The 72,089-nt window shown below is 42.3% G+C and overlaps 3 protein-coding genes across 3 annotated transcripts; 1 reads left to right on the top strand and 2 right to left on the bottom strand.

Moving 5' to 3' along the window:
* Nucleotides 1-34,199: 34,199 nt before the first annotated feature.
* On the top strand, nt 34,200-36,724 carry LOC133011580 (uncharacterized). Its single transcript, XM_061079338.1, has 2 exons — nt 34,200-35,288; nt 36,219-36,724. Exons 1-2 carry the CDS (start codon nt 34,330-34,332, stop codon nt 36,454-36,456), a joined length of 1,197 nt encoding a protein of 398 aa, XP_060935321.1. The 5' UTR covers nt 34,200-34,329; the 3' UTR covers nt 36,457-36,724.
* On the bottom strand, nt 36,618-51,947 carry mapk9 (mitogen-activated protein kinase 9). The gene is made up of 12 exons (XM_061079337.1): nt 51,722-51,947; nt 46,115-46,261; nt 44,871-45,000; nt 44,332-44,390; nt 43,954-44,092; nt 42,746-42,911; nt 41,104-41,175; nt 40,266-40,448; nt 39,787-39,911; nt 39,613-39,676; nt 38,854-38,925; nt 36,618-38,677 (listed from the first exon to the last, which is right to left on the bottom strand). The coding sequence occupies exons 2-12, from the start codon at nt 46,228-46,230 to the stop codon at nt 38,541-38,543; spliced, it is 1,263 nt and encodes a 420-aa protein (XP_060935320.1). The 5' UTR covers nt 46,231-46,261; nt 51,722-51,947; the 3' UTR covers nt 36,618-38,540.
* A 1,296-nt stretch (nt 51,948-53,243) lies between these two features.
* gfpt2 (glutamine-fructose-6-phosphate transaminase 2) lies at nt 53,244-68,476 on the bottom strand. Its single transcript, XM_061079651.1, has 19 exons — nt 68,392-68,476; nt 66,738-66,845; nt 65,769-65,876; nt 65,475-65,600; nt 65,072-65,130; nt 64,278-64,412; nt 62,829-62,890; nt 61,126-61,205; nt 58,152-58,269; nt 57,835-57,998; nt 57,337-57,432; nt 57,002-57,099; nt 56,771-56,891; nt 56,408-56,565; nt 56,047-56,161; nt 55,601-55,728; nt 55,324-55,491; nt 54,979-55,140; nt 53,244-54,275 (listed from the first exon to the last, which is right to left on the bottom strand). Exons 1-19 carry the CDS (start codon nt 68,396-68,398, stop codon nt 54,231-54,233), a joined length of 2,058 nt encoding a protein of 685 aa, XP_060935634.1. The 5' UTR covers nt 68,399-68,476; the 3' UTR covers nt 53,244-54,230.
* Between the last annotated feature and the right edge of the window lie 3,613 nt (nt 68,477-72,089).

Genomic DNA, 72,089 nt, shown 5'->3' with positions numbered 1-72,089 from the left:
AGAATGAGGTGACAAAAAAGAGTGCTCTTTTGGGGTGGTTGAAGAAGACGGGAGGAGGGCTGTCTGTCCCCCCCTCCCAGCAGGCAAATCTGGAAAGTATTTGAGACTGAGACCCGAGAGACCCACAACAAGAGTGAGACTACTGTGTTCAAAGTTGATGACCCAGGTGTACTATGAGCTGCTAGTGTTTACTGTTTGAACCAACTCCAAACAACTGGACCAGTCTTTTTAGATTCTTTGGCAAACAGATAATTCAGTATTCAGTGCACCATGAGCTGTTTCCTCACTGTTTGCTGTATCATACTGATATACAAGGGGAACTTCAGACAAGGAGAATAACCAAACACAAGATTCATACATCCTCATTTGGAAACTGGATTTTGAAATGAACTGAATGCTCAAGCAGAAATCTAAGAAGCAGGCACTGTGTCGATATGCAAATCAGATCAATCCGATTGATGTAAATATATAAAAAACCAGAGTGTAAGCAAAGAAAGTTTCAAACATGTAAAAACTTGACAAACTGTCACCCCCCCATCAAGTGGTATCTTCTAAACTGAGGTTATATTTGGTTTCTGGGTCATCACTTCTTCGTTTTTTTTGTGTGGGTCTTAGAACCCATCCCAAGGCAGGCTGACTCTGACTGTCAGTAAGGACTTCTGCGATAAAAGCTGCTGGTACCTTTATATGTGTGTGAGAGCTCAAAGAGAGCTGTCCCATGTTTGTTGTTCAAATAGAACATCATAAATCTGTCAAACTTAGTTCCTGGCCTTTAGGGAGAAACTCTGGTATTTTTAGCCTTACTCCTTCCTCCCATCAGCTTATGTAACAGGTTGATGGATTGATGGTAATTAAGCAGACATTGTATAAGTGATGCACAATAACACAGTCCAGTTAAAGTGACTAAAGATGTCTGTTGCTAGCACTGAGGAATGCATAGAAAGTGGAATCACAAAGAGGAGAGGGGAGAAAAGTGACTGCAGCTAGTTTTTGAAACGTCTGTGTTAGAGGAGCCTGGTGATTCAGTGTGGCGTCTGTAACCTTCAGCAGAATGTGTCTCTGAGGGGGCGAGTGAGAAAGCTCAGCATCTTGATGTTTCTCTCCTCACCTGCGCTCGCTGCCACCTGCCACTAACAACCAGAGGAAACTGCGTTGACAAGCGTCTATTCACAAACTCGTCCTCCCACACAGCACTTACCCCCCCGCTGTTACATCAAAGAGGAAGATGTAATCGCTGACGTTATTGTCATGTATAGTGTTCGCCCGAATGTCAATAGCACGCAGAGTTTTCAAGCAGAGATGAGAATCCTTCTTGTTGGCTCCCGCCGTGCAAGAGTCTGTCTACCTGCCCAGGACAGAGCTCCTCAAATCGGATTCAGGTCTTTGCTACTCGACCCGCGGTGCTGGGATCAGCAGGGTACAGAGGATTACATGGCCACATGTGCTCCACGACATTAGGTTTAAGATCCTGGTAATTTGTATGATTAAAAATGCAAAAAAAATTGCAGGCATTCTGTTATATTAAATGAATTCAAGTTAGGGTTGCAAAATTCCGGGAATATTCAAAGTTGGAAACTTTCCATGGGAATTAACGGGAATTAACGGGAAATGTTTTGGGTAATTTATACTAACTGTGTTTACCTTGTCATATACAGACATAAATATAAACAATTTGTTGTGTCATAGGCTGATTTGAGCCCTGAGGAAACTTTGGGCACCTGACTATATGCTTCTGTATCTTTATGTCATTCTTAACATAGGTCTTTGCACTGTATTTGCAAATGTACACAGCCTTTCCTTCTACATTGGATGGGGTGAAATGTCTCCACACATGAGAGAGTGCACGTGGCATTGTTCTGTAGAATAAGATGAGAAAAAAGTTTGTAAAAAACACTAATGCAATGCCAGAGATATAAATAGTTAGCCAAACAATTGGAATAGTCTGTAAAAATATTTTACAATTGATGGATAAATTAATTGAAATAAGCTTGCTAATATATTTTCCCGAGTAATATCATCGAAACTTACCTGACTAGTCCTGCACACTACAGCAGGCCTCAATAGCCCTGCTGTAGTGTGCAGGATGCTGGGAGTTATCTGTGCATGTGATGGAAGAAAGCACAGTGGAGGGTTGAAATTCAACGTGCAGTGTGTGCTGCATTCCATACATCTTTAAAATAGTGTTTTGAATGATGTTTTTATTGCTCAGCGTTTAATTTGCATAGTTTGTTTTTTTTTCAAAATTCCCCAAATTCCGACCCTTTGCAACCCTAATTCAAGTTGAGGAATCTTCTCAATATTCCTAGTCTTCAGACAAGTTTTATTTCAGTTGACATCTGCGCTTCTCATCAAAGACACTGACACGTAAACAGCACTGATCCAGATCCGTGTCAGCTGCAAGGTTTAGCAAGACTAAGGGGAGACAAATAGCTCCATGAATCTTTTCCATTGTTTGCTGGTGCATTCATTAAATCCAAGGCCTGAGTGTGTTTTATCTGAGCCGCCCTGACATGGCTGGGCCTGACAGTTTCTGACATGTGTCGTGTCTTATGTTGACACTGAGATGGAGAGAGAGGATATGGGACTGATTGGTTCACGCAAGGTCACCGGGAAGCTCCAGGAATTCATGTTGACAGCTTTAGTCCTGACATCATGTATCTCCCAAGGCTTCAGAGCACGCACTGTACAGGCTGCATGTCTCAATATCACCTTTACAGTTTGAACAGATCGAAGACACAGGAATATAAAGCGTGGTGGTGCTCTGACACCAAACATTTACTTTGCTGATTATTCCTAAAACAAATCAGGTTAAGAGTCTACAGCTAGTGGCTGTGTGAGGTTGTTCTTAAACATAGCAGTGATTTGAGCTAAATGCTACCGCTAGCATCGAAAAACATGCTCAGAAAGACAGCGCTTACATGGCAAGGTTGAGCGTGTAGCCTATAATGTGTATACCATGTTCAACATCTTCATTAAGTGTGAAGATGCAGGCTAAATTACCGATGCTAATCGGCTGAGGCTGATGGGGATGTCATTAGCCTTATGGTTATGTTGTCATGCACCATGGCAACAGTCATTAAACAAATTGAGAGTCTGACCCGATGATGGCACAAAAGGAGAAGTTAGTATCTAAAAATTGAACTTTCAGTTTGAGTCTGAATCCAATTATTTGGCTGTTCAACAGTTGTTCAGACTTTTGACTCAAAACCACAAATCCCTTCTCAGTGGCATGAAGAGGAAACATCGGGAGAGCGTCTCAGTCGATACGACTTATCCACCAGGGGTCAAGAGAAAAAGTCTGTCCCAAGTTCCATGGCAATCCATCCAATCGATGACATATTTCAGACTGAAAGACAAAATACCCCAAAGCAACACTGCAAGTTGTATTAGTGTCGGTGTATTAGTATGTTGTAAGTATTTATATTCAATGTATCACTGCAGGAAAAAGCAATTGAAAATAAAATCTATATATTGTACAAGTGGATTTTAGTGTATAGTGTAGTGTAGTGTTTTCATAGGTAATGAATAATGTTGTTGTTGATGAATCTCTAATAGATGCTGAGATCTTGTAGGTGTTTAATAAAAGTATTTAACACACAGACTAAAAGCCATCAGAGATTTCAACAGTACATCAACTAGGATTTCATTCTTTCTTCCATTTATCGTCAAGAACTCATTCTGCAAATAAATGTTTTGATGTTGAGGGCTTAAAGGAAGGCCCGAAGGCTACATGGTGCATTTCAAGTGCTTAACTCAGTATATTCATTTTAAATGGCTATAACTGATTGCCTCTGGCTCTCTTCTTATTTCTTGAGCACACTGAATTACCTCATAAAACGTCTTTGCTTGTTCACATCTATTCATCTTACTCTCTTTCATTTTCTGTTTCCCGGGTCTACTGCTTTGTAGCATTCAATTTTACTTATCCATTCTTTCTCAAAACCCAAGAAAAAATATAACTATCACTATCCAAGTGCTAAAAACAGGTCAACTGAATTAGATCTCACAGGCAGCAGAGAGTAATTCACCTTCATACGTCCTCATCAACAGTCCCAGTACATCACAATTTAATAAAGACAATAATTAACCCCATTGTTTTGTTTTTACTATTTTATCTTTCCTGTCCTCACATGTTATCTTTATATTCCTTCCTCCTTTCTGTCCTTATGTTCTTATTGATCCTCCATTCTTTCACAACTCGAGGCTCCAGGAGGCGGCGTGATTGACAGGCTTGCCTTCTCTCTCAGCTGGATGATACCCCCTCCCACATCTCCCGTTGCCAGGGTGACAGATGGGCTTTCTCTGCCGAAACACTCCGTCTCCATCTCCGTCACCTCAGATTGGTGAGTGAGCCGGGGAGAGGAGGGGTAAGTGAGACTCAGTCAATCCAACACATCCTCTGACAAATGACACCGCCACAGAGCTACAGTGTACAGTGAGTGTTGGTCTATGTTTCCAAGTTAACTGCGACATCATCTTGTTGTCGATCACACTCTGCTCAACACCAATCACACACACTATTCTCCGCTGGAGCTTTAGCTGACATAAAAAGCGTGTGAGGACCTGTCTGTAATTCACGATCATATTATCCCTCTGCTCTGTCGTAGACGAAGGTCAAGCACAGAGTTCTGGAAACCTGCTTCGGGAGACTCAAAACAATGGTACTCAGTAGAGTGCATCCCTCCACCAAAGCCCAACAGTCCCCTTTAATTCAGTCAAACTGATCTCTGAATTATTTCTTTATAAATTCCTGGTCCGCTCCCTGATCCAGATTCACACTTCATTTAACCTTGACCCATACCACATCCTTGAATCATGTTTTGTGATGAGTCATCCAGTAGTTTTTTTAGTAATCCTGCTAACAAAAAAAGCAACCAAAGAGACAAACAAACTCATTGCAGGTACTAAGTACATATCCTCAACATCAAACAGTAAACTTTTAAAAGAACATTAATTGACCATATATTCAGATTTTTATTTGGAGCTTTTATTTGGATATTTAAGATTTCTTAGAGAAATCAAGGAAAATGTGGAAAAACAATGTGTCAGCATTTTTAAAACGGTGAAAATAGAAATAGAAATTCTGATCCAGAGCTGCATCTAAACTTAATAGGTTCCTTCCCGACATATACCACATCCTTACACCGAGTTTTTTTGCTAATACGTAATAAACAAATAAACACAGATGAAAACATTGGCAGAGGTAAAAAGAAAAGGTTGAAAACAATGTGGAGGCACCAGCTCCTCCAGCTGAATCAACTCCCATTTGGTGTCTCTCTCCCTTCAGCTCTGCCGTCTCTTTGTCAACGGGGATCAGCTCCAGCAGTGTCGCTATTAGCAGCACTTAATCATTCATACAGGCAGTGCCCATGGCACAATTGGGCCAGTGCCAGATGAGATGGATGACATCATACTTTGTGGTTGTCGCCAATCCACTCAGGCTCCCAGACTCCGGTGTGGAGCCTTGGACATGATTAGCATCAAGCCCATGACATCATCCTACAGCCAGTTTCACTACGGAGGCAGTGACATCATCCAGCGTGAGTTACTTATTAGAATCTCTGGTGTTCAATAATCTGCTTTAGTGTCTTAAATAGCAATGATTACAGGTGCAGTCTGGGTATCAGACTGAACCAGCTGTGAAGAATGACTCATATTTAGACTCTGTCTGTGAGCAGCTCCAAAAAAAACAACAACCCTGATCCATTCAATCAGTCATACATGCACGTATGAACATGTGAAATTGGTTGCTGTCGTAAACTATTTGTGGCGTTTCCTCGGTTTGAGTAACAAGTTCACTATCTGACTCAGAATCATGTGAGTATATATCTTACACAGACATGACAAATAGTATCAGACATTGGTTTTAAAAAGTCAGATTTCTAGTTAATTGACCTGCAGAGTAGACAATGATCTCACTGTTGTTAGGTCTTGGTTTTAAGATCCAAACACAATAATTCACTGCACAGGGAAAGAAGACAGGGGAGCCTCTCTAATAAGATCATCGATCTCCCCCCAGCCACTGTTCCAGACACACGCGGGAGTCATTGAACCACCGTTTTAGAGCAAATCAAGCGACACCAGTTTAACATACACATAATTCACATAATGAATATGCTCTATCAAGGTTGCTGTTTACTATTATGCCACCCGTGTATTTATGTGTCTATCTTTTTCAGCCAAGATGATGTAAATACGAAAACACAGTTTCCTTCTCTTAGTTGGTCTCGAATTCTAAAACGGTGGCTTGCACGGCACGCAGAGATCTGAGACAGTGGGGGTCAGGGGCCGGGTCAGGGGCCGGGTCAGGGGCTCTCCAGCTCTGCAGGAGGATGTTTCTCAATATGACAGAGACCTTTAGAAAAAGACATGACCTCAACTTATACTTCCTCCCTGTCATCGCTCCTCCCTCTATTTCAGTCATCTAAACAACGCTGAGTCTCCCATGCTCTGTTAACACCGGCCTGCAGTCCATCCTGACAGTCTCTACACACACACATACACATGTACACACTCCTCTGAGATCCATCTGAGAATAATGACATTTAATTTCTCATTGGACTTTATCAAAAACAAAACACACACACACACAGACATAGCCACGACCAACTCATTGCTAAAACTTAAACAAACCACAATTCACATCTTACCTCTACCCATAAGGAGCTAAGAAACAAACACACAAACACATAAATACCTGTACTATTTGGTTTTGGGCAAATTTCAGTATTCATTAAATACACACATTAAGTCCCAGTGTATTCATTTATGTGTATATATGTGTGTGTACACCGTCTTCCCTGCTGAGTCTAACTAAGCAGAGGATTACTAATGTATCCTCCTTCTAAGCCTGGTCTTCTGTTAGATCTCTGCAGCAGCAGCAGTGGTGGAGCCCTATGACACGTATACTGTAGATTATTTTTCTCCCGGCCTTTGAAACAGACTCACAAAAAAATCGTAGGAAGGTTTCCCTACAGAACGAGGCAAGTCCCTACAGGCAGCTGAAAGACTAAGGATTATATTTTACAGATAAACATTCCTGGAACATATTTTCACAGAATGTACAGTCTATATTTTCTCTGTCGGTATTTTGAGGTGAGTTTATCACCCAGTTAAGAGTGAGACATGTGAGACGCTGAGCTGTGCAGTGATAATGAAGGAAGAACCAGGTGGACAGGTGTGACTGTTGTATTCGTCATGAGGGACTGGATACACGCACACAGACACACACATAGACACACACACGTATATGGTATGCACATGCACATACATTAATATGCATGCAAAGCTGCACCTTGTCAGATTCAACACCCGTTTTGTTCAGCAGGTTTGTGACATGTTTAATTAGGGCTGGAAAAATGAACCATCATATGCACAGACAGTGGGAATGATGTGTTACAGCAGGAGGAAGATGATTCACTGGTTATAGCTGTAGTCAGATGATCAATCAACATTTTGATGGAGCTGGAGCTGGACATGAATACACACACACGCTAACACACTATCGGGCCAGTTATTAATTGGAAATGGTTCTGAGACATGACAGGAATTTGTTCAAAGACATGCTTTTTGATTCAGAGTTTTGAATCTTAAAAAGCAACTTTTCTGTTTCAATTAGCTCAAGTGTCTATATTAATCGAAACACATGCACAAAAACACCAATGTAGACTTTATGAGTGTTGAATATGAATCATTAAATACACTGATTCATCCATCCACTATCTGTACGGCTCATCTGGTCCCTGGGGGAATTGGAGCCCGTCCCAGCTGGCATTGGGATGGAGTTTACCCCGGTCCGGTTGCCAGTCTGTCACAGAGCCAACATTATGAGTCTAACAACCATTCACTTTCACATTGACATCTACAGTCCATTTAGAGTCTCCAATTAACCAAACGTCAATATGAGTGTTTAAGGAACTGTGGGAAGAAGCTCGGGTAGCCGCAAAAAAAACATGCAAACAGGTGGAGAACATGCAAACAGATATAGCAAAGATAAAATGATACATGATATCATAATGTGACCCAGTTCTGTTGTTGTTTAAAACTAAAATATCTCACACTGAATTACCGAGAGTTAAAATGATTTGTGCAAATATATTACAGTTTGCTTTTGATCGTATGTGACAGTAAAAAAGAAGACAAGACAATATGAGATTAAATAAAAGGTACCAACACTCCAGGAACATCCAAGCAGCACACTCGGGAGTGTCGTCAGGTTTTAACCTCACAAGAATAAAACATGAAGTCAAAGATGAGGGATTGTGGGTAATGTTTTGATTATAGAATTTGACAAACTAAGCACATATCCTGGTGACTCTCATAGTAGCTGTTACTCAGCAGTATATTAAATTCTGACAGCACACTATCGGTAGGAGAAGAAAAATAAGAAAAACTGTGCGCTCTGCAGTGAAAGTACCTCAGTGTTAGTGTCACTTTAGAGAGACATTCATACTGATCCTTCCTGCACACAGACACAGACACAGACACACACACAGACACAGACACAGACACAGACACAGACACACACACACAGGAAAAGGGGAAAAGGCACGTGTACTGTCAGCAGAAATTCAAAAGCAGCTATAGACTCATGATATACAGGCAATGTGCATGTCCACACATGAAAGGAAAATTCCATTACAGCAATTACATCAGCGAAGTCTATAGAGGCTCACTTCTGTTGGATATAGTTTGTCATCCGTGGCATCTGTGTCTTTACATTTCCAGAGGATCCATGGTCCACAGTTTATGAAATAAAGCTGCCTTCTGGAGCATGAAGAGCACTGAAGCAGCGCTGCAAGTCATGAACTGCTGCAGAGAACTCTTCAGGGCCACTAATGTCCCTCTCCCTCCAACATGGAATGGGTTCGGTTCCAGCTGGCGCTCATAACTTTGGACCGTTTGGAGCATTTTGACCAAAAATACATTTTAGAAAGTTGGTTCCCAGCTGGAAACAAAAGATAGAAGGTTTTGTTTGACCTGAAGCGTAAACTGTGACACCATCAGGGGGCATGTCATATTCTACCGGCTGGAAAAAGAGGATGAAGAAAGCAATGGTTGAGTGTTCGGTGATGCTTGGTAACAATTTACTCATCCAATGAGTTTCAGGGAAAATTAGAAAGTAACACAAAAAAGCAGCTGAACTCAAGAAGTAAGCCACAGCTTACTTCACTCGAATGTAAGAACAAATAATTAACATAGGTTTAATGAGGCTACACTCATTAACACACCTGGAAACTTACATTATGTGACCATTCACGTCCACTGGGCATGTGCGACTGCAGGAAGCAGATTGTCTTTACATTTGGTTGCTTGGTTACAGCAAATAGTACGAACGAGAAACCACAAAGGTGAAAAGTAAGATGAGGGTTTTATTTTCTTGGACAAACAGTGAGGTGGAAACGTTGCTGAGGGTACATTTCTGGGGGGTAAATTTGTATTGCTACTTGATCTGTGACTGATCAGGACCAATCAGGATGTGAACGTAGCACAATTCTGTCCAAATGACAATTGAAGTCTACTACAGCGCAGCCGCGATTTCAAAATCAAACAGGGCAGTTGACAGGGCCTGGGACTCAAGTTAATTCTTGATTACACAGTGGAGAGCACAGTGGCTTTCTCGATGAGGCCACAGCTCCAGCTCTGTAGAAACGGGTTGCGCTACGAGAGCTATAAGAGTGCTGCGACAGTATGACTCATGGTGTCTGTCTGTCTAAGGATTATTTTGTGTATGTCTGTAGCGTGTGAGTGTGTCTGTGTGTGTGTGTCACCTTCATCGTGCCCCAACATGTGATGATAACCCTGTTATTGTTTTAGCCACTGTCAGGTGGCTAGTTATCCTCGATAAGGATTCTCTAAGAAACACTTTTTAACAAGACAACCTAACAACCCTTTAAAAAACGACCTCAGATTGTCATGTTGAGAGCTGTCGTTAGTGGATAAATCATACGCTGACAAAAACATCACTTTCCCTTTTCCCCCCAGGGGACCATTCCTTTCCCTTCTTCATCGTATTCTCTGTTCTGTCTCACCTCCCACTCTCTACAGCCCCTTTTCCGCTGGTCAGAAAAACCCACTGACACCCAGTAAAATCTGGCTTTTGTCTGCAATGGGTATGGATACAGATTGGATTTAATCCTGGATCAAATGACTCTGCAGCAGACAAGGGTTTAATCGGCTCTGGCACCTGAGTGAACATGCTAATTTGGCAAGACGGGGAAGACGGTGCGTTCTTGATAGAGAACATGAAGCGCTGGGAGAAAAAAAGCACAGAACGCCAAACTCTTCTCCTGGAAATGGGAAAGGACACAAGCGTTATTTATAGCAGGGTCACCCATGTTCGAAAAGCCCATGTACACTCACAAATTGTTCTGTATTGCGTAATCTTTCTCGTTCTTGCTCTGCACACAGCCTTTACCCAGATGCAGCTTGTTGCTGTCCAGGCCTGCAGGAATTTTCACTCCACATCCACGGAGGAATTCACAAAGAGCAATTAGGAAAGCAAAGGTCTAACAATTAGTGTAAGTCTGAGAGCGCGAGAGAGAGCGAGAGAGAGAGAGCGCGAGAGAGAGAGAGAGAGAGAGAGAGAGGGAGAGAGAGAGAGAGAGAGAGAGAGAGAGAGAGAGAGAGAGAGAGAGAGAGAGAGAGAGAGAGAGAGAGAGAGAGCAGATCAAGAGGGAGGCGAACCAAGGCAAGGACAAATAGAGAGAGAAAGGTACTGAGAGCATGTGCTTGTGAAAGGAGAGCGGGTGGGAGGGAGGGAGCACAGTGGAGATTTTGAAAAGATGTATGAGGGAGAAACAGCTCATCTAATTATGTGTGATAATTAACCCATGTCCTCTCCTTGTCTCCATAATAACTAACACACTGCTCCATCGTTACCGGGACAGAAACACACTGGGCACCGTATAGAACTCTCCTGTAGAGACACAAACAAAGCACGGCGTGCGTCAGAGCCTATTCATAGCAGACTCTGCTTCTGCTTCTCTGATTTTCCTCAAAAAAAACATATGTAAGATTCGTTTTTTGTCATGTTTTGGTCGACAGAACCTATTTGGTACCGGTGGGGGGGGAAAGCCAATCACGCTATCAGCCTTTCCATCACATTTTCAAGTCGCCGTGAGCCAGAGTCTCATTCAGCGACATCGTCCACGATGCAGGGAATCTATTCTCAGACACAAGGCTGGTTTGTTTTTGATGGTCCTTCCACTGGTCCTCTGTTGGGTTTCCTAGCAACAGGTCTGCGTGAGGGCGAGCATGAGGGGTGGGGATAGCTGTGTCCCCATCCTGATTACCCTCTAATTACGATAATGGATGCTGGGCTCTCTGGGTATTCACCTCCCACCAACTGGAAGTCTTTACCTGGACAGCTTTACATTGATTGGCAGCTGAGAAATCTCCCATTAGCCATATTCTATTTATCCACCTCTGACTCAAAGCTGCAGGAGCCACTTATGCTGCTTTTTTCTTTTCTTTCTTTGTCAAATACTGTTATACAGTGAAATACCTGAGGCTCTAGTGATGGACAGTAACATTAAGTACAGTATAATTTAAAGATCTGAACTTTTTCAATTACTAATTATCCTAGAAGATTTGAATATGAGTTTTGCATCATATTTCAAACAAAAGCGGCAGCAGAAAACAATTAGCATAACTGTGTTACCTACATCAAGTCGCTCACCACATGTGGAGTTCGCTGTCGATTGTTATTATTAACGTTATCGATTGTGTCAGGATGTGACGGCCTGGGGTTATAAGCTAAAGAATGGAGGCAAACAAAGAGAAGAGAAAAATGAGCAGAGTGGAAAAGACGGAGGAAGATGTTGAGTCAATCGAGATGGATGAAGATGAGAAGGAACTGAGGAGGAGGAAAAAAATGTATTTTGCCCGGTACTAAGACGTCCTATGGAAAAAATAAACTGTATTTTTAAATTTGTGATGTGGGCTTGGACATTGTGAAGATGTTACACACACTGGAAAAAGTTGTACAATAATAAAGCAGACCAAACCAACTCATATTAAAGGATCCAATCAAACTGCAAAATCCATATATGTCATAATCAAAGTGCTTCAACTATTCCCTCAATATAATAACTGTAATTCGGTTTTTAAAATGATCTCGTCATTTAATAAGCTCGACCCATTGGTGAGTGTTGCTGGACCATGCTTGTGTAAAGAGCTGTGGTGCATGCACATCGTACTGTAACTCTAACACTGGATACACTCTGTATAATTTCTTATGTAACACGCGTGCTTACAACTCAAATTCCCAAGGGCATAGTTTGAAATGTAAATGTGCACAAGGCAAGAAAAGAAAATTCCACTAAACATCCATGATTTGTTATTTCCTCTGCAGCCTCCAGCTACGGCCAACCTTCCTGCTGAGACCGGAGCGCTCTCTGTGGTGAAGAGCTGCAGAACCGAACCTTCCGATGTTTTCAGACATTTCCATCTACTTTCCCATTGTGCTGGGACCAGTTGGTTGCCTTTAATATTCAAATAATTCAAAAGTCATGAATTAGAGGATGCAGCCTTCCTCAAGGCCAACACACTATTGTATCCTGAGTTTTGGAGACTGTGCGTGGGGGGGCTGTTGGCGTGTTGGTGAGTCAGAATGTGTGAGACTGGTGCAGGAGGAACAGAAAGCGGATGTTCAGAGCGTGTGTGTCTTTGCATCCAGCTGAAGACTCTGACACATTCAATAGACGGCTGATTACATAACCGCATATAGCTGTCAGAGATCTATAGAAATCATACATGTAGGTGCACGAGGCACAAAGGAACTCCTGGTCCCGGGGATTTGTCGCCGTGCCGACTTCATCACTAAACAATGGCTCTTTGAAGATGTTGTGCCCCCTTCACCCACACACCCACAGCAATCAGTCAGGGCAGCTTATCCAACCCACTCTTCAGACCCACTCATTGCTGGCATGTGAGAGCTGTGTTATTAGTGGATGGGATGAATAAGAGCGAGGTTCATCTTCTGTGTATGTAAGGCTGAGTCTTCACTGAATCCCTGTGTGTGTGTCTCTGCGTGCAAATACAAGTTGCTACAGAATATGCGTGCATGCATGAATGTGTGTGAGTGATTCAAGATTCAAGATTTTAATTGTCAAATGCACAGAGATAACATGAAGCAGTCGCTGGCAATGCAATGCTCGAGTCACAGGCTCTCTTTTGGCAATGCTCAAGTTATTACAACCAAAAAACTAAAATAAAAATAGAAATAATATAACAATGAATAAAAAGTATAAAATAGAATAAAAAGTATCAAATAGAATAAAACGTATAAAATAGAATAAAAAATATAGAATAGAATAAAACTAGAATATCAAAAATTTAAAATATAAAATAAACTATATATATCTAAATATATACCTTTACAGATGAAGAGAAAAATAAAACAACAATAGTGCAATTTGTGCAGTAGTGCAAATATTCAAATATGCCATGGTGCTGGTGCAAATATGCAAAAATGCTAAGGTGCTGGTTTGGTGGAATGTGTGGACGTGAGCGTGTGCTTGTTTCTGCACCTCTGTCCCTTCCAGTGTCGTCCTTTTGTCTTCACTACATCTCTCAGTTGGTTTCCGCAGCACACAGAGAGTCGGTGCAGGAGCGAGCAAGGTGTTGGATTCTCAAATGTTCCAGCTGCAGTCACTTGATGATTGTTCACCACTTCCAAAGCTATCTGGGAGCAAAATGGCTTTTCGGAGTTCCCTGTGGGGGCTGCTCAGTTTTGATTCTAGGCTGGGGAGCGACAGAGGTCAGGGATTACGAGCAGAAAATGTGCGTGTACGTGCGTGAGTGAGAGTGCGTGCAGTTTGTACTGAGCAGTATTCTCGTGTTTGCATTAATGAGTCAGCAAATCTAGGCCTCTGAAATGTCCCTCAGGTGCAAAGAGAGCAGGGAGCACTTGAAACGGGCAGATCCTCGTTCAACGTTCCATTTATTGCATAACGGTCTGACCTCCTGTTCCGTGTCATCCATGTTCTCCTGAGGGGAAGTACACCCCAGTGATGAGGGGGAGGCGGCTAATCTGTCACTGCCTTATTGATACACAAGTAGAACATGGGAAAAAAAAATTCATGGATTACACTGCAAACGAAAGCAATCATTTTCTGTTTTCTGTTATTTAACCTTTGCTGTTGTGAACCAGCCATAAAAAGTAAATGAGTTTTGCTTTTCTATCGGCATCAGCTGCACCTCACATGTACACAGATAGCCTTCGGGAATCTTTGCCAGAGCCTCATGCTTGTAAAAGAGCACCGACACAATCAGTCTCTTAATTCCTCAACCAAATTACTTTGCCTTTACAAAGAGGATTAATGTGTTTGAAACATAGACATAATAAACATTGTTATTAGTGGTGAACATTACTCAAGAACGTTGCTTAGATGATCTAATGAGGCCAATTTAATCATGAAACCACTAATAACCACTAAAGATAATGTCCTTGTGTTTTGCATGAAAATGAAGCCTGTTTGTTTTGGGGTTGTGGATACTTCACTTAGAGACCGAGGACAATTCTGATGATTGTTTGAAGTCAGCAAACTGAAAAGAGTCTCAAGCCCTGTTGGTGTTTTTTTGAAGGTCTCAAAAAACAAACTTGGCCCTTAGTGGAGCGCATGCCTCCACCAAGCCCTTCAATTCCATCAATATCTACCAGATAGCTGCCAAGACTGAGAGATATACCCGTCCGAGTTTGTACGACCTTGGTAAGTGTAGGGTTGCGATTAGGGTTAGGGTTGCAATTAGGGTTAGGGTTAGTTCTATTTTATTTACCTTTTATTTAACCAGGAAGGTCCCATTAGGATACAGTATCTGTTCTGCCGGGATCCACGGAGTAAAGATGAGCAGTAATGAAATAAAAGAGTTTCTTTAAAGGACATTTTACATTATTACAAGTGACAATATGCGTTTTTTTAAAAATATATAATACATAGCCTGGAGGAATATATATATTTATAATGTCAGTGGATATTATCATCTCTGAATTACCACGACTTCCTCAATACCTGCACTGACCCTTTATATGTGACATCACCTCTAATGCCTCACTAATCTCCTTTTGCAGAGGAGTGTATTTCTGCTCTCAATAATCCATCATCATCAGACCGCAGTTCATTATGATGATATTTCCGGTGGGTGCTCTCACTAACTGTACTCGTGAGGACCCTCACTGGCATAATGCAATTCCTCTTCCCAGACCTTGAGGCCCAAGAAGCTCTACTGTAAATGACGTAATCAGGAGAACATGACCACTGTAGTGAAATGAAATTAATCAAATTAAATACACTTTTATTTAATAAACCTAGGCTTTTAAGGGTCTTATAAGTTCTTTGTTCTATTTTTAATCATAATTATTAATTTCAGACCATCCTGTTGTTTGCATCATCAAGGTTCTAACGCTGTTCTTCCACATTTTACTTACTCTTCTTTCATTTCTCACAGCTTAATAAAGAACATTCTTTGAAGATAACATTCACAGAAAGTAGCACTGAAGATGGCAGCCTTCATGAGAGGGACCTCGTTTAAAGTTACATAAAAATGATCCCTCTCAACTTTTATATCTATTCTCTTTATGTAATTTCTATAAAATATTTTATATATGAGTTGTAGTTCATACAATATGACTTAACAAATGTCACTTTTAGGGAAACTCCAATTCTTTTAAACACGGAGGTCAGGTTATCCGTTATTAGGAGAACTGCTCAGCCAGATAAAATTGGACTATAAAGTTTCTAATGGCATTGGAGGAGCTATATTTAATAAAATAATAACTGGTGATAGCATCAAGAGTTGTTTCTTGAGCTTTAATGTTTAATTCTAACGGCCACAAGGGGTCTCTCCTAATAAAAAATAAAAAAATACCTAGTTTGATGATATCGTTAAGCAGCATGGGATCATGGGAGTTGTTGTCCTCACCACTGATGAAAATGTATCTGATATGACTCAGGCACAAATCATATTCACTTATGGAGGTAATGTAAAGATTTAGAACGTTACCCCAAAAAAGGCAACGAATAATCGCAATCCGTTACAAGTGACCAATACAAACAGTGGAAGGAAGAAGAAACAGTCAACCTGCTAACTGTGGGATTCTCCTTCATCATACATCGTTTGCACCTGAAGTTATAGCAGAGCAAATCCTTAGGTAAAGCGGGTAGCAGAGAATTAAAAGGCGACCAAAATGAAATGTCACATTGAATAAAGTTGTATCTTTAGGTCACTATAGGTATAAAATTAATCGCTGGAGTATCTCTCAATGTCAGCTTGACGTAGTTTGATGTACACTTGATGGGAAAGAGACATCAGAGGTGACTAAAGGTCAATTAGCCACTTAGCCTGCAGATGCTGAAACTGCTTTGTCTGAGGGGATTAGCGTCTTTAGTCTTGTCACACACTTGAAAGGCAGCTTGGATTCTCATCATTTATCCTCACTCAGTGGTGTTTTGGATTTAAAGGTTGAGCTGCTACTGCATTACACTGTTCATGTCTGGTATGGCTTTAATACAAGAATGTCTGAGCTGACCAAAATAAAACAGAAATCCAATCTCAGTCCGTTACATTAGCATTATAATGGCTAACTGCAGGGGGGTGGCAGTCCACGGGAATGCTAGTGTGACAGCTGATGAATTAGCCCACATGCTAAAGCTGACATGTACGTGTAAATAGCTCCAAGTCATTAAGCACTCTGTCGCAGGACAATTTACAAACAGACTAAATGCTTGTTCGGTTTTCCAACAGTGTAAACAATCAGCTGCACTGAGCTTGACACACAGACGCTGGACGGCTGAACGGCTGGTGTGAGTGTGAAGTGAAGGGTGGAGGAATACGAGAGGAGCAGTGTGAAGTGTGATCACCTCAACGATGCCCAAAAGACTAAAGCTCATGAAGATATTCTATTATCCTCCAGTCAGGTGGATCCAATGAAAGAAATCCAATTTTCTGAAAGGCAACAAACATTTATCAGTAAGGCTGCTTAGTGCAAAGCGGCCGTGGAAAGGAGCATCTAACTAAAATCCAGGGGAGTGAATATAAACTGACCTTCAAGTTGCTTCATGTTAATTCATTCTGAAGGAGAGGAAACGCTGCCAAGACTTTATATCCATGAAATGCTTTTCAGTTTTCCTAACAACATCAGAGGCAACTCAAGCATGATGAAGGTTTTATCGTGATTTTCGGGAAACGGAACTCGTTTTAACACCAGAGAGTCTGGATCTTGTCTTTGTTACATTGTCTATATCTGATTCACTTAGTTTTGGTTTCAAAATGTAATTAAGGGAATTTAGATGTTTGTCCTGTTGTCATATTCGACCTGGGCTGCGTCGATCTATACTTGAAATTGATCGGTTTGTAGACGGCAGTGTGTCCGACATCGTCTCAGGTTTGTTATGAATATGACTATTGTATCGCTTACATTTTTTAGTAAGAAAACAGCCAACTCTGAATAGAGAAAATGAACCGAAAAACCGACTTACTTCGTTAATCTCGTTCCCATTCTAATATCATAATGGTTTTTCCACCAGCAAAATATACGTACTCAGCTTCCTGCTATTTGTCCGAGGGTCCAAACTATCTCAAGACTCAATCTTGGACTGAGGTCCGGTTGACGGGCACCTGTCACCTTGTTTTGGTTTGGACTGAAGAGTCAGAAAGTCCGAACCAAACAAGGTAGGTGTGAAAGTCCCTTTGAACAACATTCAACAACATCCATACATTATTCCATGGGAACACAAGACTGATATCTCACAATGAAAAGATAGTAAAAGAATCTTGGATCTACCCCCACACCAAAATTGAAGGTTTTCAGCCCTGAACCAGACTGCATCCAACCACAGTGTTTCACAGTAATCTGTTCAGTAGTTTTTTTGTAATCTTTCTCATAGACAAACATTCAAACAAACCAACAAACAAACGGACAGGGGACATAACTTGTTGGTGGAGAACACCAGGCCAGACCCAAGGTGTTGAAGTCAAAAGCCAGATTTGTCAAACAACACACCCGCCTGCCCTCTAACACCTGCTCTCAACACCTGTTCTCATTGCCTTCCATTCTAGACGTATATGCTGAACATGAATTTCATTATAATTGCAAACCGAAGCAAAACCGGGAATAAGAAGTCAAAGGCTTAGTGCTGTAGATCTGTGTTCATCTGGAAAGTTATAGCTGAAATGAATGTTGCTCTGGCAGAGATGCAACGTGGGGGTTGAAGTTCTCTGGGGAGGAAAGAGGAGGAAGAATGATGAAGTGTGGGCGTGCAGGACGGACATGTGTTGGTGGAAAAGCAGATATGTTTGCAGACGAAGACGAGGCTGAATGTGTGAGAGTGAAAGTCGGAGGGAGGCGAGTGGATGGATGAAGGCATGTGAGGCACATACAAGATCTTTTCCTGTCTCAGCGAGGTTTTACAGAGCTTATCTCAGCTTATCCTCTATATATATATATATATATATATTACATTTTGATTGTGTGGGGATACATGTTTCAGTCAAATCACTGAGAGCTGCAGACATACCACACATACACACACAAGGGAACAAAATACAATCATGGCTGTTTGCCAGTTGTCCCACTGAGAATAACCAGAGGCGAACTCATTTCGAGGTACATCATTTGTTTACTGTATGCCCCCCCCCCTGCCCCAGCATTACTTGTTAATGTGAAATCTTCTGTCCTCCTCCCATGGTGGTTTACAAGGCCTGTACCTGAATCTCTCATTTTATCCCCCCCACCTGTGCTGTCATATCCCCTAAATCCTCATCCCATCCGGACAGGAAAACAAGATGTGGGTTTTTTCGATCTACACACAACTTTGAGCTCATCTTCTCTGCATCAGCGCATTTAACTGCTCTAAAGTCTTAATCTTTTTGATTTTGTGTCATCCTTCATTTAGGGATGATGCCTAACGGGTCCTCAGCAATGCATTTAACATGTCGTCATAGCAACCTTTCTACTTGGAGACCAAGCTTGAAGCCATAGTTTGGGGTTAATAGACGCTGCTGCTATACTCATTACACATTCACAGACTTAATTGGCCATTTGAAAGCTTTGAACTTCTGCATAATCAGTGTGTGTGTGTATGTGTGTGTATGTGGAGAGATGGTTAGACAATGGTAACTCTAGGACATGTTTTTAAGCTCACTGAAGGGGAAAGAGACAAAAAGTAAGGAAAGGCTAAAAGCATTAACCACAGTCTGGGAGGTCAGAGGAGGCTGAAAGCCCTGGAGGCCACAGAGGCAGACAGGCTGACTGGGTCTGGACCCAGATCCACATCTAGGACCAGGCTGCTTTCAGCTGTCTGGCTCGGGCTGCCCACCAGCATAAAGACCTCCCTTCAAATTCCTTGGCCAGTAGTTTGCTCATGCTTACAGATATAAACTGAACTTCGGAGATCAGGAAGAGGAAACAGATGCAAAAGGGAAGACTCAGCCATACACCACAGCTGAGATCGAACATGTGTGAATCTAATTGAAGGTGGGGCAGGTGATTAAAAAAGGGCGGGAGGACAGACAAAGACAGGAAGTGAGGTGCTCTGAAACAAGAGACAACTGAGAAGACAAAATAAATCAGGAATAACAGACTCAAAGTGAGTGGTTCAGAGTTTCTGAACCAAGCAATGAAACTCAAGTTCTCCTCTCTCCATCAATACGTGTACGGGTGTAAATATGAATTTCTTCTTTTTCTCTTTTTATTAAATGGAAGGGGCACAAGATCGACATTGCTTGATGTTGATTCCATATCTCGTTTTGCTGGGAACAATGTTTCTTATCCTTTATTTGCAAAATCGTGTCCTGCTTAAAGGGACTCTTACCTTTGTTGCATTTTTACACTTTTTGTGGATAAGGTTAAATTGGTATTAATAAGGTAATGACACTCTAAAATGCAAGACAGACCCACCAGGAGTTAAAACAAACAATTATTTCACTCTCGTAATATTTAGTGAAAACTTCAACCAATAAAATTCTTCGGACCGAAGGACCTTATTGGCCGACAGACCTGTCTGTTTGCTGCATGGAAACAGACAGGAAGCCCGTCTGCTTCTTGTGGCGCATTCGGGCCCGCGTCATCAAGGCGCGTCCTCAACTATAGGGTTTGTTTTGATTCCACGGCAGACAGTAGCGAGTAGCGACCGTATCGACCGTAGCGACTGACGATGGAAGACCAAAGTGGTCCACGGCGTACTGAAACAGCCGCTCCCAGGGGGACAAACAAAAGTTTAAAACACCGCGGATGGGAACGAGGGGGTGGGGCATTGGAGGAAGGCGGGATGATTTGAATGTTCTGTAATTCTCAAATGCAACAAAGGTAAGAGTCCCTTTAATAACAACTGTTGTATTTTGGTAAAAAGTATTTGGTATTAGGAAAATATAGAGAGAAAACATGAAGATGTAAAGAGAGTTTTTGGTGATAAGAGCCGACGCTGGTGTGGATGTGCTGCAAAAAAACAACAACACGTGATTTCCGCTATGGAATTTAGACGTTAGGAAGCCCGGACCCAATTCTCCTCCGCAGGTCAAGTCTGAAAAAAGTTGTAATATAACTTCTGTGTTCTCCTGTTGAGGAATAGAAGGAGCGTATCCTCTTCCGATCGCTCAGTGCCCAGACTGATGGATCCATCTCATGCATAGTGAATGAGAGGCTGCACAGTGAGTTAATGAGTGACCAGCGACAGGGAAATGACTGACGTGGTAAAAGTAGGTCACAGGATATTTTCTGCATCGTGTTTTCCACCTCCTCCCGATTCTCTGTCCAATCTATCGTTTTAAAAGCCCTTCCCTCCTCCCCCCCTCTCTCTTTCTCTCCCTCACCCTGTCATCATTGTTACCTCACTCTGCCTCTCTCCATCTCCTGGAAAGCCAACCCCCCCTCTTAACAGAGTGAGGACCTTTCCCTCCGCTCCTCCAGGCTTCTCTATGGTGCAGTTAATGGATAGTTGAGAAATGACTACCGGCAGTGGAGGAGGAGGAAGAAGAGGAGGAGGAGGAGGAGGAGGAGGAGGAGGAGGAGGAGGGGGGGGGGCATAATGCAATGGATAGGAGACAGGCCAAATCACATCACGGCCCTTTAACAAAAAGAAGCTCTGCACACATTCTCATAATGCACATGCGGCGCTCTATTGGATTTGGTCGGTGGGATATGGAAGCTATGAATCTCGGTCTGAGAAGTCAAACTGTCTGAAGCGATTGATCACTCAGACGAGGTTTACCTTCGGAGAGGAGGCACTGGAGACGGCAGCGGAGCCTTTAATGTGACAGGAACCTTTAAAAAGAGCTGGCCCACATACTCACATGCTTTTCTCTCTCTGCCCTTCCTCATCCCTTCTTCCGCCTCCCTCCAGCTCTCCACAACGAGGCCAATGCAGAGTTCTGTCCTCCTGACAGCAACCAGTGCCCCACTCCTCCCTCTCCTCTTCCTCCTCTTCCTCTCTGCCACCATCACTCCCACTCTCTCCGCGGCGCTGGAGCTGGCTCGTTGCCTCCGCTGCTCCTCGCCTGTCTCATTGTGGATCTAATGGTTAAATAATGACTACACAACTCATCTTAAACTGCTGTCTGATCAGGGTAAGACGTCTCTGTAATCTTTCTCTGGCTCCTAATTGATTTCCTGAATGCGAGGCCTAATAAGATCCAGGGGAATAGTCATTACGGGTGTGTGAGGCTGGGTGTTGCCTCCGCTGTAATGAGGCCTCTTAAGAAACACACACACAGCAATTACGCAAACCAAGGTAAGAGGGTACGTCAATGCGAGCGTGATGAAACAAGCCGAGCTATAGTGGAATGAAAGAATGTGGAATACAAGGAGAAATAATACCTCCAGTTGCTTCTTTATAACACATTTTGCAAATAAAAATATCGTGGTACTAAATGAAGGGGACTTACATGGTAATCATTGTTATTATGGCATAGATAGATTATGAGTCCGTACTGCAGGAAATGTCTCAATACTTCAGGTTTCATGGAAATGCGACCAATGATGTTTCAGTTAAGTGTAAATTAAATGTAGACTTTCTGTCGTCACTGCACCAACGGAGCAAATTGAGATTAAACTAAACAAGACAAAATAAACAAACAAACAACGACCTACAAAATTGGATTGGAATGAAATCCTCAGAAAAAATATGTGTGCGCATGGAGCAGGAACCTCAAACCAAAATCCGTCATTAGCGCAGGGTGAAATGAAAAAAAGAGATCAACAAACCTTAAATACTCACCTTTCTAGTCTGACCTTTCTAATTTGTAAGATGAAATGTTACAATGTTACAATGTTAAAATAAAGAAGCTAGTTGATTATAAAAATGTGAGTATGCACTAGATTTTGCAAACAGACATTATGTTTCAGCTTTGAAATAAAATTACAATAATCAAAATTTGTTTCTTGTTCTTTCACATTCCGAGAGGAGTTTCTCCAACATTTTCACTGATTTCTCAGAGAGTAAATAATGGAAAACAGACATGTTAAAGGTTTAATGTGTAGAATTTAGTGACATCTACTGGCGAAGTTGTGTGTTGCAGCTGAACACCCCTCACCTCACCCTCTTTCCAAACATGAAAGAGAACCTGTGGAAACCTTCATTTGTCATAAAAACTCCAAAGGTTTTAAGTTTGTCCAGTCTGAGCTACTAAATATAAAATGCCCATACAAGGGTAGAGAAAACAATAATTCGTACAATTTAGATGAAACACACCAGTGAAACATCACTAGGATTATTTTTATATTCAAATTCTTCAATAGATCCCTTTCACCTGGACCTTTAAGGGAACTGACATTTATGATCTTGATTGAATTAAATGCAACGGTCGGGCCTTTGAGGAAGTGTGGGCACTCTGTGTCAATCTAGTTTTCCCTTAGAAATTAAAAGAAGCATTGTACTTTTTCTTACTCCGTTCATCTATTTTCCATAAGGGTCATGGCTTTGACATTGAGCGCTCGCCAGTGTATCTCAGGGACAAACAACCATTCACCCATTTAGAGTTTCCAGTTAACCAAACCCACTGGGGGAAACCCTGTAGACACAGGAAGGACATTTAAACTCCTACAGAAACCAGGAAACTCTCTTCTTCCTCTTACGTGTAAACTGCACGCACAGTAGAATATAAAACGATGTTCCGTTTTAATAGTGAGGGACGTATCTGTATCACCCTTCTATTTTCACACCTTGATAAGACTGTAGGTGTAAATAATAAATGAGCGTTGGCTGGAGTCCATTTAGCTGCTCTCGTTCAGGCGCCCTGGGGTTGTGTGTGCAGGGCTCGCTGGGACACTTGGATGAAATGGAACCATTGTTAATATTGTTATTATAACACCTGGGATTTTCCTACACGTACAATCGGCAGATATGGATAGAGGAGCATAGGGAGAACAAACGAGACAATTGTAACACCGGAGCCTCTCGACTGCATCGTAACGAGGCTGTAATGGCTGTGATAAGGATAATTTACAGGTGAGGCAGTGAGTGATGGGGCTTTGTATCCGTGGAGCTTGTGCTAACACTAGTCAAATAACCCTCAGCACGGAGCGGCTGAGTGTCGTGGATCCGATGGGAGCGGACATTAAAACCTGAGTGGCCTCATGCCGTTGTGAACAATCCTCTGCTTCTAAAAATAGATGAAAGACGTCTGGCACTCTTTTGTCATCGCTTCTCATTCTCCAAATGTGCGACTCAATCAAAAAGATGCTTGAACCATCCTCCCTTCATATGCAGGTGCAAATTACAGTCCCTCCTATATATTCCCTTTTAAAATCGTATATTCAAATACAGTGGAGGGAATATTTCAATTGTTCTGCGTGACACACTTCCTGACTGGAGCCAAATTGGAAAGTCTTCCAAGAAAAAAAGAGATGAATAAGAGAGAGAGCGGAGTTAGGGAGGAGGGAGGAGAGAGGTGGCAGTGAGAACGACGGAGCGATAAGGACGGAGCGTGAGGAGAATGAGAACATTACATCCCATAATTTGATCTTCTGTGGATCCTCTAAGCTTGGATGAGCCTATTCGCCGTCATTGTGCGAGAGAATTTAAAGAGCGCCTGATGAATGAGGGCCTCGGCAGCAGCAGGTGCATTAAAAGAACATTGTGCCAAGTCTATTAAATCTCTCCTTTATGGCCTCCCCTCTCACTTGTGAAAATCCTTTCTATTTGTACCTGCAAGTTAGTCGGGTAGAAGGATTGATAAAGTTTGAGAATCCCATGTGACAGATGAGGAGTGTTGTTTTGCACAGTAAAGACCCTCGTGCTACTTCCTCCCCGGGACTTTAAGTGACTATCCAGAGGAGGAAGCAGAACAACTGCTCTGTGAAACCTTTATTAGTCATTTCAAGCTTCCAGTGAACCTGACGTGAAGAGAGAGCAGTCGCTTTCTATAGATAGAGAGTGTCTGTGCCCGCGGGCCTGGAAGTGGTCGGCGTGCAGACTCACACACACAAGTAGACAGTTGAGTGTGTGATCATCGGCCCCCCCACTGCGGGAGACAGCGTTGTGCAATAGACACACTCAGCCGCTGCCTCTGGCTCTTCTTAGTGTTTCTTCTCACCGAGCTTCACATTCACTTTTCAGCTTTACATCAGCTACACTGTTCAGCAGCAGCGGAGCAGAAACTGACACAAACCTAGAAAAACCACAACCCGCCCTCTGCTTTCCTGGAGGTTCGGTAACACCTGCTACTGCCGCCATCTTTATCGCCACAGCAGCTTTTTAAACAGGACACAGATCATTTTTAATTTCAACGAAGGGAAGTGATTTCAGAGTCACCAGCCGGGAACTTCCCTCTCAGGTTTCCTGTTAAAGCATTAATATTCAGCTCAGCTTTACTAAAGGACTCAGCTGCAAACACAGATTAAACCAAACAGGGATGGAGTGTTTAGTTATATCCTTAGAATCTAGTGGTCTACACAACCATAGAAACCACATATGACCATACACAAATATATAAGATTAAAGTTATGTAAATTGTCCATTAATAGCATCATCTATTTTTTCAGCATTACACAGCACAGCTTCCTCCTTTTATCAACTTCCTTTTTCTAAAAGTTGTTTTGGCATTTTCTCCTGGTAATTGTGAATGGAAATTCCAGTTTCACATAATACTTTTTTTTAATTTCAAATATCTACATGAAGTCAAATGCTGAGATATAGAAAAGTAAGGGGAACAATTATTTTTACTGTACTTTCGGGTTAAATTTTTACTTACACTGTACTTGCCTGTATTTCATCTATCTGTCTGTCTGTCTGTCTGTCTGTCTGTCTGTCTGTCTGTCTGTCTGTCTGTCTGTCTGTCTGTCTGTCTGTCTGTCTGTCTGTCTGTCTGTCTGTCTGTCTGTCTGTCTGTCTGTCTGTCTGTCTGTCTGTCTGTCTGTCTGTCTGTCTGTCTGTCTGTCTGTCTGTCTGTCTGTCTGTCTGTCTGTCTGTCTGTCTGTCTATCTGTCTGTCTGTCTGTCTATCTATCTACCCATGTATTTGTCTCTCCGTATCTCTGTCTGTCTATCACTCTGTCTATCATTCTGTCTGTCTATCTATCTATCACCCCCTTACGAACATGCTGGTGATTGGGTGTGTTGATGATGTTTCTAAAACACGAAGGACTCAAAAACTGAAAAAAACAAAAAGAATACTAATACCTCAGGAAGAAAAGAGGTGTCGTACATGTAGAAGACGCTGAAGATGTCAACTTGGAAAGACGATGAGATTCAAGAGCTTCTGGTGATCAGGGCCGACACCGGTGTCGATGTCGGTAAATTAAAACAAGTGATTTCCGCAGTAAACATCTTGTCAAACCCTTTGTCTGCTCTACGGCACCACCACTCGATGTTTTGCACCTTTCCAGTTGTTTCCAGTTGTCTGACCTGGACAATCACCGTATGTGGAAGTCAAACAACCACACAACCCATAAACACTACCAGAAGCCCAATAGACTGAAAGCTCTGCTAGAATCAAACAGGGGCACCTGTCATAACATGGAGTCTTAGAGGACTATTATAACCAACAACCAGGGAACGCCCATCTTAGCTTTTACTTTGAAATATACCACTTCAGATAATCCAGACAAACTGTTGGCTTGTTCCCAGATCTCTGCAAACCAGGACGACAAAAGAAACCACAAGTGTCTGTAAACTTTAAAGCTTTGAGAAAATCTCAGGTCCACTCAGCTCGTTGATGTTAATTTGTGAGACGGAGGTGCGATGGTTCTGTGTGTCTGCCGCGATAATAAAAGCTGGGCACAGCTTCGGTCCGTTTACAGTGTAAACAGCAGAGAAACGGCCGACTTCCACTGTTCTCAGAGGGGGATGGGAGCCTGGCAGCTCTGGCAACAGAAACACATCTACAGTACACACACACACACACACACACACAATGCCACACAATCTCACTACAAACAAAACCGTCACCTGCGGAGTCATTGTGATCGTTCCCCACATTTTGTAAAAAAACCTTGTTGAATGCAAAAGCAGAGCGATCACAGGGACGCACAAATGCATCTCCATAAAAACACTGCAGTCTCTTAATAACACCGAGATAAACACACACTGATAAATACACACATCGGCTGTTTATCTGCAGAACAACAGGCCTCAGTTCAGTCTATCACGTGCATCTGTTGTATTAATAAATATGAGCTGGTGCAACACGATAAAGCTGGTGTGTAACACATGCTGCATTAAGGCCTGCTAACCTGGACACACACACACACACACACACACACACACACACACACCACACACACACACACACACACACACACACACACACACACACGCAGAATAATGTGCTCAAAGAAAGGCTGATGCATGCATTTACAGTAAAGAATATGATGTATGTGTGTGTGTGTGTGAGTGTGTGTATATAAATGTTCAGGGTTCCTGGAGTAGGTGACAGCTTTTATACGTAACCCACCCTGCTGACCTCTGACCCTCACTCTGGTCATTCCCATCCTATTGTTTACTCTCCCAGACCCAATCAGCCAACCTGGGAACGTCTCCCACGGCGACCACGGGCCTGGCCAATGAGCAGAGCTTTCTTTGCTCTGTGCAATCTGGATGAGTTTCAAATGTGTGCTCAGCCACACCCACCCACTCACACACACACACACACACACACAGACACTCACACACACACTGGGCCTGGGAGCCAACACTGTGAGCCCACATTGTCCTGTTGAAGCTGAGAAACTGCCGAGCCCCTGTTTGCCCATTAGCAGCCGGCTGGAGGGTCGGCCATGTCCTTACTCCTCACAAGGACACGGGAAAGCAAACGGCGCCTGCAGCTCCTGAGGCGCAATTACATCAGTTCCTGGCATTTATGGATCACCATTTTTCATGCTGCTTTTTTTCTTCCCACTGTTTATCCTATATTGATTTGCTCATTATTTATTTCCTATATAATCCCCTAATGCATCCTTTCCCATTTTCCTCGTTCCAGTGCTTCCCTCAACATTTTGGTTCTGTAAAGGAAATAAAACAGTTGACCATAATAAAAATGTTTATTTCCCCTTTGATTGATCATGATTGAATCTCTACACACTGTAACCTACATTTCTCTAGACACTAAGTGTTTAGGTCTGATTCCTCTCTTTGATCATGCTGTGTTTCAATGTATATTGGCTTTATTGCTCTCGACTAGGCATTGTTGTATTCATGTGATCAGAGGATCTCAACCTTTGACTGTTTAAACACCCCCCCTCCAGTATGGGAGGGATTAGCCGAAGGTATAAAAGTAATGAACTGTTTTCTATCTGTGTGCATATTACAAACTAAACCCTGTGGTATGCACCATGCTCGAGCAATAAAGGAAGGTGACAATACTGTAAGAGTTTTGAGACTCGTTTCCTCGTTGGGAGTGGGATTGTAGAAATTGCCACGACAGTTCCCATTTATGAATTTTTTATCCCATCATGGTTAATTATTTCCTTTCTGCACCGATCAGGCCAGAGAGTTGAGTATCAGCTCCTTTAATGACTCATCTCTGGTCTCTAACCTCACCAGCACCTGCTGAGGCGTCCACAGAGCAGAGGAGAGAGGATACGCTGCCTTCCTCACTCTATTTCCAGCAGTCCTCCTCTTCCTCCCTCGCTATCTCTCCTCCTCCTCACACTCCATATCCGTCTTTCGCTCTGTTCTGCCGCCCCCTGATCCACCCCCCACTGACAGATGCACTATCACATATGCAGACTCTACAAAAAACGCTCCCTCTCAAAGAGATCCTTGGTGGAGCGCTCCAGAGAAACCTTGAATAAGTCATCAAATCAGTGGCGGTCTTCTTTTTCACCTTGGCCCGGTTGCTGCTCTGGTTTTCTCTCGACTCGCACTCACACATTTCCATCCCTCTTATACGTCTGCCAGGCCTCTTTGCCCTGAGTTTATCCACATTTATCTTTTATTCTCTTTACTTTATTTTTCATCTCTAGCTTTCCTCCTCTCCCTCTCTCATCCATCCTTCTGAGCTTTATCTTTAATAACTGTTTTATTCAGTTTCTTCTCTCGCAGATTTTTCTCCCGCGGCCCATGAATCTGACAGCAGGACTGGAATCACATCCCGCCTCAGAGGGGATTTCCGCTGAAACGCTCTCTCTGCCTCTGCTTCATTTTCAGCTTGAGTAAAACCAAACATCTGTCTCACTTTACTCTGTGACTGTAAATACAGTACAACTCGTGCATCAGTTGCACAGAGCTGCAGTGAGTCATAAAGACAGATCGGTTGTTGAAGGTGTTGCCCATCCCGTCATACTAAAGAAGTCGTTCCCATGGTTACTGTACCGAGTCTGCTAATTGTCAAAATGTGATGCTTCATGTTGAGAAAAGAAAAATCCTGAAATGTCTGTCGTCATATTTCTGGGCGGATAATCGCATTGCAGTGCTGCCTGTGGGATGTATAGTAAGTAATGTTAATGAAATGAGCTTTAATCAAACTCTAGAGCCTGTGGACGCACACACGCAGGCGTCAGAAGTTGAAATCTGTCGGGGGGTTTTAATTGAGAACAGAGGAGAGATGGTGCTAAAGAAGCTATATAATCCAATTCATCATGGCAGCAACATAACCTACCCACACATGGATACCAGTGACGCACATCTCCATTGCAGTGTGTGAGTGGGAAGCAGCGCACACGCACAAGTTGCCCGAGGACACCTTGTTCGCGCCTCTCGAATAATCCTCTGTGTTGAGTGAAGCCTGCAGGAGACAGCCACATGTTTAAAATGGATGAGAGCGAGAGGCAGAGGCGCCGAACAACATGAAGACGAAATGCCTCGGCTCAAAGAGACGTGGATTCAATTCATAATGAGAGAGGGAAAAAAGTTGAACCCTGAACAATAGCAGAGATAAGGTTAAGAAAACCTGATCAGCCAGAGTGATGCGTGCATTCATCAGGGCATCCAGGGTCAGTGGAGGATGAGAATGATGATGAGGTGAATCACCAACCAGTTGAGCACCCATGTGAGATTTTGCAGCGACGTGTTGCTCGCTGTAACGGTCATCAAACCACAAATGAGGGAATATCAAATAATATAACATCAGTGCTGATGACATCCAGACGTTTGGAGAATCTTCCCCGAGGAGCTCTGAGGCGGATCCAGAGTTTCTGCAGGTTTCAACAAGTTCAATTCAACACTTTTTTTTAGATCACAATTATTGACATTTAAGACATTGACGATGTCCAGTACAACAGACATGAAGATATATAGGAGTTTTACAGTCTATGCGTGTCATCACAACATTTCTCACATGATGGAAGGTGTGTTAAATGAAGTAAAAGTATTAAAGACCCAGTACAATATATTTAAAAGTTTTTAAGGCCTAAAAATCTGGTGAAAACATTTTGACATTAGACAGTTTAAGACTCTGGTGTTTTGGCAGCTCATGGAGGCCCAGCACCATATATCACTGGACCATATATCTGGTAATCAACTAATTTCATGTGAAGAAAAATATATCAAAGACTCATTCGACATATATATTTAAATTGTTGCATTATGTGAATCACTGACTATGGAGCAGATTTCCAATGATTAACAAAATAACTCTGTTGTTTTCTTCAGGACTAACCTGATTTGTTTGTTTTTTAACAGAGCACATGTCTCCCTTCTGGCTCCGAACATGATCTTGTTTGCATCTGGGATATTTTGGCTTCATTCATGGATAATGGCAGAAAGAGGACAAGCATCGTCCATCTTTTTTTGCAGCCTATGATCTAATCTAATCTTTGTTTGGCTCTGGAACCGAGGAGCAAAATAAACCAATCGGCGTCTCCATTTCATCCGTGATTTACTGCACAAATGCATCATTACACTTGGTCCATGTTGGTTTTGAAACTGGATTCAAGCTTATGTAGTGAACAGCTGCTGTTATCAGAGGTAATCAGCTACATAACAGAACCCACTACGCTGATAAAGGCCACATGATTGAATGATAATATGATGATGACACTAACTCGCAAAATAATATCAGTTATTCTAAAAGCTTTCATGGGCATCATAACATTTGAGTTATTTCACAATGTGCGGAAAATACATTATGGGCCATTTTCTTTTTTCCAGGCTTTGTAATGTGCTTCGGAAATCTGCAACACATTTGGCTCTGACGCCATAACTCCATCATTTTGGTGCGTCAACCAACAATTTGGTTCACACATCATAGGACGGATAATGTGAGTTTCAGTCTCACAGCCCTCTCACTGTATTTGAGGTATGAAAATAAAAATACAAAAAAATAACATTCTCACCCAAATAACTGAGCGTAGGAGGAACAGAAACCCAGTTTACTCAATACAATATTTTCTTTACTATTACATCACTGATGTGCATGAGCGCTGATGTAGAAATAAGAAATAGAAAAACAAATAATGGTTGATGCAAAATCTCAGTAACTCACAACAGAAGCAGGAACATTTCTGTTAGCAGCCGCTGTTCCTCTGCTGAGGTGACGGCTGAAAGTGGAAGCAGAGTCGTCTTAATAAAACATGAATAAACAGCAGAGGGACGGTTTAATGTCTGCAGCTTTGAAGCGCTCACACACAGGGAGAGGTCGGGGATCAGAGAGAACAGAGGCAGGGATGTTAATCTCTCAGAAACACACCTGCGAGCTGGAAAACAACTTCACAGACAAACGTTGGCGGCCTCATTTTCTCTCTCTCTCCTCTCGCTTTTGCACAGTCCAAACTGCTGCTTGACTTCCTGTTACTCCTACAAGCAACATCCACAGCTATACACCTTCTCTGATTCCTCTAGTTTCAGAGCCAGTGAGAATTGTCAGTTTGTATCCTGGTCTATATATACATGTTATTTTCTGTATGTGTGATGTCTCTCTATGCAGCTGCACAGTGATTCAAAGAGAAGGCCCCCCCGTTGCCCTTGGAAGATTTGCTTCTTGCAGCAGACTCAGTCTCTTGTTAATAAGGGTCCTCATCAATTACTCCCCATCAAGATGCTTGCTAAAATAGCCACACTTCCCCTCCTCCTCCTCCTCCTCCTCTTCATCCATCCACCTTTATTATTTAGAACCGCTGGGATCTGCGTTGCCATGGATCCTGTCGTTATGGCTACAAACAACTACGCAAATGTGCCGGAAGTGCACATAGACGCAGGGAGGAGAAGGGAGGGATGGCGGTGGTGATAAGGAGTCTCGGAGGGAAGGGCTTGACCTCTGGTGGAGATCCAGCTGTGATAGCTCTCAGGGTGGAGGGGTGGGGGGTAAAGATTTGTAGACTGCGAGGCTGTTCATCATTCATTTAAAGACAGATGAAGGTCAGGTGCAAACCCCTCAGAGGGATGTGAGAGAGATTACAGTAGATGTGTGGCATTGCAGATAGTGGTTTTCTCTCATGTGCCTCAGTTGTTGCAGATTTCAAAACATTTCCTGGTCTCACCTTGAGAGCTGAAACTCATTTCGTACATCCAACCAGCATCGGCCACTTCAGGAAACCATCAGGAGAATTTCAGAGGTTCATAAGCAGAGAAGTGCTTTAGAGAAAACAGCATTCGAATCCTGCATGTTGCGTCTTTTCCGTCTGTGCGGCCTTGATAGGAAACGGTGATTCATACAAGGTGGATAAGAGAGGAGTTTTTATCGCCCGTGCAGAGATGAGGTTTCGTGGTGCATCCTTGGATCGTCAGGCATCGCCGTGACACTCCTGGAACCCGTCTTTCTCAAACCAAAAGGTGGCACGTGGTTAAAAAAGACAGTTGGAGAGACGTCACTTCCTGTCGCCGTTGGACTGGAGGTGATTTGGGGATGACATGGAGAAATGGATTGAGTTGAGGAGGAGGTGATTCCTCCATGGCAGCGCTCTAATGAGGGAGCTCTTCACTGAGCTGTTAGATCATTAGAGGATCAACAGGCCTCATCTGGTCAATGTGACACTTAACCTCAAACCTGAAGGGAGGAGAAACCTTTGAGAGAAAAAAAGCATGAGAGGCAAATGTCTCTATTGAATTAAGAGAAGTGCCAAATATGATTATGTTCATCTGAGCATTAAAGCTCTGAAGCTGCAACCTTGTCTACAAATTCCCTTCATTTCAACCCACCCACTTTAAGAGGCTTTTCATAATGTTGTCTGCAGCGCCACCTTGTGGTTCAAACACACACTGGACATGAAAGTTGTATTAGTGGAACCGAGTGAGTGTCTGGAGCCTTTGTTTGTTGTGATTGTGGTGGGAGCTGATCGTGGATTATTATTAAAATTAGATTGATAAACAATATTCTCACTGACATAACCTACAGAGGGGAGGGCCAGACAATTTATTTTGTATACATCCTTTAAACATTGATCCACCTTTCCATTTAAGTTAGGAATGAATTTCTCATGATTGTTGTAAATATTATTATCTTGTTGACTTGCTGCTGCAGGCGGCTTCGTTGCACTTCTGACCGGGGTAGGTTTTCCTCACCTTGTGTTTCGACAGCCCAAAAACTGATCAAGACCAATAAGACCAATCAAAACATTGTGACCACCCTTAAACAAAAATAAACAGATGGGTCATGTGAGGTCTGCAAAGAATATTTTGAACTCTGGATGCCAAGGTGAAGCAGCAGTGGTCCGTGGAGGAGACAAACCATCTCCTTCTTCTGTTCTGTGGTCGTCAGCTGTAGTGCAGAAAACGTCAGAGGGAGGCTCTGTAACAGAGCCTGTGTTGGAGCTCATGGGAGGTGAAGGACTTACAGAGTGACGTGAACACTGACGTAATGATGTGACTCGACCACGTGGAAAAACAAACTGGTTCTCAGAAGTTTGCAAGATGAACCAACCCAGAACCAACACTAGCACCAGTTCACCTTGGTTCAAACCGGGTAGAGTGACCCTCATTAACACATATTTTATTATATTATATTTATATTATACTGTATTACATTGCATATTGCAATTTGACACTGTTCACTGTTTTGCTTTTTGCATTTTGAATTTCACTTTTTACTTCACTTTTTATATCTTTTGTCTTTTATATATTTTTATATAGATATGTTTATGTCTAAATAAATGCTACCTTGTATAAATAATACTAGAAAAAGTGAGTAAATAAGAAGTATATAGTGAGTAAATATATATTGTTTTTTTTTTAATTATTATTGTTTTTCTTATGTGTGGTGTATTTATTGTGTGTTTTATGTTTCTATGTTCATTGTATGCACCAATAACCAGAGCAAATTCCAGATAGGTGTTAACCTACTTGGCAATAAATACCTTCTGATTCTGATTCTGATGAGACGTGTGCTACTTTGCGTCATATATTCAGGTGTGGCTCGATTCGATTAAGTGCACGATTGTTTCTTGGGAGGATTATGTGATTCCTTGTGAGTGTTCACACTTTGTGCTTATGGTCACTGTCTATTTCTGTGGTTGCAGATATGTGTGACTGTCTTTCGGAATGTGCCAGACCATATTACACCCTGGTCCCTCCCTCAGACACTGTGCTAAAGTAACAGCTGATGTCAGTGCTGCTTAAAGACACACACACACACACACACACACACACACACACACACACACACACACACACACACACACACACACACACACACACACACACACACACACACACACACACACACACACACACACACACACACACACACACACACACACACACACACACACACACACACACAGAGTTCCTGTTGGCTACGCCCACACTACAACCTGTCTCCCATTAGACAGTAAGGTTGAGGGCACAGTAGGGAGCCAGCCAAAGGGGGAGGAGGGCGGCTCCTACACCTTCCTCTCACCACGACACATCAGCACTTGACACAAGGAGGCTCCACACCACGCCTTCAGTCCCACTCACAGCAGCCCAAGGAGGGGAGGGCAGCTATCTGGGGCACTCAGCACTCCCATGTGCTTGGCTCGATCATGGAGCTGCCCTGTCTTCCTACTGAGTCCCCCACCACAGCCAGCTCCTGCTCCATGGACCCCCTGTACGACAACTGCCCACCTTTCGCCCAGCGAGGGAGGGCCCGGGTGAGGGAAGTGGAGAGTAGGGTGGTGTGCCCGGCTGTAACCAGACTCCCAGGCCCTTGCAGCCCTTGCAGCCCTCTGGCCGGACTGACCCCAGCTGTGGCTGTGGTTCCCACACTGGACGGTGGGGGACGAGTGCCTGGCGCCTGGCCAGACCATAGCTACTGCAGCTGGGGAGGGGGCCGGGGGAGACAGGGCTGGGACGCAGAGCTGGATCAGGGCATGAACAGAGGAAGAGGAGGAGGAGAGAGAAGAGGGGAGCAGGGAGGCTGTGGAGAGGACAGAGCCCATCTCTCCCAGAGCCCCAATCCATCCCAGAGTGAGCAGCACAGGAGTGCTCTGTCTCTGTATGACAACCTGCCTGACGCTGTCACCCCGGAAAACCTCCAGGAGGTCTTCCAGACAGAGACAAGTTTCCAGGAGCAGATGTATCAGGCATGGGCCCCTGAGCACATGCAGGGCCTCATGGAGGCTGAAGGAATGAGTCAAGACAAGAGCCCCTGGTCCTCCTGTGAGATCAGCCTCCCGGAGAGCGGCTCCATCAACCAGGACCAGAATCCAGACCAAGACAAGAAGCGAGAGCAGGAGCCCGAGCTGGACTCAGGATCCTGTGGATTTCAGCAGGCCGACCTTCAGCTCCCATCGTCACCTCACGTCCTGACAGGCAGCTCCCCCCAGCTGTGTCCCACTGAGTGCCAGGCCCTGTGGCCCCCCGAGCAGCCGGCCTGGTCTCCCAGGGTGCCCCCCCCCGTGCCCCAGGCTGACCCGTGTGCCAGCGCCCTCCGCAGCCTCCTCACCAGCCTCCAGCAGCAGATCGGCCGACAGAGGGAGCAGTATGAGGAAAGGATAATCAGGTAATGTTCAGTTCTGTTGGTTTCACATTTCCCTTTTTCGACATTCACAGTTTATTTGAATCACTTTACACAGGTTAGATAAAACCCTGTAGAAGACTGAGTTTAACAGGCTGTTGCTGCTGGCTTCAGTTTCACACTTTCAGTTCACTGACCTGACTTGAGAGTCTTGCTTGTGGTGTGTTTCCAGTGAAGGGCAACACAATGTTCCCAGGCCCAGAGAGCGAGTGTCCACTCAGCTGTGCTGCTCGGGTCACTGACTCGACCACGAGCTTCCCCCGTGTGTCCTGTTCGGTTCCCACGGCACCAACAGCTGCTTTAAAATCTCCCATATTTACACTGAAATTTTTTTATCAAGCACTCAGATGTACTATATTTGCTGCTCGTGTATGTATGCATGTTTTTCTGTGTATTTTCCAAGATAAACAAATTGCGTTGGTAAATAGCTGGAGAAGATTGGTTTTAATAATCTAACCGGACAAATAGAAACAGCTCAAGGCGTCGGAAAGAGAGCTAATTTAAGGTTGTTTCCCTGAACCACACACGTAACTCACACAGGATATTTTTACTTGATAGCCAACTCCATCAAGGAGGTTATGTTTTCACCCGTCTGTTTATTTGTTTGGATCACCATGACACTCGGCCTAAGGAAGTTGTATGGGTCAGCGAAGAATCCATTAAATATTAATTCAGGGGATGAATCCAGGGATTTGATCACTTTCTTTAAAAACTCTTTCACCTTTTGGATTTGTTTGTGTCATCTGTTGCAGCTCGATAATGGACGTGTGCACTCATCTGAGTCACTATGGTAAAATAAATCTAATTGTACATTCGAACCCAAACTTTAGAGACACCCATTCCACCTGCTTAAATGTCAAGCAACCCACCGACATATGAACCAGTAACCTTTCCCGTCTTGTCTCTCCTCATCAGCCTAGAGCAGAGAAATGAGGAGCTGCAGGTTGAGGTTGTGCGGCTGAAAACCAACCTGGTGCAGCAGCGCCACTGGTACCAGGTCATCCAGACTAAGATCGAGGAGTCGGAGAGAGGCCGGGATGCCGCTGAAGCTCGCAACGCCACGCTGCAGAGAGAGATGGATCAGTTCTTCGACACCTTCGGAGAACTGAACAACGAGGCCAAGAAGACAGAGTATATTGTCAAGAGCTTCTGAGGAGGAGAGTGTGTGGTGTGACGACGTGAATGGTGTGTGCAGATTTAGGGGAAAAAGGCAAGAAAGACCTGGTGCTGAGGTTTGTCTCTAGGCAGAACATGTTGCTCTCTCTTTGGGAAGGATTTAAATGTACAGCTATTTCTTCACTGAAACAAAAAGAATCACTGATGTCCACTTTATTAGTTGCGTAAGGGCCAAGTGATAATAACGTTGTGGTCGATGCAATCACACAGGACATCTCTGAAAATAAAAGGAGAAACAAACTGAACGGAAATGTGAGATGTACATTGTTCAATGGCGCTTTCTTTTGAAATCCTGGTAAACACACGAGACTCTCTGATCGCTGTGAAGCTCAGTCCATGTGGGAGAACATGATGCGAGTGAGCGAGTTGGCCACTCCTCAGGTCATTTAAGGCATGACTGAAAGAATAAGGTCATGGTCTTTGAAAGGAAAACATGGTGCGTAAGTCCTCAGTGGCTCCGCAGTGTCGTGTTTCTGCATGTCCATCACACCGTGCAATCAGTTTAAAAAAAAAAAAAGCAGCTCTGCAGTCCATTTCCAACGATCATCTTTAAAGTCTCAATCTCGAGTTGCAAGGTCCAGATTTGGATCCAGGACTCACATCCTCCTTTTAAACCACAATGCTGCTGCTTCTCTGTTGCCGGGGCAACTTCCCCCCCAGACACTGCCTTTACAGACTGCTGTCTTCAGGGACAACTCCAGGGAGATAGAGAGGGAGAGTGTTGCACTGTACATTTGGAAACGCACATACACACACACACAAATATATATAGGCTTACAAGGCAAAAAAATAAATCTTATGAATAGTATTTCAGAACCACAAACATCAAGGTACTGTAAGTAAAAGTAAAGGTGATCTGAACGGATTTGTCTTTTTAAACAAGAGCTACAGTATCTTAGAGGCATCACGACTGCCTTCATGCAAGTTCAACACCCTTATTGTTTGTGTTTCACTGCCGTGGCGTGTGTTCTAAATGACGTCTGACTCAGGGGTCATTTTATTATTGTCTCTGCACTAATGGAATGGTTTAGAAAAAGGTGCGGCCCATGCATTTATCCATCAATGACATTTTTTGACAAGAGGCTTGATTCCCATGGGCCTCGATGTGATCATGTGCAACATTTTGCTAGAACACAAAAATAAATACTACGTGTGGCTTTGAGCCTTCCCCAAACGAATAGGACTACGATAGTCTTTTGATTTACACATTGATAATAAGAACCTTATGTTCAAATCGGGATGATTGCAATATATAGTTCTACAGATATGTTGAAGTTCTACTGTACTGGTAACGAAAGGGTCTACAGTCACTATGCGTGTCAGATCTTGACATCTTTACATACAGTACATTATATCAGGAAATAAAACAGTAACACTGCAACCACAACTTCCCCTAATAGACAGGAGTAAAAGCTCAAAATCCACATCACTCGAGCCAATTCATCAAAGAAAGAACACACCACTGTGGAGATATGCAATCCTGCGAGCTAGCGAAAGGGTCGATCAAAGTTCGGATTAGTGTTTGATCATCTGATGGACGGTAAGTGCGATCGAATTATGGCAAGCTCTTGTTCTTATTGGCGTAACATGCATGAGAGCAGCTGGGGTCAGCACGTGTCTGCACGGATTCGATGACAATGACCTCTGGTTTCAACTTAACATTTGCTAAAAAAATAAAACTATTAAAATACAGGCATACAAAACAAATCCACCACTGCCTCCTTCTGGAAACCTGAAAACCATTACAGGTGCATACATCAATATACTTGATGGAGTTAAACAATATCCACAAAGAAGAGAAAGAGCAACCTTTTTTTACCCCAAAAAACAGCATAGATAGCTTCGACCTCCAGCTTGCAGTCCAAAACAGAGTGTGTAGACAAAGAGGATGAGCCACCAGATCGTGCGGGGAAAAGAAAATAGAAAAATAAACCTTTTCTTTGAGGTTGAACGGGAAAAGAAAACAGAGAAAAGAAGGGGAATGACCGATTGATCTTTAGATATCATATATGGGAGGTGGGGGACTGAGGCAGGCAGACAGAGGGGGCCAATGGACTGTGATCACTGACTCTCGTCCAGCGGTCCCGTCAGTGTGTCGATGCTGCTGCTGTCTGTGTCCGAGGCCAAGGTGTGCTCCGTGGACATGGACGAGATGTCGTTGGCTGAGGAGGACTGTGAGGCGGAACCTGATGCCACATCTGAGACACACACAATGGAGAGGACAAGTACAATGTTGTGAAATTACAAATAATAACAAAAGTTAATTAAGTGGATTCTCTGTCCACTATGACCTATTTCAGGAAACTTGTGTCTTGAGCTGAAGCTACATCACGTTTATGTATAGCTGACACATGAAGAAGGTGCGTGTACTCACCAGAGCAATCTTCTTTCATTAGACCGTTCTTGTTCCTCTCTTCCCAGTCGATCACCTCTTCATAAATAAGTTCTGTGGAGAAAGACGTAATGTTGTGACATCATGTGTTGGATTTGGGGTTGAAAAAAGGGTGAACATTTGAGTTTCACATTCAAAGGACGCAGCAGGAGATTGTCCATGTCAGACATATTCACAACAGGAAAAAGGTGGAGTCTGGATAGAGCGGGCAGGAAGCAGCAAAAGACACTGACATCGTCCCTTATCACCAAAAGCTCTCAAATCCAGTTTGCCTTTCCAAGTTCACATCGTCATTGTCCATGCACATGGCAGTAATTAGTATTTTTTGTTTGTTTTTCTGGGTTGTGTTAGAATCTTCATCAACTTGCATTCTGTGAATTTCTGGGACATTTGCCTGCTGTGTTCTCATATGGGCTCACTCGGATATTTTACAGATAAACCACTAAGGGACTAGCGTGAGAAGTTAAGAAAAATGTCCAGAGCCACTGACTCGGACATTTGTGATGTCCGAGTTAGCTGAACTGAAAAGTCGATGTCTTTCTGGCATCTGGGTTTTCATGAGAAAAGCCATAAACGACCAAGCTGACCTTTAGCTGAAACTTCTTGTGCAATGGGAAAATGAAAATCTACCTACAGATATAATAGAAACATGATTCTAAAGATTCCTGTCCATTTAGTTAAAATGTAAAGGAACTTAAACTGCACTGCTGATATGTTTCCCTAGAGGGCAGTGCATCCTACCTTTCCAATGCTCAATGGAGTGCTCTCGCTCTTCCAGCTGCTTGTCTGAAATCTGGGGTGGAGGCTGTGAAACAGAGAGGAAATACATGTGTCACACCAAGGTCACACACACAACCACTGACACTCATAGAGGGTTTAACCTCGGAAATGTCTTGAATCCAAACATCGCCTCACCGCGTCTGCTTCCCCAGGGTCGTACCACACGTGAATGTAGGGGTGGTTCAGAGCTTCTTCTACGTCGATGCGGGACTCGGGATCAATAACCAGCATTTTGGACAGCAGGTCCCGTGCTTGACCTGCTGTTATGGCAACAGAGGGAGGGCAGGGTTACTATGGAAACAGAACTATGACATCACTTCATTTGAGCGGCCTTCATGAGAACTGATTACTTCCCCTTGTGGTATTGGGAAACATTTCTGGGAATGTCGAGATTTCATCTAGCTTCAGTGACGTGATTTCCTGATCTTAACGTCATAGATTACGGCAGAAAAATGTCTGACCTGATTCATCATTCTCTGAACTAGTGAAAAAGGTCCAGTTTTCAGCCTCTGTAATTTTGTTAGCTAAAGTTTTGTTGTATAAAATATATATTAGTAAAAAGGATGCAAACATCTACACATACAGGGCAAAGTCTTAATATTCAAAATTCTTACTCTTCACTTTGTCTTGCTCTGAGTCAGAAGGGAAGGCCCAGTCGGGGAAAAGATCAGCAAAGCTCAAGCCAGGATACTGTGGCTTGTTCAGGACATAGTTCCTCACAGTCTCCATCAGCCGGTTCATAAACTCCAGACTGGGCGTGCCCAGAACCTCTATCACCTTATTCCACTGGTCGATGTCTGGACAGCATGCTGTTATGGAAAAACCCTGCTGCGGTACTGCATTATGGGTATATATACACATTTGAGTTTATGTGAAGAACATGTGGCAGAGAATCTTGTGTCAGTGAGAAAAAAAAAGCAATAAAAATACAGATGTACCAACAGTCAGGAAGCCTGCGGATTTACCACCGCAGTAAAAATGTTATTACTTCCACAGATGAAAACCAATCTGCCCCAGAACCAGATTGTGTTACACATCCATTCTCTGCCACTCAGGTACGAATGGACAGTAACACTGAAAAAGAGATAGTAAGTGAAGATGTAATCAAACTCATTAGACAGCGCTAATATAAATGCAAATCATCTCCAGAGCTAAAGTTTGATTCCGTGTTTCAATTAAAGGTGATTGCAGATATCTGGACAGAAGAATAATCACTGAAGAGGAGAGGAAACAAAGAGAGCTCTCTGTACAAAATGAGGTCTGCTGGAAAACTTGAGTCATCCCATTCGACAGATAAAGCTCAGAGGACATGATGAGGGAAAAGTCTCGAGAGAGAAAGTGTGCGGGGGTAACTATAATAAAAGAAAATGATCAAGATGAAAGAGCATTTTTATGCCGAATGGGGGTTTGATGGAGGGTGAACGATGTGGGACCCCGAGCTGTGAAGGATACGGTCAGTGCCCTGGAAGATCACGCTGCCCTTTACCATTTCTCCCATGATACACCCCACCGACCAGATGTCCACTGGAAACAGAACAAACACACACATGCACAGAAGGTATTAAAAAAACAGATCACATAAAAACCACACAGTATAATTCTCATTAAATGCAAAGTAAATCAACATGAAAGCTGGGGGGGAAGCAACATGCCCTGTGGTATAAATTTGAACGACAAACATTGAAATGCAGAAGAGCAGCTCTTGATATTTGGTTCTATCCTCTGGCTTCTCCACGGCTGGACATTTTGATCGTATTCTTCTTCCGGCTGACTTTCTTTTCTCTCTCTGGCTGCAGAACAAGACGCAGGCTTCCAGGCCTTTCTCCTCGGCTCTCTGCTTATCAGTTTACACAGCTGTTGCTCCCTGCCTCACTTCTCCCTGTGTGTGAGTGTGCGCGCTCAGCGGCATAGCCAGAGTCCACTGTTTGCTTCAGAGCATTAATATGTGGCGATTCGCCATCCACTCATCTCTTCCCTCCATTTTACCACTGAGGCAGAAAGCTCTCTGTGCTCTGCATCATTACAGAGGACTTAAGATCGAGTCTTTGATGCAGAAGTCTTAACTGAAATCTTTGGACAGGTTACACTGATCATTGCAGTACGTTTGTATTGTAGGCCAAATACTGCCCTCTCAGATTAGGTCACGATGAGGCCTGATTAGTGTTTCATGTTTGTAATCCCTCACAAAGAAAAAGAGAAATGACAAGTCTGACAAAAAACAGTTTGAGAGATTTAGGCTTCTCTTTCGCTATTGGCCGAAATTCGCTGATTGAAGAAATAAATTATTCCTGATTTTAAAACCCTGCAACTGTGTGCTGAGTCTTCTGTCTCTACTTGGTGTTGACAAATGCTTACGCTGACACACCAAGCAGGATGTAGTCCTTTTAAGGGTAGGAGAGATCCATTCGGCCACTATGCAGCCGACAGACCACAGGTCCACAGTATGCAGAGTAGTAGCATAATGCAGGCAGTCACTCATAAAAAAAACATTGGATGAGCAACTAGAGCACAACTGGATCAAAGATTTCACACTGTGTATTATAAGAGAACAATAAGCAAGCTCATCCTGCTTGACAGCCTGTTCCATCTGTTCAACTCTGATATGCTTCTTACTCAAAGGCTTTTGTGAAGCAAACAATCGAATCTACTGGACAAACATGTTGTCATGAATCTGTTCTAAATCACATCATGTTTCCTCTGCATCATGCTCTGTAATATATTTTTGTAAACAATCTGATATATATTTAAGAATTAAATTCATGTATGAGGAGCCAGTATCAACTATTGACTGTATATAAATATGGAGACGTCTCCAATTCCTCCCAAGATCCAGATATGAAGCCAAAACACCCCAGATAAGAATGCTGCCATCTTGTGCTTTAAGTTCCCGTGTCTGTGCAGAAGCGATCGGAAGATGAAGCACAACCAATCGTGAGTCAGTCTGAGCTGTCAATCATAACCCTTCACCCTGATTTAGAGCATCAAATAACCAAACCAGAGAAACATGAACACATGAACATACATCACACTATCTAAAATCTCAGAAGGCATCTTTGAGAAAAATAAATAAACCTGTTGTTCTGAGACTGCTCACCATTCTCCTTATACTTCATGCCTAGAATGACCTCTGGGGCGCGGTAGTATCTGGTCACCACATAGGGGGTCATCATGAAGTTAGTGCAAGCTGTCCGTGCCAGGCCAAAGTCCAAGATCTTCAGAGTGCAATCCGACTTCACCACAATGTTGCTGGGCTTCAGATCCTGAGGGGAGAGAAACTCTATAAATCTATAGAAACATACACAAATAAAGACATTGTCCCGGAGGTGTGTATTTGTACACAGACATGAGATGGCGAAAGATAAGAAGGGACACAATGGACAGAGCAGTCTCTCGGTCTCCAGCCCCTATATTACCGCCACCTCCTGAACTGTGTGGAGCACTTGTGTGATTAAACGTGACTTCAGAAGAAAGAACAAACATGGAGGAGGACTGACATCATGTGTTCTTTTCTGCAGCGAAAAAACTAAACATACTATGGATTATTTTTCAGGCCCTGGATATAAGAAAAATCCTAATCAACTTTATTAATTTTGCTATTAAGTATAGCATGTTGAATCTTGGGTGGATTACATGCATCACACTGCTACATTTTACTTCTGCAGTAGTTCAGAGAGTGTCAAAGCACATAAACTAGCTCAAGCTGCTTTCAGACAGGGACTGAGGTCTTTTCCAGAGGGGCTGTATGTGAGATGGAAGAAAAAGGTGAAAACATTTTGCTTTAAAAGCCAAAACACATTCATGAAGAGCATTTGGGGACATGATGGTTACAGGCACAAAGAAAAGTCTCTATCATTATTCCCCTATTGTTTTAAAGCATCGGCCTGAGGACAGTAAATGCACGCGCAAACCCCATCGCAAATTGTTATGGAAAGCTAAAAATGGATTTGAATTAACTACTCATTAAAACTATTTATTTTCCTAAATGAGTAATCTGCTGTTCGCCAGCCAGCACTCGACTCGCTCAGTGTGACACCCCTCAATTTCCTTCCCTCTTTCAGACTGATCACATTGACGGCCTCTCTGGAATCCAAAGGATGGAAATATATCACAACGATGGAAAAAAACTTTAATCCCTGTAACTAATGAGCAAACTAATTCATTATTTGTTGTGGTTACAGGTGCAAACAGAACATGCTTCTGACCAAACTCAGATTGATATTAGGTAACTATATTTCAGCAGTTTTTAAAAAATGTATTGTTATTAACTATTTCCCAACTAGAACAATTATTCCTTGTCCTTACCCTATGGATGATGCCAGCAGAGTGCAAGTGGCTGATGCCACAGAGGATCTGGTAGAGCAGGTAGGACATCCTCTCATGGTCCAGGTCCATGTGGATCACCTGGCACAGGCTGGCGTCCATCAGCTCCATCACCAGATACCTGAGAGTGGAGGAAGGAATGAAAAACAGTCACGAATTAATTAAAGTATAAGGTAACACCAGGAGAATGAAAAATCAGTAAAGAACCACTTAACAGAAAAGTGACAGATAATATAAACAGTTACTATAGAGAGCAAATACTGTGACACTGATGCAGAGCAGTTGTAGACACTGACAAGTAAATAGAAGTTAAAATCTCTGAATGTGAAAAAGAAAGTGAAAAACTTCAGTGCCACTCACAGATCCTGGAATTCCTCCAGGGACTTCTGAGGCGTGAACACATTGATCAGACGGATGATCTGCGAGCAGAGAGACAGGCCATTAGTCCACTCTGTTACTCTCCCAGCTACATCCACTTCACTGTGGAGAGCTCGACAACAGAGGGCAGAGCACTAAGAGGGTTTGCCTGGATCCCCTCACTCAGATCAGGAAACTTTATCGCCGCTGCAGAGAGCTAACTCTCTTTGTTCTGTTGACTGAAGTTTGGTTTTGGTTTTCTTAATTTAACACACAAAGCTGTAGGCGTTGGCTGCCAGTCATCCCCCCCCTGCTCGACTCCAAATCACATAAGAAGGATCCTATTTTTGGCTTTGGAGAAGATGTGACCATGAACTTTCCATCCTTTAACCATGCTAAATAATTTATTTTATAAAAAACACCTTCAATGATTTATTACAGCTGTTAACATCTATGTCAAATATAAATCACACATACCAGCAAATACAAAAAAGAAGAGTCTCATAAATAAATTTTATAAATGAAATGATCATCAGCCTTACATTTTTGTGGTTGACACATTTGAGCAGCACCAACTCCCTGTAGGCCCGCTTAGCATGGGTCTGGTTCTGGAAGGGTCGACACAGCTTCTTCACAGCAACAGGTATACTCAGGACTGTGTCCAGAGCAGAGCTGCACACACAATATATGTACAAAGGAGGGAGGATGAAAAGACAAAGGAAGAAAGTTAATACATCTTACAGAGATTGATTTTCTCTTATCACTTTAAACAATAAGAGCAGATGCAGAAAAATACAAATCAAAAGAATAGGAACAGCAAAGAGACCTCACTCAATTGCACTGCAATAGACATACTTATAAAAGTGTGGGTAATTTTCAAAGCCATACCAGTCGAACAAGCAAATTTCTTTGCAGCAATTTCCCAATTTTAGTCTTAGGGTGGAGCTCAGGAAAAGCTGATCAAGTATCCAAAAATGGAAAGAGCTCATCATGAATGTGCCGTGCTACCGATTAAATTAATTAAATCGTGAGCAAGCAGAAATCTTGCCTTCATGCTGGTACCAGAGAACAGATCAGTGGGTAACACAAAACATTGTTGGTGCAATTATATCTCAGGCAAACATCATGGTAATGTGTTTGGGGAGAAAGGATAGTGGAGCATGTCAAAAGCTTGGAGCTTAGCCACACACCATTGCAAACAAATCCTCTGGTGACTATGAATATTCATTTGAAATTGCAAATGAAGCTAAAAACATCTTCTATTAAATTGGATAGAGAAAATGTTGGGAAAATACTTGTCATAGTCACTGGAGAAGCTCTTAAATGATTTGTATTCAATTGGAAGACTGTACGATATATACATATTTCACTCGCTATGAACATCATATAGCTTCAATAAAAAACAAGTTGACAAAGAATACAACAACATTTATTGAAAAGGGGTTGAGATTAGAACACGTGATATTTCAAATCCATGATTCTACTTACAGGTTAGCAACTTTAAGGTAAGTAGGGGTGGGAATTGCAGGGCAGCGATATAATAAAATACACAATACATGGCCTGTGATAATCGATATCTTGAAAGGCAATTACATAACCATACATCCTAAAATCTGCCTAATTGGAGAAGAGTACAAAATGCTCCTATAGAGGTCAGATCTATGTACTACTTAGTGTTTACTTACTTTACTAAGGCAACAACTGTTTGATTTATGTAATTAAGAGAAGTCAGATTTAACAAAACCCTCAGGCTATTAACACAACCAACAGGAGAACAGCCTCTCACCAGACGATGCCCTGGGCCCCAGAACCGATTGCACGGAGCTGCTGGAAGCGTTTGAGCACGGTGAAGGTGGAGTCCCCCACCTGAACGCTGTAGAACTGGCTCTCGGCCTCACTCATCCTGCTGAGCACTCAGGACCACCAGCACTGTCTGCGGGGGGTAGACAACACACACACACACACAATAAATATAGAGAAGAAGAATAAAAGAAACAGATAAACAAACAAATCCCCAAACTGTGCGACAGAATAGTGAACGAGTTACACCGCATCATAACACCATTATTACGCTGTTAAGAAACCCGAGCCCCTCTCTCAGTCCACTGAATCCCTCAGATGAGCCTCAGTGAGTCAGTCCCTGGCATCTCTCCCTTCATTTTCAGCACCATCTAAAGCCGACCAATCCGCCGCCGCCGCTTTTGTGTGCTGCCCAGTTTGCTCATCTGACAAAAGGTACCGGCGCTGCAGCTGAAGTCGAGGCTGTAAATGCCTTGGCGAGCGTGTAGTGGAGAACAGAGGCAGCTGACAGCTTGGAGTTCCTGAGGCTCTCGACGCCATCTTCAAACTCCCACTGACACGCTCATACATAACGCACACATGCACGCTTATTTAGACAACGTTTAGGTAGAGCGAGGTTGTTATTCTTTCATCTGCAACCAGCTACCATGTGCATATACAGCCATCATCAGAGGATGAGCATGTGCTAATTGAAACATGTTATTAGATGTGTTATGCTAATAGTGTTTATTAAAAAATATGGCAGGGTTAGCAATTATTCCTCAGGAACAGGAGGATGAGTCTTTGCCAGGGTTTGAGTGTGTGGGCGAGGACACACTATTGTATAGCCATGCAAGTAGCAACAGAGCGAGAAGTCACTGCTGTTTGTCATTCCCTCAGTAAACAGCCACACGTTGGATTCCGATATTTTAGTCTTGTCTGTTTGATAAGTGCTCACTGGTTTTCATGGTCACGGAGACAATATGCCAAAAAAAAAAAAAAAAAAAGCAGCAAGGGATATGTTGAGATTGAGTAGAGCTAAAAAGGTTCGGTTTTCACAACATGATGAAAAGACCTGTACTGTGTGAGCAGCTGTCAGATGACAGACTCCAAGGCTATCAACCTTTAGTCTAGTCTGGTCGATACTTAGAGAATTTATTATTCCATTCTTTGTAAAGGCCTCTATTTTATTAATGTTACATGTTCTGTGATTTATTTTAAGTGTTTGTATAATTTCTTCTCGTCTTTGTTTGGGTGAGCTCACCGGAACAAATTCCATTCAAGTCTGTTGATATGGTAATTAATAAATAAGTCTCGAGTTAATTCCAAATGGAGTGATAAAAAGAGTATTATTGAAAATAATTGGAATATCTCATTATACACTATTATTTTGAAAGTTTAGTTATGTATTTTCATAATTTGATAATGAATTATCTTGTCATTAATTAATCAACGATGAGAAAATATAAATATTTTCAGATTGTTTGTAATTGTAGAAGTAAAGTTGTTAAAGCCTCAATAATTTGTAAGATTCTTCATGGCAAGGTCTCAGACAGGACAACAATAAACTCTGAACATTTGAAAGTGAAAAGATCCTTCAATATCCAATATTATATTATTATTATAATATTGGACATTTTTATTTGCTCATTCCCATTCTTTTTAATAAAATGTTAATATAACAGTGATTATATAAGTGAATGATGAAGATGGGACTAATGAAGTAGTAGACTGAGAATAATAACAGACTTGACCACGTGATAAACATAAAGATGGGACTGTCACTGTCTTTACTGGCCTCAAAATGTAATTCAAACAAAAACCTTTAGCATGTGCTATCAGATTTGATGTTTGTATGCGTTTCATCTTATTATCATCCATCAGTTAACTCCTGCATGTAATATTTCCTAAACCAACACATTCTCTGCCCAACATCTTAGGTGTTTGTGTATCTCCTCAGTTGTTTTTTCTGTTTTTTCTGTTTCTTTATAGCAAGGTTTCTTTTTTTCTTGAATGTGTCATCTTTTCCCTTTTCTGTGCCTCTTTGTAAATGTATAAACACTGGGAGAGAAATCTGCCTTCAGATGTAGGAGGTGTGGGTCTGCAGCTCAACCATTACTCAGATGAAAAATGAATCCTTCTCGTCACTCGCTATACTTTCATCCTGTGCCTCCCTGGTTTCTTCTCCTTCTCCTTCTTTACATTACATTACATTTCATTTAGCTGACGCTTTTATCCAAAGCGACTTACAATAAGTGCATTCAACCCTGAGGGTACAAACCAAGAACAACAAGAATCAAGACAGTAAAATTTCTTCGAAATAAAGCAAAACTACAGAGTGCTATAAGTAAGTGCCATTTTAGTGCTACCAAAGTGTTAGTTTTCAAAAGTGGTTAGTGGTTTTTTTTTTTTTTTTTTTTTTTTTTTATTCAAGGTACAGTCGGAAGAGGTATGTTTTTAGTTTTCGACGAAAGATGTGTAAACTTTCAGATGTCCGGATGTCGAGTGGGAGCTCATTCCACCATTTAGGAGCTAGGACAGCAAACAGTCGTGATTTTGATGAGTGTTTAGCTCGCAGTGAAGGAGGAACGAGTCGTTTAGCTGAAGCAGAGCGGAGAGAACGTGCTGGTGTGTAGTGTTTGACCATGTCCTGGATGTAAACTGGACCTGATCTGTTTACAGCATGGTATGCGAGTACTAGTGTTTTGAACCGGATGCGGGCAGTCACTGGTAGCCTTCTCCCATGTATATCCAACTGACTCTCACTGGTTACACCCAAGAGGGGGGTGAGCTGCAAAGACCTTCACTCCGTGCTTATCTCACTCTTTCCGATTTCCTTGACTTTGTCTTCCTCTCTTTTATGCTCTTGACATTCCCTCACTCTTCTGCCCTTTGCTATCTTTAGTCTTCCCTGTGGTTTCATCAAGGATATGTCCACTGAGGGACTAAATGTCCTGTCAGCCACATTTTTGATGAATATTTAGCTGGTAGAGTTTTCTTCATATGATTACATACAAATGTAAGTGCAGGTACAGAGGAAACATGGTGGATTAGAATAAAAGTTTTTCAATTGACATGCATCGTGGATTCAACAGAGCACGTCAAACAAACAAATATCCAACAATAACAGTTGCATCTTTACCTTAACGTCTCGTGCATTGATTCAAAACACACACATCAATCTAAAGAACACTGTGGAGGCTTCATTAATCATCACTATAACCTATTTCAGCAAAAACTGACAGCCAGTAATACAATCTTTCACTTCCTGTTAAGATTGGGGCTTAACATATAGACTAAATGTGTAGTTGACTCAGCACATATATACAGACACTGACAGGAAACGATTGAAGAAACTGTGTGTGAGCTCAGAGTAACAGACACAAGAGCTGACACGTGTTATTGCTCATGTCGGCAAGAAAAGAGGAAACCCAGAAACCGACAGTCATTTGTGTAATCATGAGGTTTGCGTTAACAATTACTTAAACCTGATCCATCCCAGTAAACGCACAGGAAAAAACTGCCCAGTAATCGGCCACCATATTAGGTACAGTAGCCTCTGATTGTTCATTTCCTCAGAACGCTGTGATTAACTGGCCTCTGCTTCCCAAACACCATTAAGGCATCATGCTAACATTTCCCCTGCAAAGACAAACCTGCCAGTGTCTTCTATGTGGAGCTAGTTGCTCCCTCTTCAGGAACATTATTGATCCTGTCTCATTTATATTTAGCTACAGACATTCACTGCAGATTTGATTAGAAGAGGAAGTTTTTCATAATTTGATTTAAAGATTACATTAAGTTTTATTATCTCCGCCAAGGAGGTTATGTTTTCACCCCTGTCCATTTTTAGTTGGTTGGTTTGTTTGTAAGCAAGATTACACTAAATCCACTGAATGGATTATCATGAAACTAGGTGGATGGAAGCAGAATGGGACGTGGATGAACCCTAATATACGTTTGGTGCGGATCATTGTGAGATAATCAACATTTAAATCGACTTCTAAGAGAATAAGTAATGGGGGGAACTGGCGTTTATGAGAGTGTGCAACTTGAGATTCAAATAAAGATCAGTATCAACTAGATTTGAAAGTTTATAAGTACATTTGATTCAGAAGATCATCATTTTGCTCCGATAGGATTTTGTTTCTTTAGGCGAGTTGATAAAACTAGTGACCTTGGCACAAACTTCACCATCCTCAACTCCCAGCACATCATGGTGACAACTGTCCAGTCCAGTCCAGTCCAGTGCAGCTTGGGGTCACAACGCAGCCATGGCTCTGAGTAGGGAGCTGGATGGAAGTCAGTGAGCTGACTAGGATATCAGATTAGCATGGCCTGAAGACTCTGCATCTCAGCACGATGAGTTACAAAACACACACAGCCGGAACAGGCAAAACCACTTGTACTGTATGTGGCTGCTGCACTAGAGATGTGAGCTACAGCTGCAAGATGACAACTGTTTCCAAGAGGACACAAGACCACTAGGCCGATGGAGGGGTGGGTGAAGGGTTGGAGTCCACACAGGGGTCTCAGGGGCTGCAGCCAATCCAACACGATTGAAGTAAATGTTGACCAATTACATGACATATCATTTAGCTGACAGCAGAAATACACATAAAGTGCCTCCATACTGCTCCTGTGGGGTCATCCAAGTGTCTGTGTTTACTCCATGTTTTTAGTCTAAATGTCCACTTGGATCACAGCAGACATTCAGGCTAAAAACAAACATGGTGTAAATGACCTTGTTTCAAGTCGAATTTGAATGTCTTGGCTTACCGAAACACTTGGATGACACCGCAGGAGCAGTTTGGAGACATGTCGTGTTTTTTGGATTTGGCTGCAACCCTGTTGACCCCTGAAAAGTGTTCTGTGGACTCAAACACTTCTCCCATCCCTCCATCGGCACAGTGGTGAATGGATAATGAGTGAACTGGGTGAACTATCCCTTTAATGGGAAACAATGCAAGTAGCCCTGTGACCACTCCTGCTCTCCTTGTTATGAATGTATATAAATACATGTCTGATCCCTCTCTCGACCCCTGCCAATCTGTTTGCTCTGACAGGCTTCAGGCTGCAGTGACAGCGGCTGAGCGATGTGTGGACGAGCCGGAACTTGCCCCTGGTGAACTACACAGCACGGTCCTCCTCCGCCAGCACACCGAACCCTGCGTGACTGGTGCCAGTGGGGGCACTGGTTTGTAGAAGCAGCTGTGACACTGGGCCAACAGACATGTCAGTCCTTCAGCTATGAGGACTGTGGGTGAGTTCACTGAGTGACACTCCTCAGATGCAACGTGTGAGAGTGGGATCTATTTTTTTTATTGTATCACCACACGCAGCCCTGTGTACTCGGAGGTATGAAGTCACCGCCGCAGCACAGCTGGCTCACCGAGGAGTCTCCGGTTCACCCAGCGGGAGTCACTCCGACATGAAGCCGGTTAAACGCACCTCGTCTCCGGGTGGTGACAAAGTTACCGAGGCCCGCTACTCTCCCCGCCCGGCTCCTCCCGTCACTTCTGCCGGCAGCGATGCGGTGGTCGGGCCGGGGCTGAACCGGGAGCTCCGCGGACCAGCGGACCGGCAGAGGAAGCGGAGGAGGCGGCAGACTTACCTTCTCCCTTCGCCGTCCCCAGGCCGCTGCCGAGCATCTAACACACGGCTCACCCTCTCCACGTCTCCCGGGCTCATGCGACACTCGGGGGGAGTCGAGCGGAAGGAGCCGGCCGGGCTGTCGGGACCAGGTCGGGACACGGGGCGCTTCCTCCCGGCTGCTCGGTGACTCCAGCGGCGGCGGCGGCGGCACGGAGGCTCGGGCTGCTGCTGCGGAGGAAGGCGACGTCACGACAGGCGCAGGACGAGCATGCGGGTGACGTCACCGCGCAGAGTTGACGCTGGCGCAAACTTTATTCCCCCCCCCCCCAAAATAAACTTTTCTTTACTTCAGCAAATCAAACGTGGTTTTATCATCCGATCATTGACCGAAGTATTTGTAAAGTAACACATCACAACATACTTACATCTTAAAAACAGAGTACTTCTTACAGTATCAAAAATATTTACACCTGCAGCAGAATGAGCCCTCATATATTATTCTGTAGTATATTGGATTATTATTGACGGTGAATTCGTTAATCATGGTGCACAAAATATTCAGATATTATAAAGTAGCCTACCAACACCATCCCATTAAAATACTCCAATACTCGTAAAACTAAAATGATCAAAGGCTATAATAAAAATGTTCATTTAAATATGTAAAAAGCATAAATATCCCCATGTGAGTACTATTTGTACTCACATGTACTCATACTTTTCATTTATTTTTTATGTATTCATTTATAAAGTTATTTTTAGTTTTTAATTTAATGTTTAATTTAATTTAATTTTTCATTTTTCATTCACAGAAGCGATCTGCGCACGATTCATCAATTTCATTTCATTTCATTTATATTAATTTAATTAAATTATTTTATTTATTTTTGTTTTTAAATGTACATGTGCAATGAATAGGTGGTTTAGTTCTGCTAATTGTAGGGGTTCAATATGTTACAAAGGACACTTCGGCATGCAGATGGGGAAGAGTGGGGATGAAAACCCCCAACCTTCTTGCTGGAGAACGACCACTCTACTCGCTTGGCCATGCTGGATGCTGGGTTTCCTGCTGCTCTTGCTTTACTTATCCAGCTTGTGATTAACTAAAGTTGCCCATAAAACCACCCTTATATTAACATCAAGGATTGGATTACATGCTCATTTCCATGAGAAACTAAGCACAGGAAGAAGATGGACAAATTATTGTGTGTGTGTCTGTGTCATTCTATTGACTTATATAATTTATCATCCATAAAATGCTAGGCATCTCAAAATGTATAAGTCAGAATTCTGGCCATGTAGACTCATGCCACCCATTGTCAACTAAGAAAATACAAGACAAAAGCAATTTTTAAAAATGGTATCCTCTTATACTATTATTAACACAATGACAGGTAGGTAATAAGAAATAAGGAAAGGATAGCTGGACACTGTGAGTACAATAAACAGCTTTATCTATTTATTGATTGATATTCTGTTTATGTCTACAAAACATATAATATAAAATACAATCATAGTTATAGATATAAATCAAACCCTCTCTTAGGCCCTATAAAATAAAAATCTGATAAATACCGAATATTATCATTACTGTAAACCCATAGAAATGGCTGTCAAAACAAAGGTATTAAAAATCATGGTACATCATTTATTTTGCTGCCAGACTATTCTTGAATAATGTTTGTGTTTGCCAATGGAAATGCTCCACCCTATATAAAGAAAATCTGGTTCTAACATGAACTAACTTTGGAAACTGTAGTTTCACACCAGACATTCTATATATATTTTAAATTACAATGGAATAATAAAAATGAAGCTTAAACATGTAAAAAGGATCAATACAACACGTCAGAGAGAGGAACTAACTTCTGGGAGCTTCTGATAAAAAATTGTGGGTTGATGTCCCACCAGGCACAGTAATTGCATGAGTGTGCAACAAAATACATAAAATATGATTATCATAACTCAGAGATTTATCTGGAACAAAACTGTATACCTACAATTCCCATTGTGCAACACATGTTCAAGGAGCTCCCGATGGACATAGGATAAAACAGGAAGAGAATTAATCACCTCATTCATGATTTTGTACATTCATAATGCACATTTGGTTCCAATATTGCACAACTGTAAACACTTCAATATACCTTGTGTACTTGATTTCGGCTCAACTTGAGATTGATTTTAAAAAAAGGCATTTCATGTTTCTTTGGATGTTTGATTGTTGTCAGAGATTTTCATAGATTGTTCCGCGAGGCCTCAATGGCACTGGCAGGTCCTCAGCAGTGTATTGGTCCTACTTCACATTTCTCTCTAGTTTCTTAATAAAAGGAACTGCACCATATCAACCTCCTTCCATCTGTCACATTCACTCGCTCATTCACTCCTTCCTACACACACACGCACTACTTCCCCCCATCCACACACAATCACATACACACACACACGCACGAAAACATACTAAATGCTCAAATGTACGATTGCACAGTTAATCTATGAGCCGCCTCTCTCCTCTCTGTGAACCGTGTTCACTGCACAGTCACAGACTTGGCCAAGTTTCGGGGACAGTCAACCTGCAAAGAGAAAAGGCAGATTGTTATTGCTAGTGCAGTGACTGTGGCTGTACTGTATATGTTGTAGGTGGTATAACAACAACAATAACTCTTTTGCACAAAAGGTTTTAGAAAGTGCGGCACAGTACTGCAGTCTGAGACTTGACCTGCATTTACATGAAATTCCATTGAAATGCTGAAATTAGTTTTATAATTAATAAAAAAAACACACATATATACATTTGCGTTACGCTACCCAGTTTTAACCACATCATTTATCTAAAGTTCAGACATACAATGGTATTAAAACTAATGCAACACTATGAGTATATGAAAACTATGGATTGCAAATTGGCAAAATTGTGGTTAATGTGTGCAAAATGTATTTAGCTACAATGATCATAGAATAATATTGATTTGTTTCAAATCATACACCATACACTGACATAATGAACTAGAAATAAAAAAATAACCTAGAAATATAATGTCATATAATTTCATTGTTTGTTCGACCTCTCCTATTTCTGGAGCTCAGGTCAGTCATCAATTTAACACAGAAAAAGTCACACATTCACACGTCTCATTGTTTTTTTTTTTGATACATTGACAATAGGCGCTCAGCTGTTTTATGACTTTTGCAACGTTAGAGCAAAAACACCTGTAATTAGTCAAACTTGTTTACATTGAGAATTCGTGGAGAGGGACTGAGTGTTTGACGACTTACATCAAATCCTCGGAGGACGGCCAAGTGGAAGGACAGGAGCTGAAGGGGGATGACGCAGAGGATGCCCTGCAGACAGTCCACAGTGTGCGGCAGCTCAATCGTCTTGTAGGCATGATTAGTCACCTCAGGGTCGTCTTGGCAACACAGGATGATGGGCCGACCCTGACGACAGCAACATTAACATAAGTGAGTCAAAGGGATTCATTTGGGATGGATTTGGGATGTTTGCGCCATAAGATCATTCAGTATTCTGTTTCTTTATAATTCTTACTGTCAAACTTTCATGATCAATAACATCTTTCGCTCTCTTAATGTAAAATAAAAACATGCTTTTCCAGGACTTACCGATCTGGCAGTGACTTGCTCCAGAGCATTCTGGCACTTGGTGTAGCAGCCGTCTCTCATGATGATCATGATGACTGGCATGTTTTTGTCGATGAGCGCCAGGGGGCCGTGTTTCAGCTCCCCAGCCAGGATCCCTTCTGAGTGCATGTACGTGATCTCCTTGATTTTCTGCATTAGGATTAAGATAAACGTGAATGTTTTCACGCTCTCCTTCTTATTTTAATGCTTTGTGGACTGTTGTTTTTTTTTAAAGGCCACCATGGCATTCTTAACTCACCAGCGCCCCCTCTAGGCAGGTGGCATAGTTGTAACCACGGCCCATGACCAGAAGGGACCTTTCCTCGTACAGCTCATTGGCAATGGTCTTGATCTTATCATCCAGAGTCAACACCTTCTTTATCAGCTCTAGGAGATAATGAAAAGAATGAGTTGAGGTGAAATTCTTGTGAATTATGAGTTCGACACAGTGAAGGTTTTTACACAGATAATGCAGTTATCTAATAATTCCATAGCTCTCTGTCTATCTGTATGTGGAATACTTATCTCGAGAACCATTGATCTAATTCGCACCCGGCCTGTGTTTTGTTAAGGGCCTGAGGAAGTGCAGTGTCGAATAATACATTTAGAATCAAACACGACCAGCGCTCTGTAGCGGCGGCGGCGGCTGAGACTCATCAATGATTTGATGTCGGTGATGTATTTGTGTCTTTTGGGAGCACTAACCAGGTAGCACCCTGAGGCCAGCGATGATCTCCAGTCTTCTCTTCTGTAGGGAGAGCCTGTCCTCACTCATCATGAGACCAAACATGATGAGGGCCACAAACTGACTGGTGTAGGCCTGAGTCACACACACACACACACACACACACACAAGAAAGACAAACATATAAGCTGAGCTGTGGGGCAGGAGGCATCAAAATCTTGCAAATAAGTCTAGTTTTAAGACTATAAGTTTAACAATGATTTAATGAACATAAAATCAAATTCAAAGTTTTGTTTAACAACATGACAGCTTTATTTAAGTGTAGAAATGTGTCTTTTTGGTATTTCTTTGTGTCTGTTAGATGTTTGGTATAAACTGTACCTTGGTGCTTGCCACTCCGATCTCAGGCCCAGCATTGATGTGGACTCCACAGTCTGTTTCTCTACAAATGGAGCTGCCCACAGTGTTGGTTATTCCAACTGTTAGAGCGCCATGGTCTTTGCAGTAGCACAGTGCCATCAAGGTGTCTGCTGTCTCTCCTGAGCGAGCAGAGGGGAAGAAAAGACATGTTAATGATGCAGAATTACAGCACAAAGAAGCCACTGTCTGAAAAATAATTCAAAAGAGGATGAAACTGTCCTCAGGTTTCACCCAAAGATCCGACAGTGTAAATCAGATCTTTCAAGTCACATTTTTCTTATCGGACAGAGTTTGACAGCCCTGAATATTGTGTGTTGTTGTCACCTGACTGGCTGATGAAGAAGCAAACATCATCTCTGAAAACGGGAGTGTTGCGGTCCAGGAAGTCGCTCGCCAGCTCCACCATGACGGGCAGCTCTGTGAGCTCCTCGAGGATCTGTCGGGTCTAAAATGTAGATACACAAAATCATCATCATGCCTCTCTCATTTCCTTATTTTACTTTTACTAAACAGGGACGTTTTTACAAAGTGATCATCATTCTTAGCTCTACTTACACCCACTGCCGCGTGGAAGCTCGTGCCACAGCCAATCACGATTAACCGTCTGCACCGCTTGATTTCTTTCAGATGGTCCTTCAGCCCACCGAGAACCACTGAGGAGACGGAGAGTAGGTATTTACATCAGCTCCACTATACTGTTGATTTAGTACACGCCATTCAACATTCATAAAGTAGCTTCCGCCATGTTATCTTACATGAACTCTGCATTTAACGGTTTGGACATACTTGGGAATTGGGCGAAATTATTCCCTGTTAATGTTGACTGAAGGGATCAAGGAGCTGCCCTCTATGTAGAAGAAGACAAGACACCTTATTAGAACTCCACTCACCTTTGTTGGAATCCGAACAAATCCGGCCTCTCATAGTGTTGACCACTGACTCCGGCTGCTCAAAGATCTCCTTCTGCATGAAGGCATCGTAGTTTCCTAGAGAGTGAATTATATGAGAACATGAGATTATCTGGTAAACTGACACTTGCTTAAAAATGAAAAGCAGTTTAATGTATTCATTCAGCCAGCAGAGGGCAAGCAAGCATAGGACTATTACTTTGTAGCACGACTATCATACAGTATGTTTGCATGAATAATATTTGAGTGTGCCATAATCTCTTACATGCAAAGCCATAAACTGTATATTTAAATATTCTTTTAAACTAAACTGATTGTGCAGAGTTAACTTAATAGATAGGAATGAATTGTCCTTCAATAACTCAGAAGCCACAAACTGTATATTTAAATATTCTTTTAAACTAAACTGATTGTGCAGAGTTAACTTAATAGATAGGAATGAATTTTCCTTCAATAATTCAGAAGCCAAAATCATCTGACCTTTCATGATCTGTTGCAGCTCCATCTGCAGGGTCTGGATCGCCCTCACAGGGTCGTCCCCGGCCTGCCGGTTCAGCCTGTGGATGGAGAGTTTCCCCTCAGTCACCGCTGCGATGTCATTATCCTCCAGGTACAGCACCTTGTTCGTGTGCTCAATGATGGCGCTGCAAGCAGAGAGGAAAGACACATGCAAAATGTATTTCTCTGAAGTTTTTTGGGATAGATATGGCTGCAAGTGGAAAGGAAGAGGAGGGTGATTTTAATTTAAACAAGAATGTAATAACATGGTTCCATATTGCAGTCACATGGTTTCTCACCTGGCGTCAGAGGCAAAGTAATACTCCACAGCCCTCCCACCCCCCTCTGAGTCGATGGGGTCGGAGCTGTCAGGACGGTTATGGCTGTTCCTTTCCTGGACTACCTCCTTTAGAGGACCTACGGAGTCAGAGATCAGAGATCAAGGGTCAGAGGCCGCCCAGTGACTTTGAGTGACTAAAGCAATCAAGATGTGCTCATCGCTTGAATTCTTTCTCTCAACTTCAAGATGTAGTCAAGTCCCGGGGGGGAGATGGGTTTGACATGCTGGGAAATTCTTATTAAACAAACCTTTTCTGTGGGACATTAGACCCAAACAGAATGTGTGTAACAGATCATAAATCATTAATTGCCATAAATAAATGTACACAAAGGACTATATGTTGTGAAGTAAGAGATGAAGAGAAGCAGTGACTTTGTTGGGTTAGGGTTTCTATCAGCCGTAACAGTGGGACTGGTACTTTTACAACATGGTGCATGTGTGTTTGTGTGATTATGGTTAAAATGTAGTTGCGTAACGACTATTCAGTACACATGGGTTACAGCATCAACATGTTGATGGAAAAGGCAGCTGGTGTGATCTCATCATAAGACGTTGTGTAGTTAACTGCCGTGTACGTTTCGGACACAGTGTATTTTTCGGTGTAACCAGTTGGGGGCGTTAAAGTAAAAACAATTCTAACTGCGCACCTAATGGCCTTAAATAAAATCAGAGATTAACTCAGCCAGATTATTTTACGATATTGTTTTTTGTCCGTCAGATAAACGAATGTCTGCAGATAATTCTACAGACTTTCATGTAAAAGCTTATATTTTGGACAGGGATTTTTTTTTTATTACTTGTGGTCTAGTTGAACAAACACAGATTACTGTTAATTAAATGTTCTGTTAAGTTTTTACATTATACACCTGCTCTCTAAATATCTGCACAGGCCATTGTAAAACCTTATATTGGTCAACCACTACAGTTCCCGCATATCCACAAATCACCCAACTCCGCCTTGGACATTGGACTGGACCCACTAGTGCCATTAAGAGCCATACATTTTAAATAAACTGATAAGACAGTGAAGAGAGTAAGACACACTGTACTGAGAAGCAACAGGCAGACTGTTGCTGACAGCTATTAACTAATCATGACGACGAATCATTTTTTCCTCATTCTTCTTCTATTTCCTATTTAGAACAATAAAAAAGAAAATTGACACCCTGGGCAACAAACACCTGGCTTTAAAGTTAGTGAATAAAGTTTGACTTCACAATAAATAACACATATAGAAGAGTAGAGTATAGAGAGAATATTAAATATTTATTTCACTATCAGAACTAAGAACAAAATGAACTGTACACCTGTAAGGTTTATTTGAGTCTGAGTTTACAAAATGGAAATCCTAGACTGTTTAAATAGCTTGTTGAACCAAGGTAATAATTGATTCAAGGGTAGTAATTCTGGTTAAATATTTACTTTGTTTAAACTAACTTTACTTAACGTTGACATTATTAACTCTTAATAACCCTTACTCCATGTAGTCAAAGCCTAATAGCCTGATCCCTAGCATTATTATAAACTATAAACAACACATTAATAACCCACACTGTTGCACTGGATGACAAAAGTCCTGTAGTTTATTCATCGTCAATCACACCGACAACATCCCGTAGCTTTAAATACTCACAAGAGCAACATATCAGTTGCCGAAAATAGTCCCAGACAAATATTTAATCCTGTCTCAGTGTGTCTCAGTGTGTCTGGCTTATTTACTTTTCATGCACAAGAACTTAAACTCTTTGCAGGAATGGAACAGGATTGGGACCGAGAGCTTCCGAGAGCTGAGAGGTTGCGGAGTTTCTGAACTTAATAGGAGGTAATGAAACAATCCCATTTGAATGTTAGTGTAGCGTTTCATAACTTCTTATCAGAATGGTATAAAATCCATTTGCATTTCCTTCATCTACCAGTTTATACTTTTATGCTGCTTTATCACTCATTGTGTCAAAGTGCCCATTGTTGCGTATATGACCGAGACAGTTGGAGTATCTCTATCTGTCTCAGACACTCAGGCCCTGTTACATGACTATCAGCAGGAACAGGACTGTTTTTGGCTCCGCTCAGTCAGACCTGTCTCCAGAGCACAGTGTCAAATAAACACTTCTGGTGAAAGAAACGTACTGGTTTGTTTGTACTTCTTTAACCTAACACAAGCCCAGGATACAGCCAGTACGATGGAGTATTAGGGCCACTTAAAGGGGAATAAATGGAGATAGTGACAATATTACAAGAAAAAAAGTTGTGCTTCTTAGAGAAAATAACTCGTCTTTTTAAAAGAATAAAGTTGTAAGTTTAGTCTTTGAGTCATTTGACAGTGGAGAGTATCAGATGATCAGCCTGTCACCTGAGTTCAAATGTGGCATTTGGAGAATGTTGTTAAGTTAAAGGTTTCACAAATAATCAGCACCACTTCATCATAAAAATCCGGACTTTGAAAAGATTGTGCAAGAACCCGTCTATTGAGAAGAAACAACCACCATTTTTTGTGACTGCAAAGCCGTCATTGATTCCATTTTCTCAAGAAACAATGAGAATGGTTTAATATTTTGGATCCAAGAGTCTTACCTCAGGTGAGCACAGGATCTCCTTTCTGCTTATTTATATGTTCTCATCATTTTATGACTTTTTTCTTATTAAATATCTATTTTGGTCTATAACAGTCTATATTGTTTTTATGTATTTGAAAACAGTAACAGGTCTGAAGTGGAAGGAGAAAAGGATAACCCCTCCAACAGGCCCAGTAATGGCAGGTTTAAGACAAGATGCTTTTAGATAAAGGCTGTGTATATATCCGGTGTATACATCTTACACTGGTTCAGTTATCCAAGCTTTGTATAGATGCTCTTAAGGATGTGTGTCTGTGTGTGAGCGTGCACATAGGCAGCGATTTAGGTTGCCTAGAAGAAAGAAACAGGAACAGAGCTCACCGTTGTTGTACTGGACGGTGATGTCCTCGGTGGACAGCTCGTGCTCACTTCGCACACCAATGAGCAATGGACTTCCTCTCCTGGCGAGACAAGAAAGACACGGGTCAGAGATGGAAGGAGAGGCAGGGACGGTGTGGGAGAGGCGAGGATTAGGCTTCGTGGAGGCACAATAATGTCAAACACACACCGTTGTGTGAAAATAGAACGAGGAGACAAGATGACATCCTGTCCCACTGCATCACTCCTTTAATGATCCTCAGCTATCTCCCTTTATTTTATAACTGAATTTTTTCAGTTATACACACAAACACACAACAAGCCTTTTCAATCTCGAATCCTTTATTTACATCCTAGTAGGATTTGCTCACAGTTCCTGGATCAAGTCACTGCTTCCTTATTGATTCTATGTGGGATCCTCCTACTGGCTGTGAAGGTTTGACAGGTGACTGAGAGGGATGAGAGGAGATTAAACCTTTACAGACTCCTCCTGTGACCGCAGTGCAAACACTATAATAAAACAAAAGCAATCTGATATGTCAGCGAATCTTCAGAAACTCCTTTCTGCGTATGGATCACTTCTCGCTCTCCGAGTAGCAGATTTCTCTGGGGCTCAGCTGCATTGACGTAAGAGCGCTGGTTGTTTTAAAGGGTGTGGGGCTTAGAAAAGGGAAGGCTCGCAAACAGAAACATGTGGTCACTATCCAATTCACTATTTACCCTAAGGGAGGCAGAGAGAGACGAGAAGAAGGGATGAAAGAAGAGAGAGTAAGTAAGACAAAGATCAAGTGGTGGAACGAGAAGTGAAAAGTCCTTGATGACAAAGGGTGGGAGCTGACAGGCATCATAAACATCATAATTACAAACATTCCTCTATTCCTCCATCCTGGGAAACAAGGCGGACTTTTCAATATATCAACCACAAAGCTTCACTGAGTTGAGCCAGGACTGTGCAAAGCTAACAGCAGCAGCAACACTATCAGCTCTCTGAGTCAAGTCGGTCAAACAGACAATCCACTGTATGCCATGCAGCGAAGCCACGGAGCAGCCTTCCCAGCACTGATAGGCGACCTGCATGAACCACAAGTTACAGTCCACTTCTCTGTCTTCATGTTGTTGCCCATCTGCCCTCCTCCCTCCACTCCCTCTTTTTCTCCCACTGGCGTGCTCCAGCAGCATGCCTTCCCCTAATCCATGACAGCTCACTGAACCAGCGAACGTATAAAGCCTAATAAAATGATGAGACGTAATTAACCAGGAGTCTTGCTGTATTTCCCGGACCTGAAAGTGGAAACTCTATAGTCTCTCCATTAATGAGTCACAGAGCAAGGAGGTGGGGGTCTGGCAGCCCAGAGGCCAGAGGCCCAGGAGGGAGGGAGGGGAGGAACATGAAATCAACCTTAACTCTCTTTGCCTTGAGTCTTATGACGCAGACAGAATTAACACACAGGCAGATGAAAACCAGCACAATTACGCTTTACGGTAAGACCAGAGTAATGGATGCAAGCTACGATAAGCCACGATGAGTGATTAAAAGAGTCACAGAATCACATGTGGTGTTGCTTCACAGGGGCAACAACAGGGATGAGTCATATCCAGTGTGTCTTGGATCATCGCAGAGACAATGGAACATAATATTACGTTATATGCCTGTTTGTGTACGTGTGTGTGTGTGTTTGTGTGTGTGCGTGTGTGTGTGTACTAACCTGGTGGAAACAGCATCTCCAGGGAAATGACGGCTTTTAAACACCAGAGCGAAGGCCCCCTCCTGACACACAGAGAAGCAGAGGAAACACAGAGTTTACATTTACTCGAAGACGGAGAGAAAAATATATGCCAAGGTTAACCGAGGCTATGAGGGAAGAGGAGGGAAAACCATTCCACAGAAAAAAAAACCTAAACGTGCCTCCTAGAGAGTGTGTATAACCCTTCACAGAAACATTTTCTGAACACGAGCAAATGTTTCTTTAGGCCCCAAGAGGTTTGGTAGCGGTGGTGGGGGTGTGGGGCAGGCGAGTGTTGGGAAATAGTGGGGGGGAATTGAGGAGGGGGGGTTAAGAGAAATAAGACCGTTATTGTTTAATGTCATCTGTATTTCGAAAGCACGGCCCCTGGTGCCTTCCATAAGCAGAACTGTTTCTGTGTTTCTGTGTACTTACACCACGTTGACCATAGATCTTGCAGTGTGAGGACATCTTGGTTGTTTCTCACTTGTTTAAAGGGACGTTTGAGGGTTGTGTTGATGTGTGTGTGTGTGTGTGTGTGTGTGTGTGTGTGTGTGTGTGTGTGTGTGTGTGTGTGTGTGTGTGTGTGTGTGTGTGTGTGTGAGTGGTGTCCATTACTCAAGTTCTGAGGACCTAAATCTGTTAAAAGCATCCCATTATGGGGTCTTCCTTATGGGCACAAAAAGCCAGACCCCTTAATATAAACCAGAACATTTTAAGGTGCAGACAAGTTGTATGGTTCGGTTTCGGTTTGGGTTAACTTAAGGTTTATTTTAGGTTAAGGTTAGGGTAAGGGTTAGGCTAACTCCCAAATTACTGCGAGTCGATGTGATGTCCTCTGAGACACACACGCGTGGTGTGTTTGTTTTTTAAACTGTCTGGTTCCTATTACTCCAGATCCAAAATGGCTACTCTTGCCTCCTCTGTAGTTCTGTGGGGAGAGAACTCCTTCCAGCTGAGAGGTGTGAAACTCTCCAACATGGGAGCCACACAATGGGGGAAAAAGTTGGCCTCACCCGGAAAAAAATGTGTTTCTACGCATGATGATGTCACTTCTGATGCAGTAAGGGCGGTTGCCATGGAGGCTGTTTTTGTGATGTGTTCTGTGTTTCAAAATTTTAAACTGCTTACTGTGAGCAATTGAATGCATGTGTGTGTGCATGACGGGTCCGGGACACATTTTATGACAACTCGCTACATGATGCGACGCTTCATAGCTACGAGGAAGCCGGTAATAAACAATGTCCGACTCTTAACACAGAGATGAAGTGGAGAAGCCAAGAAAACTGTGCTGAGTGGCACTTGACACAAAGAAATAAAAGTGAAATATCTGAGAGTATTTACAGAAGAGGAAGATGAATATCACAACAGCCCCCCTGAGCTGCCATAAAGTGGGCTTGTGTGCGTCGTCGAATTGTGTGAGCAACTCACCAGCTGTGGAATGACTCTCTCAACCAGCGTGGAGAAAGTGACGTTGTCGTTCTCACGGTTGTCGTAAACATATTTGATCAATTTCGGGATCACCTCTGTGTCCGTCTCTGACTCAAACTCATATCCTTTGGCGATCTGGGAAAGGCAAGAGAAACAGTTTATATGGAGAAACACATCCACACCCTGAGGATGAACCACAATTCCATATATTTCAGCCTCAATCTGAGCACACAGATGTTTGTTCAACTGTTCACTTTTCTTTTAAGTTTGGCTTTGATTTGTTATTTGACGATTAAAAACGAGGTTAAACGTCATGATTGACAGCTGAGACTAACTCATGTTTGGATCGAGCGCATGTTTTTGCAGGACCTCACTACTACTGCTCCATCCCCTGATTTCTGGATAGAGGTAGGAAGTAGAGACACATTGTTTATCTTTATACATAGTGTGTGGCTTCAGCTGAAATGGTGACATTATGTTCAGACAACAAACATAATTATGCTGAGAATCCAAAGTGTCTCATATCACTGTTTGGCGTCACTAACTACCGACTTAATTTAATGAAAATAAATTACCCTGGGATTTAAAGAAGTCTGTTAGATGTAATTGGACAGACCTTATAACAAATGCTATAAATAGTAATGCGCTTTTGTCAAACCGGTTTAGTTCACTTCCAAACGCCGTGCCTACGGTAGAACAACATACCATTGTCACATTGTCTTCCCAACATGCGTAAGTATGACGGCCTGCAGAGTCAAATAAAACCGGTATTTCCTGATGATAACGTGACTTACCAGGTACTTCTTCAGCTCTTTGTAGTTGGTGATGATTCCATTGTGGATGACAACAAACTCTGTTAAAGGCAGTGAAAATAAAAAGATTAGATAAAGGGTAAGAAGGTCCAAAACTAGCATAAAAACATAAAGTATCTTCCTAACCGTAACCATGTAATAACAGGCTGACATTTTATATAATATACTAAATACCATAAACAGGTTTCACACTTTGCACTTGGTCATACGAGAGTACGTCATTGACACACCCGTGTGCCAGATGCATGGCTGACAAACAAATAGATGTGCATGACAGAAAGAGGGTGTGTTAGTTTAGGGTTAGGGTTAGGTTAGGTGTTTAAATGATGAGCTATTTCATTTCAAGGTTAACATGACAGTGTTAACTTGCATGTAAGGTATTTACCATTTTCCTTGTCAGAGCGGTGAGGATGGCTGTTCACAGCACTCGGCTCTCCGTGCGTGGCCCAGCGAGTGTGAGCGATGCCAAAGTGTGTGTACAGCTTGGCGTCCAGGTCAAGTGTGTCTTTTTCTGGACGGGGGGAAAACACAATGCCAATCCTTTTACTGACCACCAAATACTGTCCAATCTTATAATTTAATAGTTACTAATCATGGAAACCTACTTTGAGTCTATAGTTCATGTACGTAACAATAATATCGTAAAATAAATGAAATGGTGAAATGTGCATGAACTCACTGTGAAGCTCCTCCTCCAGGGCCTTGACCTTTCCTGTCTTCTTGATCAAGCAGATGCTGTTACTGTTGATGTCAGTGCCCGACTTGTCAGGGCCGTCCACAGCAACACCTGCGAACAGACGGAGGGAAGAGTCGCCAAGGAGTCACACAAAAATACACCAAACACACAACTGTCACTATGAAAGCTTTTCTTTCTCTTAATGATGAAAGGTCAAATTGGATTCTTTATCGAGAGACACTGTTTGGGAAGATGAGGGCTGTGTGTTCTCGAGGGACCAAAGTAATTGAACGCAATAGTATCTGAGGTAATGTGTAAAATTTGGTTTTATAGCTGTCATCTTGAGTGGTCTGTCTTCACAACTTCAAAGTGCTACTTGACTGTTAATACTTGGTTTTAGTGTCAGGTTGGAATGTGTGTGTATGTGTGTATGTGTGTGTGTGTATGTGTGTGTGTGTGTGTGTGTGTAAAATATCCAAGGAAGAAATTTGATATCTCTAAATATTAACATTGGCAATGAAAGTCCCTCCAAACATACTATCACTCAACAAAAGATTGCTTTATGACAGCCATAAACCATGGCTTTGGGATTAAAGGTGTGGCTGCACTCTAGTAAGTAGTTTCACCTTTTCTTACAATGTCTCTTCATTTCAGTCAATATTTGACTAGGCCTTTAATCAAATAGCAGATATGGTTCATGCAAACAGAACCAGTTGAAAGGAATAGGATGTACGTACAGCTTTAACCTTTCATAATGACTGATATCGTGTGTCAGGCCTGGTTCCATTCAGCTTTAAATCCCTGCTTAATTATTTTACTTCTATCCCTGTATGTGGTGAAATAATGCCTGGATTGGGATTCTTTTTGAGGACCTGACCCACGGGTGCTGCCGAGGAGAACCATTAGTGTACTTGCATGGTTGGTGCGAGGGTGTGCATGTGTGTGGCAGCTCTGTGTAGCCGTGTGTCTTACCTGCTGAATCGTACCCTCTGTACTCCAGGCGCTGCAGTCCCTTCACCAGCGTCTCAAATACCTCCCTTCTGGTGCGAGGCACTTGGTAATTCAGGTAGGCAAAGATCCCTTTAATGGCGGCACAGTGAGAGAGAACTTGACTTGAATCCTCTGACAATGGTCAAAGCTGTTCACACAACTGCAAAGCACACAGCGGCGTATTTGATTCTCGATACGTCTTATCGCATTTGTCGAAGGATAAGAAAAGGAACAACACTTAACACGGCCATTAAGTGGCATTACTATTCTTTTTTTTGTTTGGTCGATGATAGTGAGAGTTATGGATGTTCAGGAAGATCAACCTCTTGTTTGTATATCATCTCCGTGTGATTATTAACCTCGGAAGGAGGAGAACACTCAACAGGCCAGAGGTTTAATTACATGAGTTAAACAAGCTGAAGCATCCTCGCATCATTTTAAAACAAGTAGACCCCCACCTCCTCCTCTGTGTGTGTGTGTGTGTGTGTGTGTGTGTGTGTGTGTGTGTGTGTGTGTGTGTGTGTGTGTGTGTGTGTGTGTGTGTGTGTGAGTGTGTGTGTGTGAGTGAGTGTTTGAATTATGTTCTGGAGAAAAATAAATAATAAAAGAGGAAGAATTGATAAATCACTAGTTTTGTGCCAAGAGGGATTTGATCATATCAGGAATTGATTAACCCTACCAGTTCATGAACACTGTACTTATTAAATCTATCCCCAGTTATCTTATTTTCATCCACATTTCTGAAACGACAACCTGTTCCAAGCCTGCATTTCCCTTAGTAATCTCAAGAATCCAGGGTGTGTGGGGAGTAATCTCACATAGGTTTGCAATTTTTACTTTATTGAAGAACAATTTTATACTTTTTTGCTTATATTCATATTTTATTATATAGTTTATTTTATATATTGGTAGATTTTATTTTGCAAATCTTAAAGGTCCAGTGTGCAAGATTTAGGTGAAAGGGATCTATGGAATATAAAATTGTTTTCTCCAGTGTGTTTCATCTAAATTGTGTGTGTGTGTGTGTGTGTGGGTGTGTGTGTGTGCAGGAATGTTCCGGGCAGCTCTCCTCCCGCAGGCACAGAGATGACCATTGACGGAGCAGCCAGGTAGGACCCCGGCCAGCTGCCGTGGACCCGACCTCCTCTTCCTCGCAGACAGGATGAAGAGAGGCCGAAAGGACTGATGTATAGATTTCGTGGATAATTGACGTCTATAGGGTTTCGAACGCAGGCTGGTGTTGATGTGCGTGTCTTTCTTACTTATGTATTCTAACAGTAACTGGTATGACCTGTCTGTCAACCCCCCCTCCCTCCTCCTCCTCCTCCTCCTAGAAAGACACTGACACGTTGCATTTACGCGACAAAACTCTTCAAGAATCCACCCGGATGGAAAAGAAAAGGCACGTAGTTTACCACTAAGATAATACAAAGGTCCGGATGAATACGTGAAACTGAGCATATGATCGGATAACTTTGCGGATCGGTCTCGGTGTCACTGAGGTTACACCCAGAGCATCGCTATCCCAGTTTCGGACTCTGACAGGAGCGAAGTCTGTTATTGTCATTGGTTACGTGCGTAAAACTCTAAGTTGGGAAGTAAAGTCCCGATGATCGGATGAGAAAGCGATCCTTACCACACATGGCTGGAGCTGGGGCGAGGATCTGTCAGTGAGGAAGCGGCGCGTCAGTAAGTTTCCTCCTGGTTGCTGGAGAGATGCTGTCTGCTTCGGATCCAGGGCGACTACACGCTCCGGTCCCCTCCCACCCTGCATTTTAATGAGGCTTCCTGGAGAGTCAGCAGCCACACCTCCTCTGCCTCCTCCTCCTCCTCCTCCTGCTCCTCCTGCTCCTCCTCCTCCTCCCACAGGTGTCTGCTGCTCCACCTGGCACAGATGGATAGGTCGCCTGCTCCCTCAGGTACATCTTGGACCCGCCTGTTCACTTCAGATCGCTGAGGAGCTGCCGGTTCACTTTGTGCATCTGTCAAACACGAATGATCTTTTCAGTTGTCGCTAGCTTCTTTCATCAGTCGTTCTATTTGTTGAAGGTCTGGTCCTGACACTTGGACGTTCTCTTCACTAAACCTCGGACAAGATTGATTTCACTCGTCTTTTTCATAATAACCCTTTTAGATAGATAGATAGATAGATAGATAGATAGATAGATAGATAGATAGATAGATAGATAGATAGATAGATAGATAGATAGATAGATAGATAGATAGATAGATAGATAGATAGATAGATAGATAGATAGATAGATAGATAGATAGATAGATAGATAGATAGAGTACTTTATTCATCCCCGAAGGGAAATTAAGTTGTCATAGCAGCCGGTATATTTGAATACAATAAAATACAATAGAATACAATAGAATAAAATTAAAAATATTGAGGTAGAAAGAATAAAAAACAGAAGCACAAGATAAAATACAATAAAATAGGTAGATAAGGTGCAGTGTCAAGATGATGGTAATACTGATGATATGATGGTAATGGTATTGTTAGAATACAATAAAATAGATAGATAGATAAGGTGCATTGGCAAGATGATGGTAAAAGTACTGATGATATGATGGTAATGGTATTGTTAGACAGTATATAAGAATAGTACAGTATATATAGTATATAATATAACATAATATATATTTATATATGATAGTAATTATACCAATATAAAAGCAGTATATGGTAATAATGGCAGCAACAGTATATATAATAGTAATGGTGGTATAATAATAGTAATTATAACATGTACAGATGTATAAATATGTGTATATAGACTTACGTAAACAAGAATATACAGAGAGTCTGATATGATATATCGTAGAAGTATGAATATGAATATAAGTATTTGACTATACAATAGGTAATATAATATACTAAGAGTCTAAGAATATGTAGACAGAGTGTGCAAAAGACAATATTATTGTATAAAATGATATATAATATCAATATAGTATATATGAACACATATCACATATGATGTGAAGTAAGGGTATATGGAGTGTTGTACAGGTCCACAGTGCAAGGAGACAGGTTTAGTGCAGTTCTGTGATGGTGGGTCTGACAGAGGTAGAGGAGTTGTACAATCTTATTGCGGTTGGGAGGAACGATTTCCTGTATCGTTCCTTAGAGCAGCGGGGATGAATGAGTCTGTGGCTGAAGCTGCTCCTTAGCTTGTCCAGGGTTTTGTGGAGGGGGTGAGAGGGATGGTCCATGATTGCCAGCAGTTTTGCCAGCATCCTGTACCATTATTACCATTATTACCATTTATTAATTTGGCAATCCATAGAAATGGATTGACTTGAATGAGAACAATAGGAAAAGTAATTTTGGAAACATTGTTGGTAATCTGTTTATATTATTGTACTGTTATAGGTTGTATTTAGTTGTGGAGAACTTAGTGACAGAGCGTTAGTCAGTGGTTACAAAAGAATGAGGAACAAACAGGGATCTAAATGCAAATGAGTGCAGTCCATGAGGAACTGCAAATTATGTTCTGGAGAAAAAAAAAAAAATAAACAAGGAAGTATTAATAAGTCACTAGTTTTGTGCCAAGAGGGAACAGGGAACACTACTTATTAAATCTGTTACCAGTTATTTTATTTTCATCCACATCTGAAACGACAACCTGTTCCAAGCCGTCATGTTCACTGGGTAATCTCAAGAATCCAGGGTGTGTGGGGAGTAAACTCACATAGGTTTGCACTGTTTGCTTTATTGAAGAACTATTTTGATACTTTTTTGCTTATGCATATGTTATTACATAGTTTATTTTATATATTGGTAGATTTTCTTTTGCAAATCTTAAAGGTCCAGTGTGCAAGATTTAGGTGAAAGGGATCTATGGAATATAAAATTGTTTTCTCCAGTGTGTTTCATCTAAATTGCCGAATTGTTGTTTTCTTTACCCTAGAATGGGCCTTTTATATTTAAACACTTTAAAATATATATCTCTATGGATCACCATGTGTTTAACAGTAGCCCAGACTGGACAAACTAAACACCTTTTGAGTTTGTATGGCAACTGAAGGCTAGCCCAGGGGGGTAAGGTGAGGGGTATTCAGGGTACTTCACCACTAGATGTCACTTAATTCTACACACTGAACCTTTAACACAATATGGTCACTCGGGATTTTGATGAGCTAGCACAATGACAACAGTTCTTTATTTTTGAAACATTATAAATACAGAGAATTAAGGAATTACATTCGTCCTAAACCCGAGAAGAGCTTTGTTATAACCGTGCCAGGTTTGAAGCAGATAGTAATAATCTGGCAAGATGCCAGGTCAGATTTACATTTTTCGTTTGAGATTCAACAGAGATTATATTACACTATCAACTAGACTAGGTGACTGGATACGTTTGATTTCTCTGGTGTTTATTCACATTACTTCCTCACACACTTGTTGAAGCACACGTATCAAACCTAAGGTCCAATTAAAATGCTACACAGCAATCACTCATCTTTTCAACCACATCACTTTGACCTTCACACTGCACTTTCAGCCAGGTGAGGACCTGCCGGACCCAGATCTGTTGGCAAGTCTGCATCTCGAGCAAGAATGAATGATAGAAACGTATTGGGTTAGGGTGGGGACTAGTTTATTTAGATTTATTGCAGTAGATTAAAGTTTATATGTATCAGACGTATAAAAGTCCTTGCATAAACTATGGATTAATAAAGTTTGAACTTGATACGAAACGTTAAATGAAAGTGAAATATAAAAGTTATAGGTGAAGGGGTTCGAGGCAGAATTTGCTAAACTCTGCCCCTTCGTCTCTGTTGAATACCAGCAGGTAATGAGTGGCGGCCGGGAGACATGGAACAGCGAGAGATCGTGTGAGACAGTGTGTGGGGAGGAAAACACAAGAAAGGCAGACAAGCAGAGAAGTATGAAAAGGCCTCATGGGTTTTCCCTCTGACGACAGTTCGTCCACTTGCTGTCCTTTGTTAGGAATGCGTGATCGTCTGGCCAAGTGGCTTCGCCTCGCTTTGTCCAAACCACATCAGCCCATACGCCATCATGACGAAGGAGAACAGGGACGAACCATTTTATAAGTGGCCGGTTTTCAATTGTACTGTAATTGTACTTGTCCGAAGCCCCACACCTAGGAAATGCTAAACGAAACTACATACACTAAATATCTATTTAAATTACTGCAGGCTTGTGTCTATAGAGTTAAGATGTACTGCTTGTTTAAAAACTGCCTATTCAAACTAAAGGTATATGTTCCCCTGATGTTAGTTTGAAACATTTCACGGGACAATCCACGCTTTAACATTTCAGCTTCTCTCTCCTCAGGATTGTGTGCTGACGCTTGTTCA

Source organism: Limanda limanda, chromosome 10 (assembly GCF_963576545.1).
Source record: "Limanda limanda chromosome 10, fLimLim1.1, whole genome shotgun sequence".
NCBI classification, from domain to species: Eukaryota; Metazoa; Chordata; class Actinopteri; order Pleuronectiformes; family Pleuronectidae; genus Limanda; species Limanda limanda.
The sequence above is the reverse complement of the archived record's forward strand: the minus strand, read 5'-3'. Positions and strand labels throughout refer to the sequence as shown.

Bases quoted from the DNA above. Each gene is read 5' to 3' on its own strand.
- LOC133011580 (XM_061079338.1), top strand. From the start codon at position 34,330: ATGGAGCTGCCCTGTCTTCCTACTGAGTCCCCCACCACAGCCAGCTCC. The intron at 35,289-36,218 runs GTAATGTTCAGT...TCTCCTCATCAG, and splicing joins TATGAGGAAAGGATAATCAG to CCTAGAGCAGAGAAATGAGG.
- gfpt2 (XM_061079651.1), bottom strand. The intron at 58,270-61,125 runs GTGAGCTCTGTT...CTGACTCCGTAG, and splicing joins CACCGTCCAGTACAACAACG to GTCCTCTAAAGGAGGTAGTC. The intron at 55,492-55,600 runs GTGAGTTAAGAA...ATCCTAATGCAG, and splicing joins CCTGCCTAGAGGGGGCGCTG to AAAATCAAGGAGATCACGTA.
- mapk9 (XM_061079337.1), bottom strand. From the start codon at position 46,230: ATGAGTGAGGCCGAGAGCCAGTTCTACAGCGTTCAGGTGGGGGACTCC. The intron at 41,176-42,745 runs GTGAGCAGTCTC...TTCTGTTTCCAG, and splicing joins CATGAAGTATAAGGAGAATG to TGGACATCTGGTCGGTGGGG. The intron at 39,912-40,265 runs GTAAGAATTTTG...TTGCCATAACAG, and splicing joins AGAGCAAGACAAAGTGAAGA to CAGGTCAAGCACGGGACCTG.